The sequence below is a fragment of the Artemia franciscana genome, unplaced genomic scaffold (assembly GCF_032884065.1).
Source record: "Artemia franciscana unplaced genomic scaffold, ASM3288406v1 Scaffold_1196, whole genome shotgun sequence".
NCBI lineage: Eukaryota > Metazoa > Arthropoda > Branchiopoda > Anostraca > Artemiidae > Artemia > Artemia franciscana.
In genome coordinates, this window is record NW_027062759.1 from 1 (window position 1) to 72089 (window position 72089).

At 35.1% G+C, this 72089-nt stretch overlaps 1 protein-coding gene across 6 annotated transcripts; it reads right to left on the reverse strand.

The window, feature by feature from the left end:
• Positions 1–14956: 14956 nt before the first annotated feature.
• Positions 14957–56695, reverse strand: LOC136042375 (uncharacterized). 6 transcript variants are annotated; one of them, XM_065727349.1, is made up of 3 exons: positions 56644–56695; positions 38580–39692; positions 14957–16572 (listed from the first exon to the last, which is right to left on the reverse strand). In XM_065727349.1, the coding sequence occupies exon 3, from the start codon at positions 16081–16083 to the stop codon at positions 15343–15345; it is 741 nt and encodes a 246-aa protein (XP_065583421.1). In that variant the 5' UTR covers positions 16084–16572; positions 38580–39692; positions 56644–56695; the 3' UTR covers positions 14957–15342. The 6 variants fall into 6 exon arrangements, with proteins under 6 accessions (XP_065583421.1, XP_065583423.1, XP_065583424.1 ...); XM_065727351.1 differs by having other exon boundaries at positions 38580–39459; positions 56644–56684; XM_065727352.1 differs by lacking the exon at positions 56644–56695 and adding an exon at positions 45985–46099 and having other exon boundaries at positions 38580–39459.
• Between the last annotated feature and the right edge of the window lie 15394 nt (positions 56696–72089).

Sequence of the window (72089 nt, forward strand, 5' to 3'; positions counted from 1 at the left end):
ATAGGGGAGGCTTAAATTCATATAGATTCAAGATGGTGTTTGAAGAACTTCTTAAAAAATCAGCTTTTTCATGTTCTGGTGAGTGGGTCTCATAACCCTGAATATATTAACTTATAGATAAATTTTCCTTTAAAGTTTTACCTTTGCTACTAGCCCATTTTATCAGCTGACTCATTTCCAAGAATACCTACATGGGCTGGAACCGAGGTGTATTGCACTTCAAAGCCATGTTTTAGCAAATCATCCACTACTATTTGAATCTGTGTAGCCATTTCTTTGGCATAATTTTGTTTCACAGCTAAATAGTTTTTCACGGACAGAATTTAATCCTGTTAACTGATTCACCCCAACAAAATTAGATATCGTCCGTGAAACCCCTTATAATAGTTGAAAAACATTTAAGCATTGCAAATAATGGAAAATCTCTGAATTCTTCAAAAGAAATCTTATCGTACGTCTCTTGTTGTTTTTTAAAAACTCAGTGCTTATTCCGCTTTGATTAATTGTCAAAGGTTTTTGACCTAAAAGTTCTCTTTATTCAGTAACCTATTGAGAAAGACAATTTAAGAAGTCTCAGTCCAAGAAGATAAGGAGCTTTGCTTGAGAAAAAACACAGCTGTGTCAACCAAAGGCAACATTCAAAATAAGTGAGTTGGAAACTGACCAAACACATGCTGAAAAGGATCCAGAGTGAAAACCAAGTGCCAGCCATTTCAAGGAAGGAAAGGCTTACGAATTGTACATAAATCTGTGTGAGTCATTCCACCAAATTTTTTTTAAATTTTAGAGTTTGAAGTTTGCTTTTACCATTTACCATTGATTGATCATTTGATTCTTATTCCTTTGACTTGATTTGACTTGATTTTTATACCTTGACTTGATTTGAACCCAGACATGTAAAAAAACACAAGGAACTAGCAGCCACCAAACAACTACAGCCTTGGGGATATCAGAAAAACCACAAGAGCTACCACTTCCCTGCCCCCCATTGCTGGGCCAGCAAAAGCCTAATAGCAGTACAATAGACAAAAATGAAACAAATCTAGGTGTTATCCAAAGAAATGCTAGCAGTCTAAATGATGACAGAAGTCCCCCCATCTCAGCAGTAGTTCTTTCCCCTGAAATCCAAGCTGTGTGTGACCTAGTCAAAACAGTGGATGACAACGTACAAAAACTAACCCCGGACCTTGCCAACATAAGACGTGAACTGGACACCAAACCAAGTATGGATGACGTTCGAGGTTATATTGATAGAGCATACCTCGACCTTCACCAAAGACTTGAGGCACTTGAACATGCTTCATTCAACTCGGGTGCCACTTTTGAGCAAATGAAACAGTAGGTTCGAGATGAAATCCTTACAGCTGGCAAAAAACACAAGCAAAAGGACAACATAGTTGCAAGAAATTTGCCTGAACCGGCAGTAAGTGAGAAAAAGACAGCTGAACAGAGTGCAAAACTGGAAATACAAAATGTTGAAAAGTTGTCCAAGAACAGATGGGCCTAGACAAACCGAGACTTATCAGAGCAATCAGTCTTGGCCCAAGAAGCACAGCAAATGCCGCCAGAAGTAGCCGTGGCAGATACCCTCCACTCCTGACTCAGCTTGTACCTGGACAACAACAACTCAGAAACCAAATCGTAAGCAAATAATATGAGTTGAGGGAAAACCTAACCATATTCTTCAGAAATGATTTGCTCCGGACATTGCTGACCGAAGTTAAGCTTAAGTTTTCTCAATGTAAGCTAAAAGAGTAGGAAATATACATCGACGGCTATAACTTCTGTAGCTATCTAGAAGACAACGGGAGAGGGTGCCCCATCTACACTAAAAATGACCTATCTACGCAAAAACTGAATGCACCAAAGACGAATACCATTGAAGCCATCGGAGTCACAGCTCACACAAATGTAGACCCAATAAATCTGATATGTGCATACAAATTATTAAGCCAGCCCATATCAATAACAGACATAAATACCCTGCTCAGGGAAAATGCCAGCGCAAAGGGAGATCTGCTCTGTATGGGTGATTTCAACCTACCTAAACTGAAGTGGACCTCAACAGAAAGCTCAAACCACCCCTTTGTTGAACTGATACAAGATCCTTTCTTGAAACAGCACGTAGCCAAATCAACACGTTACAGAGAGGGTCAGACTGAAAACATGCTGGACTTGATGCTGCCAACAAATCCTGACAGCATATTAGACGTAAAGCACCTGCGTCCCTTCAAGAAAATTGACCACTGCTGTCTTATGACAACAATTAGTGTGCCAAGCTCAACCAAACGGTTCCAATGTAGCAAACGGGAATACGCCTGTGTTGACTCCCAGAAGTACAGAGAAGAAATACAGGCTGTTGACTGGGAATTGTCTAAGTCGCAGAAAGCGTCGATGAAGAAATGGCCATCTTGAAGGATGTCATTGGACGGTCTCTCGATTCTGCAACAAATTGGAAGGAAAGACTTGCTCCAAAAACCTTCCCCAGACTAGACTTCAAGATAAAACGGCTCATCAACAGGAAATCTAGAAAGTTCAAGAAATGGAGGAAGACGGGTTTAATCTCAGACAATGAAGAATACAGAGGTGAAAAATTCAGTTCGAAGTTCTTCAAGAAAGATAACAAGAGTAACTGAAAGGAAGATACCATCTGAAGCCAAAACAGCCCCCAAAAATTTTGAAAGCATGTAAACTCCAAAATCACTTTTCGCCATGGGGTGCCTGACCTGGTCAATAAGGATGGTGACACTGTATCAAAGGGCAAAGAAAAAACGCAACTCCTCAACGACTTCTTCAGTTCCGTCTATACCTCCCAGACAGTCACACAAACCGAGACAGCTGCCAGAAATAGCCCCAGTATTAATGAGATCCAAAGTACCCCAGCACATGTTCTGAACCAACTGAAAAAACTGAAGCCCGACAAGTCTCCTGGACCAGATTGCATTCATGCCAAATGGCTGACCGAAGGAAAACAAGAACTTAAAGAGCCCCTCTTGCACATATTTTAGCTCTCGGTAGAGCAGGGGAAACTACCCATTGATTGGAAGACAGCTACAGCAACCTCAATCTTCAAAAAAGGTTCAAAAACCAAACCTGAGAATTACAGACCTACCAGCTTGACAAGCCTGGTCTGTAAACTCATAGAGGGAATCCTTAGAAATGGCATCATTGAACATGTACTGGAAAATAAGCTGATCAACCCAAACCAATTAAGCTTTCTACCGATAAAGGGCACCACCACTGCACTTCTTGAGGGCTTGAATTATTTATTGATTTTCTTTATTTCCCTCAAAAAATGAGGAGTAGGCTACAATATAAATATAGAGAAAAGACAAATGATAACGCTTACAATCAAACAACATCAAATATTGATCAAACACTCAAAAAGAAAAAAAAGAAGCAAAAACACTGGACGGAAATCCAGACTGGACTGGACAGAGAATGACTGGACGGAAGCCATTGAGAGTGGAAAGTCTGTTCTTGCAGTATTCTTCGATGTGGAAAAGGCCTTTGATTCAGTCCCCCACTCTGAATTACTAAACCAGATCAAAATCTTCAACCTGACATCCTCCATTACCACCTGGATAGAGGATTTTCTCAAAAGTCGATCCCAGCAAACAAGAATAAATAGAATCTTCTCTGAGCGAAGTCACGTAGAGCGGTGTCATCCAGGGCAGCACCCTCGGGCCCACAATGCTCCTTCTCCATATAAACTGCCATCACAGGGCTAAGGAGCCCCCACCAAATCTATCTATCAAGCAGTTCGTGGTAACGAAATGATTTTGATGCTAAAAGATACATCAAAAGAACCGGATTTTTATACTGATTCTAAATATATAAGTTTCATCAAATTTAGTCTTGGTCATCAAAAGTTACGAGCCTGAGAAAATTTGCCTTATTTAGGAAAATAGGGAGAAACATCCCCTAAAAGTCATAGAATCTTAACGAAAATCACACCATCACATTCGGCGTATCAGAAAACCCTGTAGCAAAAATTTCATGCTCCTATCTACAAAAATGTGGAATTTCGTATTTTTTGCCAGAAGACAAATCACGGGTGCGTGTTTTTTTTTTTTTTTTTTTTTTTTTTTTTCCCAGGGGTCATCGTATCGACCAAGTGGTCCAAGAATGTCGCAAGAGGGCTCATTGTAGAAGAAATGAAAAGTTCAAGTGCTCTTTTTAAGTGACCAAAAAAATTGGAGGGCATCTAGGCCCCCTCCCACGATCTTTTTTCCCAGAGTCAACGGATCAAAATTTTGATATAGCCATTTTATTCCGCCTAGTCGAAAACCTTAATAACTATATCTTTGGGAATGACTTACTCCCCCACAATCTCTGGGGGAGGGGCTGTAAGTTACAAACTTTGACCAGTGTTTAAATACAGTAATGGTTATTGGGAAATTTGCAGACGTTTCCAGGGGGATTTTTTGGTTTGGGGGGGGGGGGGGGGTGGGGTTGAGGGAGGGGGCTATGTGGGAGGATCTTTCCTTGGAGGAATATGTCATGGAGGAAGAAAAATTCAATGAAAAGGGCGCAGGATTTTCTAGCATTACTATAAAAAAATACAATGAAAAAATAAACATGAAAACGTTATTTCAATTGAAAGTAAGGAGTAGCATTGAAACTTAAAACGAACAGAGATTATTACGCATATGAGGGGTTCTAAAACTACTTTAGCAAAAAGAGCGAGGTATTTAGGAGGAGATAAATACCTCGCTCTTTATGTTAAAGTATTTTTAGTTATTTCAACAATTTATTCTACGGCCTTTCTGATTCAGGGGTCATTCTTAAAGAATTGGGACAAAACTTACGATTTAGTGTAAAGAGCGAGGTACTAACGAGGGTACAAACCCCCTCGTATACATAATAAAAATACAAGAATATAAAAGTTTGTTACGTAAGTTAATTCTTAAGTTACGTATATTTTTTACTAATAAAAACGTTCGCTAAAAATTAAAAGTTCTAGTTGCCTTTTTAAATAACCGAAAAATCGGAGGGCAACAGGGCCTCCTTCCTCAACTCTTATTTCTCAAAATTGTCTGATCAGATCTAAGAGAAAGCTACTTTGCCAAAAAAAAGAATTAATACACAAACTTCATTTTAATAATTTATGTGCGGAGAGCCAAAATCAAACATGCATTAATTCAAAAACGTTCAGAAATTAAATGAAAAAAACTAGTTTTTTTTAACTGAAAGTACGGAGCGACATTAAAACTTAAAACGAACAGAAATTACTCCGTATATGAAATGGGTTGTCCCCTCTGCAATCCCTCGCTCTTTACGCTAAAGTTTTCAATTGTTTAAAAAAGTAGAATTGTGGCAAAGAGTCAAACTTTAACGTAAAGAGCGAGGGATTGTGGAGGAGACAACCCATTTCATATACGGAGTAATTTCTGTTCGTTTTAAGTTTTAATGTCGCTCCTTACTTTCAGTTAAAAAAATTAGTTTTATTTTTTTATTTTTATATTTAAAGTCCAGTATTTCAAAACACAAAATATAAGCAAGTCAGATCATTACACGGCATTGAACATCTCGAAATATATCTTAATTTAAGAATTTAAGCGTAATTATCCATAGTCTAGAGGTACGGATTAGTATTGTCTCTCTCCCACAGAGTGGAACTTCTAAAAATAGAGATTACAGTTGAAGTAGGATGCCCCCAAAAAGAAGACTCGATCCTCTTGAGTAATTAATAATAATGAAGACTAATAGAAACAAATTTATCGCTAGAACTACGAATAAATTAAAAGAGCATATTACTGCGCCAATAATAAAAATAGTTAAGAGGAATCACCTTGAAGAATAGGCTATATATATTAATTAATTCCTGCTTCTTGATATACCATAGCTTGCTAAACTAAAATTCCTAAATGCATTAATCATTCTTAACAAAGTTAAGCCTTATCAAGGTCTGATAAAGAATAAACAAAAAAACAAAAACAGTTTAATCTGTAGTAGAAAATAGAAATGACGTTATTAAGAGTGACTACAATTATCAATACTGTCACAACGCGTTTAATACTTTTTTAGATATTGCACTTAAATATACATACATATATATATATATATATATATATATATATATATATATATATATATATATATATATATATATATATATATATATATAAACAAGTTTTTTTAACTGAAAGTAAGGAGCGACATTAAAACTTAAAACGAACAGAAATTACTTCGTATATGAAAGGGGCAGCTCCCTTTTCTACGCCCCGCTCTAGACGCTAATTTGTTATTTTTTGATTTAAAGCAGAGCTGTGAGAAAGAGTCGAACTTTAGCGTAAAGAGCGAGGCGTTGAAGAGGGAGTAGCCCCTTTCATATACGAAGTAATTTCTGGTCGTTTTAAGTTTTAATGTCGCTCTTTACTTTCAGTTAAATAAAACTTGTTTTTTTATTTAATTTCTGAACGTTTTTTAGTTAATCCATGATTTGATTTCGGCTCTCCGCAGATGAATTATTAAAATCAAATTTGCATATTTATTTATTTGGCTAAATGGCTTTCCCATAGCTTTGATCGAACTATTTAGAGAAAAAAGGAGGGGGGAGAAGGCTCAGTTGCCCTCCAATGTTTTGAGTACTTAAAAAGGCAACTAGAACTTTTAGTTTTTTACGAACGTTTTCATTAGTAAAAGATATACTTGATTTACGAACTAGCTTACGTAATAAACTTCTATATTCGTATGTCTTATTACGTATATGAGAGGGTTCGCCCACTTGTCAGTACCTCGCACTTCACACTAAAGCTTAAATTTTGTCTTAATTCCTTAAGAGTGACCCCTGAATCACAAAGGTCGTAGAATAAATAGTTGAAATTACTAAAACTGATTAAGTGCAATTTCTCAGAGCCAACCTAGCTTTTTTAGAAGCCTGTCTCAAAGGTCTTTTCGTAGCTGGTTCAATACTGTTATAAATCGGTTTAGTAAAATATTTTGTTAGATCATTTTTAATTAAATTTGAGTATAAAGAATTTAGTGAGTATTCCCCTAAGTCCCTGTTCAAAGAAATATTATTATTTATTTTGAGATTAATTTTGATTGATTGTCGAACCACCTCTTTTATCCCCAAATCATTACTGATGAGTGAAGATTTTTCAAAAAGTATCTTGTGGGACGGATTATTAAATATATGCCAACCTAAAGCAGAATCAAACGAGTTGTTGGAACTATTTGAAATTAATGCCTTGTCTATGTCTTTTTTATGCTATTGTAACCGTTTTTCTAGATTCTGATGGGTCCTGCCGACATAGTTATTTCCATAATCACAGGGTATTTGATAGACCCCTCTTTGGCGAGTAACTGGGGTCTTATCTTTACCGGAATTTAAGAAATTAATGATTTTAAAATTATTAGTAAAAACTACGGACAGATTATTTTTTGTGCAAATATGTTTTAATTTTGTAGTGATTTTTGGGATATATGGAAGATAGACAATATTTGAGGGCTTATCAGTAGCCTCACATTGGGAAATATCTTCTTTGATTTTACAAGAATGTCTTTTTATTCTATGGTTAATTATTTTATTGACAAAAGGAATGGGGTATCCATTACCAAAAAGAATATCTCTGATAAAGTCTATTTCTGCATTTATATACGACTCGGAGCAAATATTCAGGGCACGATCAATGAGGGAAGTTACAACTGCTCTTTTTACTTGTGGGGGGTGATTTGAATTAAAGTGAAGATATCTATTGTTTTGTGTTGGCTTTCGATAGATAGTAAAATCCAGTTGATCAGCATTACGAATAATTAACACATCTAAAAACGGTAGTTTATTTTCAATTTCAACTTCTAGGGTGAACTGCAAATTTCGGTCATAAGTGTTAAGATGATCTAAGAAGCCCCGGAGTTCAGCTTCCCCATAATTCCAAAGTGAAATTACGTCATCCATATAACGACCCCGAAAGACATGTTTTAAAAAATAAGAATTTAATGCCCAATTTTCAAGGTTCTCGACATAAATATTTGCCAGTAGCCCGGATAAAGGTGCCCCCATGGGTATTACAAATTTTAACCAGAGTCATAAAAACTTCACAATCAATTCCCGTCGCTGAAGCTACGATTAAGTGGTAATTTTCTTCTATTTTGTTTTTTAATAATTCCTTAGAAATAAACACATCTATATTTGTATACATGGAAACAATGTCAAAACTACTAACTATTGTGTTTTCTGAAATACTTGTGTTACTAAGTTTTTCAACCAAATTTGCCGAATTACGAATATAGGAATTTTGAGAATACAATAAAAGTTTGAAAGCTGTGGAAAGCCATTTTCCAATATTGGCAGCGGGGGCTTTAGTACACGCTACGATAGGTCTTAAGGGAATACCCTGTTTATGTATTTTTGGTAAACCGTAGAGTTTAGGACAGAAACTACCACTCGGAAAAAATTTATTGTATAATTGCGGGGTATAAATATTCAAGGAATTGATTTCCACTGTCTTGAAAAGATTTTCCTATTGTTTCTACTTTGTATTTGTTTGTTATGGAAAGGCAGTGTGGTCTTCGTCGCTATTAACCATATTAGTTTATGTGCGTGTGGCAATCCTCGCTTTTGCCATTCCACTGAGTACAACCACCACTGAGTACAATCAATTTATCATTGATTTCAACTTTTGCCGGATGACACGGGCCGTAATGTCATGTCTATGAACCGGTGATTGTCCAGGAAGTAAAGTTGCTGTATCTCGTTCCAAGATGGATTAAATGTAAATATAATAAATAAATCTGGACGACCATAGAGACGAACATACGCAATGGCATCTTGAGCATACTCATGCATATGACGCGGACTGCCAGCATATGACGAAGGTAAAATTGTTACTCTTCCAATGTTAGTGGTATTACCGTCATTTACAACTGCATCTCGCAAATGAATGTATTGTTCAGAGTGGAGCTTGATCTGATTCAGACGGATGAATAGCAAACGTTCTGATTCAATCTTTGCATACATATCAACGATGTATTGATGAAACAATTGATGGCATTTTAAAACATAATTCTCTTCATCCTGACGAATCATTATTCTGTAGCCAAAACAGTTCATTGCGCTGCATTTCTTATCCATTTCTTTGTTAGTGGCTGGATTTATCAATTTAATATTAAAGGGATAGCTGTAGGCTCCATCCCAAAAAATGATAATTATCATTATTGTGGAAAAGACGTTGCAACTGGAAAACGATAGTCCTTTCAACGCCGGGAGAAATTCTGCAACATGCATTCAATTCAGCATTGCTATCACTGATGGAGTACAGTTGTAAAAATTTATGATTCTCACCTGAGAATGATAGAAGGGACACTGGAATATGATAAATTTGCCCTTTTACTTTGAAAGTAGGCATAAAATGACTTTGATCTTGAATTTGGGCTAATAAATGGTCCTTTACATATAATGTGTACAAACTTTTTCATTTTACTTTATATCTTTTCCAGTAGCTATACCCTCGTTTACCACATTCTCAACATTGTCTCCCCATCTCTGTTCAACTCTTTCCTTATCACTAATTGTGCCCTTCTTCATATCTTTGACTCAGATAGATCCAATTTGACCACTCCATCCCTATTTATTAGCATACCAGTACAAAATTTGACTATAATGCCGTCTATTTGCATCTTCAAATCCCTCATCAATGTTATCCATGGTCTCCATTTCACATCTCGTTTTTCTATTTTAATACTTTCTCCGCTATCTTTACATTCTTCTTATTTTCATATGATCTATCGCTCAGATAGTTCTTGTACAAGACCTTTTTTCTCTCTATTAAACATAAAGCGTTTCTACTGATATTTATAGCTGCGTTCCTGACTTTTTTCCCTGAGACACCGTCAGCAACTTCATAAATTATTTTCCTAGATTATTCAGTCCATCTCCTACATTTTTGATTTGTAACCTCTGCAGTTTATGATTCAACTCTTCCAGGAGATTTTTTTTTCATAGCCCGGCTCTGGAGTCCATCAACGCCATAGCTTCCTGGAAGGTAGTTGCTTTTTCAAAATTTCAGCTTTAAATTAGTCCTAGACGCTAGTAAATGGTGATCTCTACTTTTAACAGCAATAACAGCACTCCTATACTAGTATCTAATATTGATCCTGCCAGTCTTCAGTTTCCAGTACCATAATCAATTAGATTAGCTGCCTTACCATCATGTAAATACCACGTTAACTTAGAGGCAATTTTAAGACCCGATTCTGTGTTGGCCGATTCTGTATATAACTATATAGTTATATCGATAAAATTCCAACAGGCTAAATACATCTTTTGACTGATATCTATATAAATTTCAAATTTTTTTTATTAAAAGTTATAAGATAAAAAGAATAATGCATAAGAATACTATTCTATTTCCTTCTTTCGACTATCAATTGTTACCTCCGAAAATTGTCAGCAAATAATGTTTCATTTTCTTCGGGTTTAAATGGCATCTTTGTTCAAGAAAGCTCATACGTAATTATGACTCGATTCTATTTAAAATTAATTTTGCGACCACTTTGAACATTGAATAGATTTGTACAACAACCATGCCTCTCCTTTAAAAAAATAGGAGTTGGTTTTAGGTGCCTATTGGACACTTACTGCAATGGGAAGTCTTTGGATCTGGTTTCTAAGACGAAATCTCTACCAGGTTACTTTTAACATTTCTAATACTCTACAATTTCTAGAATAAGACAAAATGTGCTCTTCTTTTTTACGTAGTTCTTCTCGACGATTTATTTTACCAAAACGATCATCTACAGCAGCCCAGAGGTATGCTATATATCAATCAATTCTATTATGGAATTCCGTCCCTTCGGATGTCCCTTTATTTCTTTCCGCAAAGACAGTTTTTCGTCGGGTCTTTCTAGTTTAGTAATTCCTCTCTTTGTCTCCTCTGTTTTTTGTTTTCCCTGTTTTCTCTTTTCCTATTATTTCAACTTTTTGGAATTCTGTCCTGACTGATATTTCCCTCTCTTATTCTTTCTAAAATTGTTTTCAGGAATCTTCTTAATTTTTAATGTCCTTGTTTATTTGTCTTATTTTTTCTGATGTTCTAATGTCAACTTTGTCTTTCCTGTTTCTCTACTGTCTTGGTTTCTACTTGTTTCTATCTTTATAATTACTATCAGTTTTTTTTTTTTTACTGTATATTAGCGTTTATTTTTCCACATCTTCATTTAGGGTATAATTTATGGTTCTTTTAGTACTTTATTATTGTGTTGTATGGCTCATAACAAGCAAAGCTTCTTGGGCCGAATATTTTATTGATGTATCATAAGCCTCTTGAAATTCCCACCTCCAAAACCCATACAGGCACACTTGCTTCAGATACAGCAAACTGGCATATCTGACAAAATGCATTAGTTATCAGGAATAAGGAACCTTCAAACCACATTATACAATCATAGATATGATTACTGTCAATTCTAGCACTGTTCCTAGCATTAAAATACAGTAAAAAAAAAAAAACAGTGGAATTTCATATACGTTAAATCAGTAAAAAAAAAATTGATTGCATGGGTTTAAAAGACGAAATTTCTACAAACACGAAACTGACTTCAGAGGAGAAAAGTGGGAAAATGTCCTTCTTTTTAAAATTTTAAAAGCTCCAATTTACAATAAGTTCTATGACTGGGAAGAGAGGAAATAAAGAATTTTAGAAAATTGAAAAATTAAAATGTGTTAGGAGCCAAATAAGATAGTTTGAATGAGAATTGAACAAACTGACAGGAATGGTTATGCTTGAGGAAGTGAAATATAAATTGAAGTTTTCCAAATATTGTCAGATAGCACATTTTGATTAAGCCCTGCAAAAACAATGCACGAAAAACTATATACCCCAACCCCAAACATAGTACCTAAGGTTAAAGTTCAAACAGAATAGTGTACAACAATAAGTAAGATGATAAACAACATCACCATAGGAACTGAATTAGATAGCTAAGATTTGATGTAAACGATATCTGATTAAAAGTGATATTTACTCGTCTTTTGAGGATATCCGCCAAAAAACAAACCGTACCTATAAAAACAAGAGTTAAGAGCTCATGGCACTTGTGACGAGGTCGAAAGAGCCAAGAGCCAAGAGCTCATATGGTGTGAGCTCTAGCATATTCTAAGAATCAATAGATTGCTTTAAAAAGAAAATCAGAGACTTAATGCTGGTCGGGATTTAGAATAAGAGCTCTGAGTCACGATGTCCTCCTAAATATCAAAATTCATTAAGATCCGATAAACCACTCGTAAGTTAAAAATACATCATTTTTCTAATTTTTCCTCTCCCTTCAGCCCCCCAGATGGTCGAATCGGAGAAAACGACTTTATCAAGTCAATTTGTGCAGCTCCCTGACACGCCAACCAATTGTAATCTTCCTAGCACGTCCAGAAGCACCAAACTCGCCAAAGCACTGAACCCCAACCACCTAACTCCACCAAAGAGACCGGATACAGTCCGGTTACGTCAATCACATATCTACGACATTTATGAGCGTTTTCAAAGATTTCCAGTTGCCCCCTCTAACTCCCCCAATGTCAAAAGTTCTGGTCAGGATTTGAAATAAGAGCTCTGAGAGATGAGTTCCTTCTAAATATCAAATTTCATTAAGATCCGGTCACCCGTTCTTAAGATAAAAATACCTCAATTTTTCGGATTTTTCAAATTAACAACCCCCAGCTCCCTCAAAGAGAACGGATCCGTACCAATTATGTCACTCTCGTATCTATAACTTGTGCTTATTCTTCCCATCAAGTTTCAGGGTTTTCCAAGATTTCCGGTTTCCAAGATCTCTGTTTCCCCCTCCAACCCTCTTTGTCCCCGGATCCGATTCGAATTGAAAATAGAGCATTCGAGACATAAGATTCTTCTATATATCAAGTTTCATTAAGATCCAATCATTCATTCGTAAGATACCTCGATTTTCACGTTTTCCAAAAATTTTGGTTTCCCCCTCAATCTCCCTTCAATGTCAACGGATCTGGTCGAGATTTAAAAAGCCAATTTTAAAGCACAAAACCCTTCTAGATATAAAATTTCATTAAAATCTGATCACCCGTTCGTAAGCTACAAATACCTCATTTTTTTTAATTTTTCCGAATTACCCCCCACCCTCCCTAACTCCACCAAAGAGAGCGGATCTTGTCCGGTTATATTAGTCATCTATCTTGGACTTGTGCTTATTCTTTCCACCAAGTTCCATCCTAATCTCTAAGCTTTAAGCGTTTTCCAAGATTCCCCCCCCCCCCTAATGATACTGGATCCGGTAAGGATTTAAAAATAAGAGATCTGAGTTTCGAGGTCCTTCTAAATATGAAATTTCGTTTAAGATACGATCACTTTCGTAAGTCAAAAATACCTCATTTTTATATTTTTTTAGAATTACCCCCCCCCCCCCTCCAACTCCCCCAAAGAGAGCAGATCCGTTCCGGTTATATCAGTCCCGTGTCTAGGGACTTGTTCTTATTTTCCCCACCAAGTTTCATCCCGATCCCTCTATTCTAAGCGTTTTCCAAGATTTTAGGTTCCGCCCCCCCCTCTAACTTCCCCTTCACTGGATCCAGTCGGGATTGAAAATAAGATTTTTGAGACACGATACCCTTCTAAACATCAAATTTCATTCAGATCCGATCACTCTTTCGTAAGTTAAAAATACCTAATTTTTTTAATTTTTCAGGATTAACCCTCCTCCCCCTACTCTCCCAAAGATAGCAGATCTATTCCGGTTATTTCAATCACGTATCTAGGACGTATGATTATTCTTACCACCAAGTTTCATCCCGATCCCTCCACTCCAAGCGTTTTCCAAGATTTTAGGTCCCCCCCTACTCCCCGCGATGTCACCAAATCTGGTCGGAATGTGACAGAAGATCTCTGAGACAAGACATCCTTCCAAAAATCAAATTTCATTAAGATCCAATCACTCCTTCATAAGTTAAAAATACCTCATTTTTTCTAATTTTTTCCGAATTAACCCCCCCCCCCCAACTCCTTCAAAGAGAGCGAATCCGCTCCGGTTATGTCAATCATGTATCTAGGACTTGTGCTTATTTTTCCCACCAAAATTCATCCCGATCCCTCCACTCTAAGCGTTTTCCTAGATTTAAGGTCCCCCTCTCAACTCCCCCAAATGTCACCGGATCCAGTCAGCATTTAAAATAAGAGCTCTGAGACACGATATTCTTCCAAACTTCAAATTTCATTACAATCCAATCACTCCTTTGTAAGTTAAAAATACCTCATTTTTTCTAATTTTCAGAATTAACCCCTCCCCCAACTCCCCCAAACAGAGCAGATCCGTTCCGGTTATGTCAATCACGTATCAAGGACTTTTGCTTATTTTACCACCAAGTTTCATCCCGATCCCTCTATTCTAAGCGTTTTCCAAGATCTTAGGTCCCCCCCCCCAACTCCCCCAATTTCAGCGGATCTGATCGGTATTTAAAATAAGAGCTCTAAGACACGATATCCTTTCCAAACATCAAATTTTATTAAGATCCCATCACCCGTTCGTAAGTTAAAAATACTTCACTTTTTCTATTTTTTCCGAATTAATCGACCTCCTCCCCCCCAGATGGTCAAATCGCGAAAACGACTATTTCTAATTTAATTTGGTCCGGTCCCTGATATGCCTGCCAGATTTCATCGTCCTAGCATACCTGGAAGTGCCTAAAGTAGCAAAACCGGGACAGACAGACCGACAGACCGACAGAATTTGCGATTGCTATAGGTCTATGGCACTTGGTTAATACCAAGTGCCATAATACCATAATACCATAATACCATAATACCAAGTCAACCGTTTGTAAACCTTATGTATCCTCGAATGACAGGATTCTGGCTACCAAAGCAGAATAGGATTTGGATGAGAAACCAGCTTAAAATACATATAAACATAACTTGGTAAAGCTGAATTTTGACATGTAAGTTTAAAACATCCTTTTTAAAATAAAAAAAAGCAAAAGAAGAAAGCGGCGAAAATTTTATTATAAAATTTGGATATAAGTATTTCAGTCCTCTGATGATTTTACTGATTTTTACCTACAGCAATCGAGAGAAAAGCGTCTACGAGTTATTTTCATAAAATTTAAACTAAACAAGCATCGAAATAATAATTGTTTTAGTAATATTAATTGCGGACAGGACGAAGAAAGTAATATGACGGAACACAAAATAAGGGTATCATCCGAAATTAAAAAAATTGGCCCCGAAGATTTCCAATCCATCTAGTAAATTTGGACTAAAAAAACAGATATGCAACCTTCATTCAGAAAAGCATAAAAAAATACTCCTGGTCCTTTTTTGTAATGCTTGAATTATTTTTGTTCTCGCGTTTTTTCACAAGCTTTTCTTATCACAGCGTTTAATCTATGTGCACCACGTATTGAGGTAATATCTGTTTTTCGTTTACGATGATAATCATTTTCCCCCTTCCAAGAGCATCCTTCTCGACACGAAGTGAGTCGTATCCTCTCGCCAGCTTTGTGTATCCCATAGCATCCTGTGATCTTCCTACTAATATTTTACAAAGTATCAAAGCCTTCACACGTCCAGCATAGCCTAAAGCCGTTTTAGAGAACTCTGAAAAATAATGTCCATGGCCATAAGCTGTTCGCTTATTGTAACAGCGTTGAAAATTATTCTTGAGGATTGACTCAATATTTCTTTCAATTGGAGTACCATGAAATGCAAGTATTGGCTTGGATTCTTCTGCACGAGCTCCGTATTTTGCAGCAAATTTTTTTGAGGTTTCCAGGAACTGCGATTCTAATACTGGATTTATAACATAAGTTATTTTCACGACATCTCTATTTTTGCAAAAGCGTCTAAACTCTGCTTCGGCAAGGCGAAAGTGGTAGTCCAGTTCATTTGATGTATCAAAGGATCTACTGCGAAGAATTTCATGTTTATGAAATTTAGTTGATATCACACTTCCAGTGGGAACTCCGATTTCTGTAACTTTGTAGTTGATGACATATCTAGGATATGCTTGACGTGGGTCGTAGATGACAAATTCATCAAATAAAACTCCACCAGCACTTTTTGTATCAGCAGGAGCAAACAATGAGTCATAACCTAAGCTTCTAATAGTATAATAATTCATTGTATATTGAAGAGTGGAAACCCTTCATTTCTTTTCCAAGCAGAACGTCGCATAATATAAGTATATTCGATCTTTTTGTATAGATTTGTTGGGCACTCTTGCTAGAATCACTGGCAAAGTAAATACCACAGCCAAATCTTTGCTGTTGGCCATCATTGAAGTGTTGTCGGAAGCCATTCTCAATAATATTCCTACAAGCCTTGGCATTTGTACCGTGAAAATTTTTCTCGCGAATTTGAAGTTTCAAACAAACTGGCTTGACATAAGTGAAAAGCTTCAAGTAAATTCCCATTGAAGACCTCTTGAACTAATATAACCTCTGGGTGCCATGTGTTAGTAGGTAGGATGTACTTAATTACTTTATCTCTGACATCTAAGAAAGTGGAGTCTGAAATTTTAAAACTTCCCTTTTTCTTTCTGTACTCGAGCGCTTTCCGTTTGCCAATTCGCTGTACGTTTGCAACTGATTGATTTTCTGCAGTTGATTTTCTAAAAAGTAAGAGACTAAATAAAAAAAAACAATTAGGATCTATCTCATGTTACCGAACAATAAAATAATGTTTTTTGTATTATCCTTCTACGACACAAAAGAAATCAGTGACTACCTATTCAATCTCTGAAGTGTGTGTGTAATAAGAGGTTTTATTGGCCTGAAGAGTTTTCCGCTCGGCAAAGAATAATGAAAAAAAAAATATATTACTCTCAGAGATTTTTTCATTGTTTTTATAAAGTTTGTCTCTTATTTTAATTTTTGTTGGGTGGGGGGGGGGGTATTAAAACTTTTTATGTTTGGCTCTACAAAAATCATCCCCTCCCCCACGCAAAAAATCCTCCCCGGTAATTCCCTTCTTGAAAAGTTTACCCCACATGTAAAGTAAAGATCACATTTTAAATTTAAAAGTATTTAAGAAATTTCAGTCACTTCTAAAGTATTAAAAAGTAGAAAATAAAACGCAGAATAGAGACAAAACTATTTTTTTATATTCCCAGTGCCCATCTCTTTAAAAAAGAATTATAAAATTATCCGCTTTCTTCCTAAGAAATGGCTCTGTCCATAATCTTACTATAATAATAGTTAATGTTTGGCGCTTCATTCTGATATTTAATATTTACCCTATAAAATGGAAGCGAGAAAATGAAATAAGCATATAAGGATCATGACATCGGTCATTTCAAAACATTTTCCCGTCAATCGGCAGTTTGTTAATAATTAGTTATTTCCATTAGTCTCATTTTGTCTAAATATGTCAAAAATATTAATGCATATACCTCCAGGGATGGCATTGCCCCTACAGAACCTCGGAGAAGGGCCATAAAAAACAAAATTGGAAATTATTGAAAAACATATTTTACAACTAGAAAAGAACGTTTTTTTATGTAGGGTGTGTGATGGATTCTATTAGAAATTAAATTTTAAAAAAACAAGTTTTTTTAGCTGAAAGTAAGGAGCGATATTAAAACTTAAAACGAACAGAAATTACTCCGTGTATGAAAGGGGCTGTTCCTCCCTCAACGTCCCGCCCTTTACGCTAAAGTTTTACTCTTTCTTTCAATTCTACTTTATTAAACAGTAAATAACTTTATTAAACATCCTATAGAGAATATATGCACCTATATAAAGGAATAATAAACATTATTGATTATATTTATTGGTTCTAAGTATTCAAACGATTATTACACTTGACCCTTATTCCTTTATATAGGTGCTGCCCTTTATTCTTTTCAATAATCTTGGTTACGATTTCTTCTTCTTTTTTCAATATTATGAGAAATAAAAACTCATTGCTCAGAATAAAAACATTTTTCAATAAAGTGAAAATTACCCTCTGGTCCTTAGAAGACACAGCGACGTTAGCCCCCCTTGACTGTGAGGTTAATCATAAACTCGGGATCAGATTAACTGATATTAATCATCAGCTTATTGCTGAAAAGAATAAAGGAATCTGGTTTGATAGTTTAACATATACTGCAATTCACTGCTGAAATGTAAGTAATTTTGGATTTATTTAAGTTATAAAACAGAAATTGTTTAATATGCGTTCTGTTTTCAGTAAGGTACAAACTTTAGTCTGGTCTTTAGAAGGCAGAGCAGCGTTAGCTATACTCCTCGGTGTGGTAGTTTCTGATGGTTTTTAGTCTGATATTGTAATTTCTCATCCTTTTAGGTTTCATTTATCTATGATAGTTTTACGCTTGAAAAATTTTGACTTTGTTTCTGTTCATCTTTGATTTAATGAAGCTCTTTTTTTTTCTTATAAACTTAATTTGTCTAAAAAGCTTTTAAAAGTTAATTTCTGTTCATTTTTAAGTGATTTAGTCTTTGTCATTGCATAAAAAGATAAAAATTATAATTTTTCGGTTTTTCTATTTTAGAATACAGATTTTAGCTTAGGCAGCTATCTATATGCTGGACAAAGGTTTTCACCAATTTGTAATAATAGTTGTTCAATAACGATTAGAATTGATTTAAGAGGTGAAAACCAGTATAATGTATAATGTATGGGGTTCTATAGAGCCAATGGAATTTAACACAAATCATGTTACAACCATGCGTACAGTAAAACACTAAGCAACTACCCTCCTCCCCATACCCTGAAAGTTCCAACTTAATTCCTTTAACCTTTCCTAGATATTCTAGATACATACTTTTGACAACCTTTAATGCACCTAGTACATAGTAGTGGTTATAGTAGCAATAGCAGGACTAGGAGCACAATAATAATAGTAGCCATAATTGTAGCAGTAATAGTAGCAGTCACAGTCGTATGCAGCCGCAGGTGCAGTTCCAATTAGTTGCATTAGAAGTCACAGTAGCACAAAGTTAAAGACATTATGTCAAGTATTCGCAGTCACAATCGAAATCAATTCCAGTCACAGTCGTTTGTATCTACAGATGCAAGTAGTTAACGCAGTCAACGAAATATGCAGTAACAATCGTAGTTCCAAGTCACCAAAAATAGAGCCAAAGTGGTTGGAGTCAAAAGTGGTTGGAGTCATGATTAGTCACAGTCACAATTAGACATAAAGACAGGCAGTAACAGTTGTAAATAGTGTGGTAGCATAAGCAGTCTTGGTAGTAGCACAAATAGTAGCTATAGTAGTAGTAGTGGTAGAAGTAGCAGAAGAAATTTAGAAGCTCCAAAAGGTTCAATTTCATGCTTTCAGCCATTCCTGAGATACTACTAATACGCCCAAATTACAACCTGTATCCATATAGGGCGTTTTGTTTTATTCAACAAACCCCCAACATTCCTAGAAAGTTTTACCTTAGTTCCCTTAGCCATTCCAGATATATTTTTAGATTCGCCCTTATAACATCAATATTTAATTGCACCGCCCCCTTATAATGCTAAGAAAATTTCAAGTCCCGCTAATCCATTAGCAGAATATTCGCGTGTTTGTTCAGTTTACTTTCTCGTCCATCCCCTGTTACTTTGCTTTTCGTATATATATATATATATATATACTAGCTGTTGGGGTGGCGCTTCGCGCCACCCCAACACCTAGTTGGTGGGGGCGCTTCGCACCCCCCCCAAGCCCCCCCGCGCGCGTAAGTCGTTACGCGCCATAATAGTTACGTGCCATTGTAGTTGTGTCCCTATGTCCCACCTGTGAATATAGATAGATATATATATATATATATATATATATATATATATATATATATATATATATATATATATATATATATATATATATATATATATGGTTTTAACTACGTAAAACTTGCGAATATACAACATTCTTTGCTGTCCCATTGTCTTTGCATATAAATAGATTGTCAGGTTTACCGACTCTTGAACATGCAACATATAATGGTCCATGGGAAAACAATCTGTATTCAGATCTATACCTCATGATTCTAATGATTGCCCTTGAGCTTTGTTGATGGTGATTGCTAATCGACCATTCCCTGTCCCGGTGTCCCGGTCGTCATTTACATCCCCCTGTTTCCCCCGGTGTCCCCGTTGTAGTTGTGTCCCTGTGTCCCGGTCGTCATTTATATTCCCTGTGTCCCGGTCGTCATTTGTATCCCGGTGTCCCGGTCTGTATATACATTCGTTTTTTAGTTTTGTTTTTCTCCTTTATTTTTTTCCTTTTTTTTTCTTTTTTAGCTTATTTAGATTTTTAGATTTTTTAGTTTTTTTATTAGTTTTTAGTTTTTTTTTCTTTTTAGTTTTTTTGTCCCGGTCGTCATTTATATCCCCCTGTTTCCCCCGGTGTCCCCGTTGTAGTTGTGTCCCTGTGTCCCGGTCGTCATTTATATTCCCTGTGTCCCGGTCGTCATTTGTATCCCGGTGTACCGGTCTGTATATACATTCGTTTTTTAGTTTTGTTTTTCTCCTTTATTTTTTTCCTTTTTTTTCTTTTTTAGTTTATTTAGATTTTTAGATTTTTTAGTTTTTTTATTAGTTTTTAGTTTTTTTTTCTTTTTAGTTTTTTTGTAGTTTTTACCTTCTTTTTAGTTTTGTTAATTTTTTTTTTACTTATGTCCTGGTCGTCATTTATACTCCCTGTGTCCCGGTGCTTTGTTGATTGCTAATCGAACATTCCTTTTGTCCTGGTCGCTTTCTCTTTGAGTGTCGTCATTTATTTTTTTCTTTTTTAGTTCTTTTAGTTTTACCTTTTTTAGTTTTTTTTAGTTTTTTAGATGAAAATTTTTTTTAGTTTTTTCCTTTTTTTCTTTTTAGTTTTTTATTGGTTTTTACCTTTATGTTAGCTTATTTTTCAGTTTTTTCCTTTTTTTTAGTTTTTTTTTAATTTTTTATTTTTTTTTAGTTTTTTACCTTTTTTAGTTTTTTTAGTTTTTTTAGTTTTTTTAGTTTTTTAGCTTTTTTTTACTTTTTTTATTAGTTTTTAGTTTTTTTGTAGTTTTTTGCCTTTTTTTAGTTTTTTCAGTTTTTTTTTTAGTTTTTTATTGGTTTTTACCTTTATTTTAGCTTATTTTTCAGTTTTTTCCTTTTTTTTAGTTTTTTTTAGTTTTTAGTTTTTTTAGTTTTTTACCTTTTTTTAGTTTTTTTAGTTTTTTTAGTTTTTTAGCTTTTTTATTTTTTTTATTAGTTTTTAGTTTTTTTTGTAGTTTTTGCCTTTTTTTTAGTTTTTTTAGTTTTTAGCTTTTTTATTAGTTTTTAGTTTTTTTTGTAGTTTTTGCCTTTTTTTAGTTTTTTTAGTTTTTTAGCTTTTTTATTTTTTTTATTAGTTTTTAGTTTTTTTTGTAGTTTTTGTCTTTTTTTAGTTTTTTCAGTTTTGACGTCACCTGATCCAGTTTTTTCAGGTGACGTCACCTGATCCACGATCCACAGATCCACAGACAACTTATTTTTATATATATAGATAGTTTTTTTTTTTTTACTTATGTCCTGGTCGTCATTTATACTCCCTGTGTCCCGGTGCTTTGTTGATTGCTAATCGAACATTCCTTTTGTCCTGGTCGCTTTCTCTTTGAGTGTCGTCATTTATTTTTTTCTTTTTTAGTTCTTTTAGTTTTTACCTTTTTTAGTTTTTTTTAGTTTTTTAGATGAAATTTTTTTTTAGTTTTTTCCTTTTTTTCTTTTTAGTTTTTTATTGGTTTTTACCTTTATTTTAGCTTATTTTTCAGTTTTTTTCCTTTTTTTAGTTTTTTTTTATTTTTTATTTTTTTTAGTTTTTTACCTTTTTTTAGTTTTTTTAGTTTTTTTAGTTTTTTAGCTTTTTTACTTTTTTTTATTAGTTTTTAGTTTTTTTTGTAGTTTTTTGCCTTTTTTTAGTTTTTTCAGTTTTTTTTTTTGTTTTTTATTGGTTTTTACCTTTATTTTAGCTTATTTTTCAGTTTTTTTCCTTTTTTTTTAGTTTTTTTTAGTTTTCAGTTTTTTTAGTTTTTTACCTTTTTTTAGTTTTTTTAGTTTTTTTAGTTTTTTAGCTTTTTTATTTTTTTTATTAGTTTTTAGTTTTTTTTGTAGTTTTTGCCTTTTTTTAGTTTTTTTAGTTTTTTAGCTTTTTTATTAGTTTTTAGTTTTTTTTGTAGTTTTTGCCTTTTTTTAGTTTTTTTAGTTTTTTAGCTTTTTTATTTTTTTTATTAGTTTTTAGTTTTTTTTGTAGTTTTTGCCTTTTTTTAGTTTTTTCAGTTTTGACGTCACCTGATCCAGTTTTTTCAGGTGACGTCACCTGATCCATCCACAGACAGACAGACAACTTATTTTTATATATATAGATATATATATATATATATATATATATATATATATATATATATATATATATATATATATATTCCACTGGTCAAAGATTTGTTTGTAGCAAAATATACTGATATTCGCTAATTAATTTTAGTATACTGGTTATTTCATAGATAAAATTTAAGAGTGATAATGTTAATTAAGAAGAAAAAGTTCGATGTATGGATTGTAAGATACCGGTTTATTTATGGAGTAATAGTTTGGGCACAGGCCCTCGTTCCAAGATAATGATTAACGACGAATTTCTACATAGGATCGAGGCAAACTGTCAGAAAGATAGCGATAAAGAATTTTTTGGAAAATTAGCTAATCAATATAACTCGGCTATTGGTACAGAACACGCCGCTTTTAGAAATAAAAATGAGGACAATTGGAAAATTAAACAAACCTATGAGGGTGTCCTGGAAAGAGTTGAATAACACTGTAAGAAAATAATTATAAATTTGAGTCTGCTACGAAAGAATAAGTGGGTTAGAGCATCAAAGAGTAAGCCAGTAGAACCTATTCAACATCTAAAGAATGAATTAGATCTGAATTAAGAACACACTCAGGAGGAAGATATCGCTTCCGCAGCGCTTACGGGGGCGCTGATACCCTCAAATACGCTTGTCCTGTTTGACATCCTGGCATCTCAAATGAATTGTCGGTCAGAATAGAGTCAGTTCAAAAAAGGTGCCTAAGAATTACCTTCAATGAAGGTAAAGTGCCTTACATTTCTCTTCTTTGGAGAGCAAATCTAGTCACCCTTAAATAAAGGAGAGCACAAATTCCCTTGCATTTGCCCACAATGCCCTGCATAACCCTCGTACTACTTCTCTTTTCCCTAGTGATCATTAACCCCCCCCCCGTACTCGCCCCCAGGTTTTTTTTCAAGAATAATCCCCCTTCTTGTCCCAATAAGAGTTTCCACTGAAGGATATAGAGGAACGTTCATCCCTCACATAGTTGAAATTTTAAATCAATACCCCTCCCCCTTTATTTTTTTTACCAAGGCTTCGGCACAATCCTTTCATTAGTTGTAAATATTTTATTTTAACAACTAATTTGAGTTGATTTTAAGTGTTTGTTTTTGTCATTTTACAGTATTTGACTTAGAATGCAAATTCGGCAATGTTTTTCTTCTAGTCTGTGATTTTGTTTTATCCACCACACTTTCTGTTTTTGTTTCTGCCATTAATCGCATAAAGTTCATTTTGTTTCTTGTACTTGGACCTTTTTTCTTTTTCATTTGCATTAAAAAGTTTTGACCATTTTATGCTTGATTGGTGTTTCTTCTACTTTAATTCTGCTGTATTAGTTGTTCCTTTGTTTTGCTTATTCTTTTTAGACATATGAAGCGAATTCGGCTTTATTAGAGCTTGTGATAGCCTTTTGAAAATAAATATTATTATTGTCTTAAAAGAGAAATAAACCTACGAAGAGGTACATAGTTATATTAACATAGTGCAACTGGAAGTTGTTGGCAGGAATCATTTACTAAATAAATGAAACTCTAGAGCGGGAAATGTATACAATGCCTTACCTTGCATAAAAAAGTAGAAGAAAAAACTGAGGAGGAAAGACAAGAACAAAGGGAAGGCAATGGGAGACCACGGAATCAAACGGGGAGGAAAAATTCCCCTGGACTTGGATTACGATGATATACACATCCTAGATGAAAGTGTGAGCAAAATGAATGACTTTTTAGAGGTTTCGCGAGTTCAGGGTGCAAAAATAGGTTTGAAAACTAATGTTAAGAAGACTACGTCACTAAGGCTAGGAATAAGTCAAGATGAAAAGGTGACGCTGGGTAACGAAGAGATTGATCAAGTGGGCAGCTTCACTTAACTTGGCAGCATTATTAGTAAAGACAGAGGGAGCAGTGAAGATGTCAAAAGTAGACTAGCCAAGGCTCAGGGTGTTTTTTCATAGTTAAAAAAAAGTTTGGAATAATATGAAGATAAGTCTGCTAACCAGGATTATGCTATTGGAAGGTATAGTGATGACAGTGGTCAAATATGGCTCTGAAGCCTGGGTGATCCAAAAAGCGGATAAGGATTTACTAGATGTTTTCAAGAGAAATTGCCAACGGACTATTCTGGTTACCCGGCTGATAAACCGTCTTTCGAACATTAGATTGTACGAAAAAGGTTCATTCCCGCTTCCTAGGGCTATAATGAAAGAAAGGCTGAGATGGCTAGGGCACGTTCTGCGGATGAAGGATAACAGGTTGCCAAAGATTGTCCTTTTCGGACAACATTCTAGTACTAAATGGATAGCAAGTAGTCCTCGTCTGGAGTTGGAGGATGTCATAAAGAAAGATTTGAAGTAAATGGGAACTTCCGTAGAGAGTGTAAAGAGGGAGGCTTTGAATAGATTGGAATAGAGGAGGAGCGTGAGTAGCTGTTTAGGCCTCGTGCGGTTTGTACTGCAGTGAGTTGTTAGTCGTAGTAGTAGTAGCAATATTAAATAACCCGTTGCTTAATGAAAATTGAACCCCTTAAATTGTAAATTTACTTAGTATTTTTTTTTCTCTGTTTTAAGTCTCTTCATTTTTACTTTCATTTTTCCCATTGAACAAATAGGAATTGAATCCAAACATTCTATTTCTCATATTGCGCTTATATCTATCGGAATTTATGAAGAAAAGCGCGTACGATAAATTTGTTTTCAGTTTTCTCTGGACACTTAGTGCTTCATCTTGGTCCGTAATTGTCGGCGCTGCATATTGGTTGTATGTGTTGTGAAGTTTGTATTTTTTTTAAGGATCCGAAAAATCGATTTCACGCGTGTTATTTCAATATTAGGCGGTATGGCCATTTACGCATCACATTTTACCGGATTATGAACATTTCGAACTAGAATATCCTGTTTTTCGTTTTTTAGACAAGGTTGCTTAACTTCTTATTTTGTTTTATTGGGCGGTTCACCTACCTTCTTAATCACAGAGGTTGTATGTTTTTTCCGTTTAGGATTTAATGTTTGATCCTTCTCATTTTCTCGCAGTCGATCATTAGAAGAATTATTCTGATCAATTGATGGCCTAAAAATTACTTTTGATTAAATATCGCTCTCTGGAATTACCTAGTAAGGTTTTGTTGGATCTTTTATTGTTTTTCTACATTCTTGGCAATCTCCTTCTTGATCTGTTTCTACCATTAACTCCCAATTTCCAAACTTTCATCAAATATTCTCCAAACTTTCACTTGGTCGACACTTTCACTAAAGTGACGACAAAATTTTCACTTTTACGTCATTAATTGAGAAGTGCCTTAGTTGTCAAACGCCTCCCAATTGTTTTCCTTAAGAATAAGTCCATCAAAACGATCCATACAAAGGGGGATAGAACACAACCCTGCTTAACTACTGATTTAACACAAAACCAGCAGCTAACCTCATTTCCTACCTTAACCGCAGCAGCGTTTTTCTCGTACATAGCACTAATCACTTTAATGTATTTGTCTGGTATACCATACAAGGAAAAGACCTTTGATAAAGCTCTTCCATCAACAGAATCCAACACTTACTCATAATTTATAAAACTCCAGTTGCTCTCCACCACTTTAACTCTTAAAAGAAAACTAGAGCTTCCAATTTTCCGCCAAATTAGATTAATATCAAGAAAATATTACGTTTTCAGAGGGGGGGGGGGTAGCTGCCTTCCGATCACTTTGGCTCTCAAAAATGGCACTAGAACTTCTTATTTCCGATCCAATGAGCCCCTTTCGAAGTTTATACGACTACCCTTTCTATAAAACCTTAAATGCCCCCGGGCAAAATTTACAACCCTTGCCTCCAGGCTCTGGTGGTTTGTATCAACACCCAAGGCGCTGTTATATGATCGATGAGCTGTTTTGAATAAAAAGGTTATCTCAAAATTTGTATTGGATGCATTTTGGGAGAACACGACGTGTTGGCGGAGGGGGTATCTGATTACTGTTAACTTTGACTCTTAAAATAGGCACTAGAGCTTATAATTTCCGATCCACTGAGCTCCCTCCAAAGTATATACGATTAACTTTTCTATAAGAACCTTATACACCCTCAGGTAATATTTTACAACACTACCCTGGGGACTGTAGGGGGTTGTCATTCTCAAAGATATAATTTCACGACCCTTCAATTATACTGAACAAAATTACTTTCTCAAAATTTTAATTGGATGTATTTGGGGGAATGATGCACGTGGGGAGGGGTGTTATGGTTGCTCTGAAATTACTTTTGACTTTTAAAAGGGCAGTTCACAACTTCAAATCAAATAATCCCTATCTGAAGTTAGTACGACCAACCATTCCATAAAAGCCTTGTATCTAACCAGGGAATTACGTATAACCCCAGGGACGGATCTAGGGGGCATTAGGCCCCCCTGCCCCCCCCCCCCGATCTTTCTGGTGCCCTAATTCGCATTCCGTTCTTCTTCTTTTCTTTTTTACTCCTTATAAATGTATACTAGTCAATTTGATCAATTATTTATAGGTGGTTTACCCAATTAGGAACAAAAAGCAAAGCTTTCCTATGAATGTAAAGAGCAAAGTTGAAACTTAAACTGAACAAAAATTATTTTTCTTCAGCCAGTTCAGTATATATCTGCAAAATTGGCATAAAAATCTTTGATTGCTGCAGAAAATTTTCTACGATCATGGAACTTTCCCCGATTTCATGAAAATAGAAACGCCTGTTGAAGATAAAACTGGTATCTTCAACCAACACGTTTCATAATCATGGTAATACAGTTATAGCAATTTGTCTATTCACAATGACATATTGAAAATTACCCTTGTAGCTAAAAGTTCAAAATGGATAATAACAAAAATCTGGACACGAGCATAGAATGGATAAGAAACGAAAACTGATGGCCGAATGTGCAAGGGGGTCGAAGGATATTTCCTGATATATCGGTAAAATATCCGAAAATACCCGGAAATCGGAAGGTAGGTTTTGACTAATAATAAACCCCCCTCATCCCTCAAAAATCATTAATTTTAGTTTTGTGACAAATTAAATAGCAAATGGCCCAACAGGGCTTTTGTGTGAATACATCTATCTATCTATTTATTTTAACTATATAGATAATTTGGTTGAAATCAGAGGAATGAAAGAATTAAAAGCAATTTAGGCCTGGGACAGATACATGAGGTTTGGAGGGGGGCGACCCTCCTCCAAAGACACTTCTGGCACACTTATTCCTTTTTTTTCTTTTCTTTTTTTAGTCTTTTTTTAAAATAAACTTTTAAATTTGGTGCCCACCTCGAGTCAAATTGGCGCCCTTGGTTCAGCAGCTTCCTTACCCAAGATTTTGCTCTTGATCTGTTAGAGATTCAGACATGAAACTGCTCGCACCATCCGTTTACGAACCATTTCTCATAAAATTTTAAGATAAACCTCGTTTTCATGAAAAATTTATCATATTATTTAATTTTCTTGCTAGATCTTCATCTTCAGAATGTGTTTTCTTTTTTTCTTTTTATGGTAGATTTGTTTTATTCTGTTTCCTGTGACCCTGTCGATTTAGGGGATGGTGTCTGGGCTTCAATGATGGGGATATGACAAGGCGCCTTACAACATTAATTTATGTTAAGGAGTAATTTTTTTGAACTGTCCCTGTCTACTCCCCACTCAAAAAAATTCCTAATTTTAGTTTTGTGACTAATGAAAAAGCGAATGGCCCAATAGGGCTTTCATGTGATAAATCTGTCTATCTATTTACTTTAACTATATAGCTAATTTGGTTGAAATTAGACGAACAAAACAGTTAAAAGCAATTTGGGCCAGGAACAGATCCATGGGGTCGGGGGAGGGGGGGCTTGATCCTTACCCAAGATATTTTTGGCCCCCTTATTTTGTTCTTTTTTATTTTTTAATCTTTTTTTAAATAAAACTTTTAATTTGGTGCCCACCTCGAGTCACATTGGCGTCCTTGGTCCAGTCTTCCCCTTACTTAAGATTTTGCTCTTAATCTGCGAGAGATTCAGACAGACATGAAACTGCTTGCACGATCAATTTACGAATCATTTCGTCATAAAATTACAAGACAAATCTCGTTTTCAGGAAAAATTATTCATATAATTAAAATTACTTGCTAGATTTTCATCTTCAGATTGTGTTTTCTTTTTTTCTTTTTTTTGGTAGAATTTTTATTCTCTTTCTTAAGAGCCCATCGATTTAGGGTACGGTTTCTGGGAGTCATTGATAGGGGTATGATAAAGATGGGTCACGGGAGGGGAGACACATTATAAAAGGGGTTTTGGAAAATGATTTGGACATTTGATTTTGCCGAGTGGGATTTGGGAGAGCTAATTCACATGCACTATCTTATTCAGTTGCCTGTCATTAGTAAGATGCAGGGTAGAATACTATCTTGTTAGGACGAAGTCATAGTGGAATGTCGTCTATGTTATCCGAACATAATGTTGAAGTTAGAAACTGCCCAGATTGATAAGGTCATTGTAGGCTGGCTTATTCACAAGCATCAGTTTCCTCAAGCTCTATCGTCCCTGCAAGACAACTTGGAAGACTATTGAATTGTTTTTTTTTATTGCCCTTAGCTCCCTCCCTTTCGTCATTGACCACCCCGATATTAACCACATATTTTGTTTATTATTACCCGAAAATTATAGGGGGAAATAGATAATGACCATATCAGAAGGCACTGTAAGTATGAGTGCCAATAAGAACCTCAGCAATATATCGAGAACGGCAGGGAGATTTAATTTGAAACTTTCTCAGCTACTAGTACTCTTAGTAGAAGTCTACTTCTACTCTTACTATTTAGATAAATAAAAGAGTGTAAGTGTCTCCTGGTTGTCAAAAATTGTTTGGCAGTTATAATAAATTTTATTTTCCACAATAATTGATTTTTTGTTTCTTATCCAACTCTAAAGAAAAAAAAATAGTCTGGTCTACTCATTCAAAAAGTCTCACTGAAGCCATAGTAATTTATTCATCAAAAAATCTGCTCGCGTCTGTTGTTAATACGCATTTTACTGCTATAGGAAAATATTATTAGCTTTCAAAGAGGGTTCTAGGTCATTTTACATCAGTTCCAACCAGAATCACACAAACGAACTCGTCTGACGAAAGCATTATCTACACCTCTCCTATCATTATACTCGAATCATATTGGCACCCTTGGTCCAGTGCCCCCCCCCCTCAATATATTTCTCTAGATCCGCCCCTGTACAACCCTTGCTCCAGGACCCTGGGAAGGCATTGTTATATGTTTTTGGACTATTTTGAACACAAAAGGCTGTCTCATAATCTCAATCAGACACATTTAGTAAAAAGAGGGGTAGTCAGGGGGAGGCAAGGTAACCTGCATGACCTCTGACTCTGAAAAGGAAACTAGAGCTTCCAATACTCAACCAAATGGGCGACATTAAAGTCTATACAACCATCCCTTCCATATAAACTTTAAATGTTCCCGGGGCAAGCCTTACAGGCTTTACCCCCAGGCTCTGTTGGTTTGTATCAACCCCAAAAGCCTTGTTATATGATCTTTGGGATATTTTGAATAAAATAGCTATCTCGAAATTTCTATTGGATGCATTTTGGGAAAACACGACGTGTGGGGAGGGACAGGTAGCTGACCTCTGATCAAATGGCACTAGAACTTGTGATTACCAATCAAATTATTACCGCTACTACCACCCATTGTATAAAAACCTTATACGTCTCCAGGGCAACAAACCCTGTCCCTGAGGGCTCTAGGGTTGGAAACTGTGAAGACACAATTTCCGGACCCTTTAACAATGCTGAAAGGAATCAACAATGCTCAAAAATTGTTATTGGATGTGCTGGGGATATGATGGACGTGGGGAGGGGCGTTATGGTTACTCTCAAATCACTTTTGCCCCAAGACCATGAGAGTTTTGTGTAAACCCTGGAAACATTCTTATATGTTCTTTGGACTATTTTGAACAAAATGGTTATTTCAGAATTTCAATGAGAGACGTTTAGTGAAAAGAAAGTTAGTCGGGGGAGGAAAGAGAGTAGCTGCCCTCTATCACTTTTGACTCTCACGAGGGAAATAGAACTTCCAATGATTATTCAAATAAGCCTCCCCTAAAGTTTATACAACCACCCCTTGTATCTGAACTTTAAATACCCCCAGGGCATAACTTACAACCCATGCCCCCAGGCTCTTGGGGTTGGTTTCAACTCCAAAAGCCTTGTTATATAATCTTTGGACTATTTTTATTTAATGACTATCTAAAAATTTCTATAGGATTAATGTAATTGCCCTGAGGGCTATGGGGGGGGGAGTGTCATCCCCAAATACATAATATCTGGATCTTTCTATTACACAGAACAAAATAGCTATCTCAAAGTTTGATTGGACGTGTTTAGGGAAATGAGGGGTGTGGGGGTGGCTGGTTGCCCTCCAATCACTTTCGACTATTAAAAAGGCACTAGACCATTAAATTTTCAGTCAAATGAGCCCTTTTCGGAGTGCCTACAACAAATCCTTCCACGCGAAGTGCCCTGGTCAAAACAAACCAAAAAATAAATAAATAATAACACATTGTGCCAACATCCCCTTGTTTCTTGTAGACAGATAAATTAGTTAGACAATAGCTAAACAGTTAAATGATGACTCATCCTTGTTAAAAATGTATTTGTGCACACCAGTTTATCTGATATTCGATTAGGGGTAAAAGGGGTATTAGCTCAAACATTGGAGATTACGCTTGGGACCCTGTGAGCGTTTTGATTAGCTGGTTCTTGCAGGGGGTAAAAGGGGTATTAGCTCAAACATTGGAGGTTACGCTTTGCACCCTGTGAGCGTTTTGATTAGCTGGTTCTTACAGCTCAAACTCAATATGACTTTTATTTTGTCTTGTGACAAGAAGTTATTTTTCGGTACTTGTTATGAGTTTTATGTGAATATATAACGACGAAAACCACACTGCCTTTCCATCACAAACACCAAAAACAAGAAGAATGACAAGTTTTTCAAAACAGTCTCAGCATCCTTACCTCAGCGAAGTTCAACCAGGAATGATAAATAAATTATTATGAAACGAGGCAATTCATTGATGAACAGTTTTTCAAAACAGTCCCAGCATCCTTACCTCAGCGAAGTTCATTTTGAAAAACTGTTCATTTTAGTTTTATTGATTTTATCCTCTTATAAGTTGTTTTTTCTTATTTGTATTGCAGAGGACATCCCTTGGACATAGGGCCGAAATATTCATTCTAATTTGTTTCCCACTGTCTAAAAAAATCCCTATTGTTCTTCTTGCTTTTTGGTGTTTCCTGATGGGAAAGAAGAGTTTCCAGATTGTTGAGCTCAAAACCCATGGCACTTTGGGCAATTAACGTGGCACTTTCGTACTGAGGAAGAACTAGGCTTATCAGAACCCTACCAGTTGTTGGAAATCAGCAAGGGCAAGACACGTAGAAATCCGTAGCACGTTAGAGTTGATTATGACTGCTTGATCACATTGCTATATTCTATGGGCACTGACAGATTACTCTGGTTTCATTAGAGATCTCCAAATAGCGAATGTGGAGAAACAGACTTCCTCGCCAATACTGGTAGTAGGAAGAGGCTTTCCTTGCCAATCCAGGTGGCAAAGAGGCATCTGCCCCCCAATACTTAACTATTATCGTGTTTTAACACTGAGCGCTGTCTAAAGTTGATAGAAACAAATATACTACCTTATAAACTTAAATGCTTGCATAAGCTCATCACAGCGTTTTGGCAACTAATACGAACAAATTGGCCAACGATTCCTCAACCCCACATCCTGTTTAAACCTCCTGCTATGGCCACCTAGCAGAACTTCTAAAACAAGCATTTAACTACCCCATCCCGGCCAACTCTGATTACTTGATTCTTGAGAAGGTATGGGGGATGTCACCCATACTCATGTTAACCAGTTTTGGCTTTCGTTTCTTATTAATGGTGATTTGTGGTAGTTATAAGCTTTGAAGATAATCTTACTTTATTTCCGCTCATTTTTGGTTCTGTGGAGCTCTTTACTTTACTTTGAAAAACTTAATTTTAGGAAAAAGATGTTAAATTAATTCCAATAGAAGTTTATATATCAAGAATAGGCAATTGTCATAGCTTACAGACCTTGCCAGTATGGGGTTATTTTGACCCCAGAGTTATAGTTATTCCATCTTTGGACTACTGAGCAAAATTGGTTATATGAAAATTATTATCAGATGCATTTAGGCCAAAAAAGGCGATGGAAGGGGGTCACTTACCTTTTGGCCAATTTTGACTCTTGAAAAGCACACTAAAACTTTCAATTTCTAATTGAATGGCCCCCTTCCAAACTTTGCACAACCACTCCTTCCATATGAAATAATCTTGGGAAAAAGCAATAAACGAGAATACCTTAAAAACATTATGGCTCTTTACTATAGGCAACACCAGCAGAAAAATAAGAAATTTACAAAAAAACAGTTATTTTGTCATTGTATTCAATGACAATAATAACCATCAGCAGAACACAAAATAAATAACAGGGGTTTGAATCCCAAACAACAATCTTTTCTTGACCAGAGTAGGTGTAACGCCAAAGAACAAAAAGATAGTCTCATATTCAGAGCAACAAATAATTAATTCATGCTAAACTTTATAAACGTAATTGATTTTTTTAGTAATAAATAAAGAGCATAACTTTTGTACTTGTATTCTCGTATTGGATTTTCCTTTGCTTGCATCCTGATATCTATCATATCACAATCCAACTACAATAGACTTTGTTTTAACAAACACAACAAAATATGCCATGGAAACAAAAAGGTAAAACTAAAAGAACAGAAAAAAAACATTGACCATAAATTGGTTATTTTTTAGTTTTGTTTATGTGGCCTTGCTGTCACATACTGTTTCTCACAGAAACTTTTGCAGTGTTCTTTAAGGCTTGAAAAACTTGGTTTATACAATTATGGTTTGAGAAGCATAAAATTCAGCATCACAATGTTGTGCAGTGTTACACCACTATCCTGTTGTCAAGCAACCAAAAATTTGGTTACTATCTCCTATTGTAACATATAGGCCAGCACTCCCCCCCCCCTTTATAAAATTCATAACCCCTTGGAAATTCTTAAATTCAGGACTAAATTTCGCATTCATACCCCTTTAGTAAATTTCAAATTAGAAAAAGATTTAAAGTTAATTCTTATTGAATCTGGAATCTAGCAGTTATTCAATACTTTATTGGCTACGTGCCTTTAAACACAAGTCAAACAAACAGTAGAAATGTTTCTTTTTTCAACCAATCAAAATCAAGTCTATTAATGATTCATGTGAACCTTTGAACTCAAAGAGAAAATAATTCCTTTTTTGTCTCTTGGGAGTGGAAACTGGTTGTTTCAAGATTGGGAATACCAGTCGCATTGCGACATCTGCGGGAGAGGTCAACTGCACAGGTCGTCCCCCAAGTTCTTGTTTAGAAATCAAGTCTTGGACATATATTAGCTCGACACAGGCAGTTGGTAATTCAGTCTTATGATAGTCAAGTTCCAGAGTTCATGTGTACCCTTTCACGCTATAAATTATTGGAGTTGTTTTACTCAAAGTTGTATGCTGTAAGTAAATAAAATCTATTGTCTTTAATCATCTTTTGTCTATGTACTATTTGAATTGAATTCGCATTATTTGAATTAACAGGAGAATCCCTTTCTTACGACTTAGTAGATCCCTCGGACCTAAAGAACATTCTAAACAAGATAAAAACTCACTTAACATTTGGTCTCCACCTACCAGTAGAACCAGAAGTAGCTAACTTGTTCTTATATTATACCAAACTTAAGGTGCATATAACCGAAATTAATGAACAGCTCTTTGCAGTAGTCACAATTCCATTAATTAATCAACAATCTATATTTGACCTGTACAAAATATCTACTTTCCCCATTAACATAAAAGAGACAAACTCCTTCATGAGCATCATCCCGAAAGCGGAATATATGTTAATAGATCAAGACAGGAGAAAATACGCACTAGCAAATGCCCAAGAATTAAAGGAATGCGTGTCATTTAAAAATTTGCTCTGCCAACTAACATTACCTATATATAACGCGAAAATAGGATTATGCATGCTAGATTTGTTCCTAAGGGAATCACAGCAACAAAATATTCCCGACTCTTGTGAAGCCCTAATAGGAAGTATCAAAACAGAACCTTTCATTAATTTACGGAACGATTTATGGTTATTTACAGTACCTAAGAAAACGGTAGGAACCCTATCCTGCTACAGCAATACAGAAAAAATTGATCCCAGTTATCGAACCGAAATATTCACAACTATATCACGAACCGAAATATTCACCTCTAATCCCAACCAGCACTAACGTCATGAGCCCAAAAATAATAAACTTTCAAGGAATAAACTTGTCGTTCACAATTCCGAATATAAACAATAAGGAATCTAAGACATCCATATGGCCAAAAATAAAAAAGATTAAAGGTACAATGCAATTAACAAAAATAAAAGAAGCATTAGATTTGCAAATACCCTTAATCACTGACGAAGACCAAAGGTTGAAATACGTGGAGAGTCAATACGGATTATTCTCACCAAATTCATGGTATAATATTATAATCACTATATTCATGGTATTTCTTATTTCACTAACAATAAGAGCGCTACTAACAATTAACTATGGAAAACTCTTGAAGCGAAAAAAGATAAATAATGATATAATTGAGGCACAACAGATGCATCAATTAAACCCTACTGCTCCTGATGATATTTAAGCCATTTTACCAGGGAGGATGTGAGGATACAGGAAAGTTGAGAGGTCTTTTCCCGTACGTTAAGATCCTTTCCCTACTGTAGAGGATATTGTTGGTGTATAACAACTAAGAGGCTATGATGCAATATACTGTATTTTTTTTGGCATATACATCAAAAATACTCTTGGCGGAAAATCTTATGTAAATATAGACCTCCAACAAGCAGGAAAAATTCGTTCCTTTCTTTTCTTATGTGCAAGAGATTTAAGAGGTCGTCTCTTGTGATTTAACTACTCTATTTCCAAACTAAAAATATTCAAACTAATTTCCCTTTGAATTTTAAATAATATTACTGTTATGCAATTTTATGTTATTATTATGCAATTTTATGTTATAATAATGCTTCATAGTATCGTATCGTTAGTATCATTTTCTGTGTTGACAACATGATTCTGCTTGAAAATTTTTTATTACAGAATTTGGCATACTCTTGACATTGGCCGACGATACGTCATGGTCAAAAACTGGAAAACATCTATCATGATTTACCAACCGCCGAAGAATGCCCGAAAAACACGTCTGATTCAACCAGACAGCTATGACCCAAGTGACACCTCAAATAGCGCCATCTATCGTACTACAATCATTTTCATCTTTTTGACTGAACACCGTAGACTAGAGAAGACGTAACATCCAGCCAGCGGGTACAACCACAACATACCCACGAAGACACAATAGATGATGACCTAATTCAATATGGAAACCCAATATCAGCAACGTCACAGACCTAGATGAAGATTTAGAACAGAACATCCTAAATCCAAATTTTATACTTTTGTACTTAAACTGCTGGGGATAGGTGTTCCGGGTCCCACGCTTCCCATTTTTGTAAAAGCGTAAAAACAAGACAGACTTTACAATTGCTAAATTTTTAAGCAACAAAAACACTTAAAGGTGATAGATTAGAAAATGACATTATATTAGTTCAATCAGTAAATAGGGCAAGGACACGAAAATTGTGATTGGTGTGAAAATAATATACCAAAATAATAAGTGATGAACAACTTAAGTGCCAAATAGTGAATTAATAGTTTAAATTAAATAAAAGTACCAGTGATGGTTTTTTATATAAAGTTGTATATTCTTACACTTTATTGTTAGAATACCTGGGATCAATTGAAAATTAAATATAATAGATAAAATTGTTTATAATTCAAATTAAAACAAACAATTGGAACCAGGCATTCATGTGTAAACACAGTTAATGTCAAGTGCTGTCGTTATGTAATTTTTTTTTAAAGTGTTAGGTGCAGGATATATACAAGGTGTAGGAAAATATTTCTATAAATTTTAAACAATCATTATAAGGTTATGGAATTAGAATAAAATTTTTTAATAGACAATTCGAATTGAAAATGCAATGTTTAAAGATAGGGATTAATCTAATTGATGAGGGCATCAATTTACAACGGGAAAGGGGATATGTAACATATAGGCCAGCACCCCCTCCTTTTATAAAATTCATACCCCATTGGAAATTCTTAAATTCAGGACTAATTTCTCATTCATACCCCTTTAGTAAATTTCAAATTAGAAAAAAATTTCAAGTTAATTTTTATTGAATCTGGAATCTAGCAGTTATTCATTACTTTATGGGCTGCGTACCTTTAAAAACAAGTCAAACAAAAAGTAGAAATGTTTCTTTTTTCAACCAATCAAAATCAAGTCTATAAATGATTCATATGAACCTTTGAACTCAAAGAGAAAATACTTCCTTTTTTGTCTCTTGGGAGTGGAAACTGGTTGTTTCATGATTGGGAATACCAGTCGTATTGCAACATCTGCAGGAGAGGTCAACTGCACAGGTCGTCCCCCAAGTTCTTGTTTAGAAATCAAGTCTTGGACATAGATTAGCTTGACACAGGCAGTTGGTAATTCAGTCTTATGATAGTCAAGTTCCAGTGTTCATGTGTACCCTTTCATGCTATAAATTATTGGAGTTGTTTTACTCAAAGTTGTACGCTGTAAGTAAATAAAACCTATTGTCTTCAATCATCTTTTGTCTACGTACTACGGCATCAGGTACAGTTCCTCTAGTCTTCAGGTACGATCCCAAGGGAATCTATACTATTTAGGAGACCTCGAATATCACTGAGATGATTCTGTCTCCCAAGTTACTGGGGATTATCTACGGAGCCTTTTTATTCTGTTAACAATTTAGCTCCCATATCTCATATCAACATTAAACTACCAAGGCTTAGAAAAGTCCCAAGTACCTCATAGCACAACTCCCCTGTAAGAAAAACTCACAACAACTTCCCTCTTAAATTATATTTCACCAACCCCCCCCCGTAGCACTATAACTGACTATAAAATCCTTTAAAGCTCTTTTTTTAAGAAGAAATCATTCCCATTCAGACTTGTCAAATCCTAATGAAGTAAATATTTTCTTTTGCACCACTCTCAACATTTGACTTTTACCTAAAAACAAAAAGACTAACCTACACAAATAAGCCAACTTGATGCTTGCCAAGGTTCTATTCTGGCATTACATTAGAGAGGTTACAAAGTGATTAGATCAAAAGCAAATATAAAAATCAAAGAAATAAGGTGCATTTGATAATGGTGAAATGTGACTTTTGATTTTTATTGAAGTAGGTCCTATTCATCACTTTTCACAAATTAAACAGCTTTATGATTGAGCAATGATTGACTCTACTAGTAATTTGATGACAAGTTTTAAATCTAGAACTAAATTGAACACAGTGAAAATTCTACTGATACTTTGAGACATTATTTTGTCAATTGCTTATTAAAAAAAGCTGTTTAATTGTCTAAAGTGATGAAGCAAAGAAATGTCTGATTCTAGTCAATAAAAGAGACTATATTTGGCAGGAGTAGATCCAGGAGGCCTGGCACTTCCCCCTTAGATTTTTTGGTGCCCTCATCATATCTTCTTTTACTCTTTTTTTTTAACTAAACCTCTCATTTGGTCAATTATTGTTGTCCTTGTCATATTGCCCTCCTCCTTCTCTCAAAATTTTGGTCTAGATCTGGATTTGGTAGTAAGCATTTAATGGGTGTGTAAATCTGAGGTCATTTTGATGTAAGATATGCCTTTTAAATTAGCTAGGCCTACAATATCCATAAAAATTACATTTGAATATTATCAAAGAAACCGTTTTTCTTACATTATAAATTAGCTTTTGATCTAATAACAATGGAGACCATGTAACCTAATGCCTGAATATAGTCTTGGCATACTTAAAGTTTGCTTACTTATGTAGCTTGGCCTTTGTTTTTAAATAGCAGTCTTATGTCAGCATTGAGCAAAGATTAGCAAGAGCAAATGTTTGCTAGATCAGATTTAGGAAAATCCTCTTAATCATATTTACATATTTGCTTCAAGCAATGCTGTTTGAATGGGGAGTTGGGCACTATCAAAAAGTATTTCCCCTTTTCTTTTGTTTGGCATGTTATATCATTGGAAAATTCTTAAAGAACAAAACCATAACCCTCTGTTCAAATGGTAATGGTACATTCTACTAAGGGGTGGTATTTACCCTAAACTATACCACTAAGAAGAGACAACAAATAATCCTTACCAATGACAATCTGTGTCATAATTCAATCATTTCCTGGCGATTCTAGAAACACCTCTTTTTTGGGTTTTCTTGTATTCTTTTTTCTTGTGCAACAATAGTAAATTGAGCCAAGACAAGCCAAAGCAATTAGTAATTTTTATTTGTGATATTTGAAAGCAGAAGAAAGTTTTTCCACTAGAGTAGAACCTCTATTCATGTCTATAGGCTCTAGTCTTTGATGTTTAAACAGCAAATAGCTCTGTTTGATGGGTTCCAAAACAGAGAATAATTTCTGAATTATGGAAGAGCCACACTTCATGCACACATGTGTAACTGCTTCATATATGAACAATGCTTTCTGTTTGCATTGATCAAAAACAGAGAATCTCTTCTGCATTAAATAAGAGTCATCACTCATGTTCATGTGCGTATATGTTTGATATATGGGCACCAATTTCAGTTTGCATAGTTCAAAAATAGAAGAAAACCACTGTGAATTATGGCTTGAAGAGCCATAATTCAAGTCCACAACTGTCAATGTTTGATATATGAACATCAGTTTTTGCTTACATTGCTCAAAAACAAAAGAAAGCATCTGTATTAGAGAACAGCCATAATGTACACATGTTCCTTTCATTGGTTGATACATGTACAAGAATATATGTTTGGTGTCTTCAAAAACATACGATAATTTTTGCAATAGGTCGATTATCCATGTCTTTGCCAGTCATTTTTTTTTTGGTTTTGTTTTTAAATATTATACTTGGAACACACTTGAGCCACGTTTTATGTGAGAATAGTTTCAGTTCGGGCTACTGTTTCCAGTCTTGTTTCGCATAATTCCGTTTTATTTGAGCCTTCGTTTTATTTCGTTTCGGTGCTGCCTTTGACAAATAAAACGCTGGAAAAGAACTAGGCCAATTACTAGTAAAAGTTTAAAACGAACAACTTAAAACGAACAGAAATTACTCCGTGTATGACAGGAGCTGTTCCCTCCTCAACGTCCCGCTTCTTTCCATAAGCCATAGGTAGCATTAGGACCAGAAAATGACTTCAGAGAATGACATATTAACCTTGGTGGTTGAAAATTTACTCCACTAGTTTGGCCACTTACGTCAGTCCGCCACAATTATTCTAAAAACAATTATAGTCAAGAGATGAATGTATACATTCATCTTCTACATTATAAACATTTTAGCTATACAATATATTAGAAACACTAATAAATTATGTCAATTTTAACGACAAGTGTAACACTAATACAGTACATCATTTAAACTTATAATTCTAATAAACATCCCAGTACAGACATTTTACGAACACATGGTGAAACTAAGGATTGGCCATCTACTGTGTGAAAACTAAAGGTACCAAACAGTTTTACAACTTTTCTTTTTAATATTTCACATTGGGCATCGTATTTTACAGGATTTTATAACATGGTGGGCATCTTCATATACATTACAGGCACTACAGCTATGGAGATCAACCAAATTCTATGGTTGATGGTATTCAAAGGAATTGCATTAACTTTTATTTGGCCAGATATAATTCAAAATATAGTTGTTGCAATTTTTCTTTCACTGTGAATCAGGTTCAATGGGGGAGGCTTAAATTCATATAGATTCAAGATGGTGTTTGAAGAACTTCTTAGAAAATCAGCTTTTTCATCTTCTGGTGAGTGGGTCTCATAACCCTGAATATATTCACTTATAGATAAATTTTCCTTTAAAGTTTAACCATTGCTACTAGACCATTTTATAAGCTGACTCATATCCAAGAATAACTACATGGGCTGGAACCGAGGTGTATTGCACTTCAAAGCCATGTTTTGGCAAATCATCCACTACTATTTGAATCTATGTAGCCATTTCTTTGGCACAATTTTGTTTCACAGCTAAATAGTTTTTCACGGACAGAATTTAATCCTGTTAACTAATTCACCCCACCAGAATTAGATATCGTCCGTGAAACCCCTTATAATAGTTGAAAAACATTTAAGCATTGCAAATAATGGATAATTTCTAAATTCTTCTAAATAAATCTTATCGTACGTCTCTTGTTGTTTTTAAAAACTCAGTGCTTATTCCGCTTTGATTAATTGTCCAAGTTTTTTGATCTAAAAGTTCTCTGTATTCAGTAACCTATTGAGAACGACAATTTAAGAAGTATCAGTCCAAGAAGATAAGGAGCTTTGTTTGAGAAAAAACACAGCTGTGTCAACCAAATGCAACATTCAAAAATAAGTGAATTGGAAACTGACCAAACACATGCTGAAAAGGATCCAGAGTGAAAACCATGTGCCAGCCATTTCAAGGAAGGAAAGGTTTACGAATTGTACATAAATCTGTGTGTCATTCCACCAAATTTTATAAATTTTAGAGTTTGAAGTTTGCTTTTACCATTTACCATTGATTGATCATTTGATTCTTATACCTTGACTTGATTTGATTTTTATACTTTGACTTGATTTTTATACCTTGACTTGATTTGAACCCAGACATGTCAAAAAACACAAGGAACTAGCAGCCACCAAACAACTACAGCCTTGGGGATATCAGAAAAACCACAAGAGCTACCACTCCCCTGCCCCCATTGCTGGGCCAGCAAAAGCCTAATAGCAGTACAATACACAAAAATGCAACAAATCTAGGTGTTATCCAAAGAAATGTTAGCAGTCTAAATGACGACAGAAGTCCCCCCTTCTCAGCAGTAGTTCTTTCCCCTGAAACTCAAGCTGTGTGTGACCTAGTCAAAACAGTGGATGACAATGTGCAAAAACTAACCCTGGACCTTGCCAACATAAGACATGAACTGGACACCAAACCAAGTATGGATGACGTTCGAGGTTATATTGATAGAGCATATCTCCACCTTCACCAAAGACTTGAGGCACTTGACCATGCTTCATCCAACTCAGGTGCCACTTTTGAGCAAATGAAACAGTAGGTTCGAGATGAAATCCTTGCAGCTGGCAAAAAGCAAAAGGACAACATAGTTGTAAGAAATTTGCCTGAACCGGCAGTAAGTGAGAAAAAGACAGCTGAACAGAGTGCAAAACTGGAAATACAAACTGTTGGAAAAATTGGTCCAGGAACAGCTGGGTCGAGACAAACTGAGACTCATCAGAGCAATCAGGCTTGGCCCAAGAAGCACAGCAAATGAAGCCAGAAGTAGCCGTGGCAGGTACCCTCCAATCCTGACTCAGCTTGTACCTAGACAACAACAACTCAGAAACCAAATCTTAAGCAAATAATATGAGTTGAGGGAAAACCTAACCATATTCTTCAAAAATGATTTGCTCCGGACGTTGCTGACCTAAGTTAAGCTTAAGTTTTCTCAATGTAAGCTAAAAGAGCAGGAAATATACATCGACGGCTATAGCTTCTGTAGCTATCTAGAAGACAACAGGAGAGGGTGCCCCATCTACACTAAAAATGACCTATCTACGCAAAAACTGGATCCACCAAAGACGAATACCATTGAAGCCATCGGAGTCACAGCTCACACAAATGCAGACCCGATAAATCTGATATGTGCATACAAATTAAGCCAGCCTATATCAATAACAGACATAAATACCCCGCTCAGGGAAAATACCAGCGCAAAGGGAGATCTCTACTGTATGGGTGATTTCAACCTACCTAAACTGAAGTGGACCTCAACAGAAAGCTCAAACCACCCCTTTGTTGAATTGATACAAGATCCTTTCTTGAAACAGCACGTAGCCAAATCAACACGTTACAGAGAGGGTCAGACTGAAAACATACTGGACTAGATGCTGCTAACAAATCCTGACAGCATATTAGACGTAAAGCACCTGCGTCCCCTTGAGAAAAGTGACCACTGCTGTCTTATGACAACAATTAGTGTGCCAAGCTCAACCAAACGCTTCCAATGTAGCAAACGGGAATACGCCTGTGTTGACTCCCAGAAGTACAGAGAAGAAATACAGGCTGTTGACTGGGAATTGACTAAGTCGCAGAAAGCGTCGATGAAAAAATGGCCATCTTGAAGGATGTCATTGGACGGCCTCTCGATTCTGCAACAAATTGGAAGGAAAAACTTGCTCCAAAAACCTTTCCCAGACTAGACTCCAAGATAAAACGGCTCATCAACAGGAAATCTAGAAAGTTCAAGAAATGGAAGAAGACGGGTTTAATCTCAGACAATGAAGAATGCAGAGGTGAAAAATTCAGTTCGAAGTTCTTCAAGAAAGATAACAAGAGCAACTGAAAGGAAGATACCATCTGAAGCCAAAACAGCCCCCGAAAATTTTGAAAGCATGTAAACTCCAAAATCACTTTTCGCCATGGGGTGCCTGACCTGGTCAATAAGGATGGTGACACTGTATGAAAGGGCAAAGAAAAAACGTAACTCCTCAACGACTTCTTCAGCTCCGTCTATACATCCCAGACAGCCACACAAACCGAGACAGCTGCCAGAAATAGCCCCACAATAGCCCCAGTATTAATGAGATCCAAAGTACCCCAGCACATGTTCTGAACCAACTGAACAAACCGAAGCCTGACAAGTCTCCTGGACCAGATTGCATCCATGCCAAATGGCTGACTGAAGGAAAACAAGAACTTAAAGAGCCCATCTTGCATATATTTAAGCTCTCAGTATAGCAGGGGAAACTACCTATTGATTGGAAGACAGCTACAGCAACCTCAATCTTCAAAAAAAGGTTCAAAAACCAAACCTGAGAATTACAGACCTACCAGCTTGACAAGCCTGGTCTGTAAACTCATAGAGGGAATCCTTAGAAATGGCATCATTGAACATGTACTGGAAAATAAGCTGATCAACCCAAACCAATAAAGCTTTCTACCGAGAAAGGGCACCACCACTGCACTTCTTGAAGGCTTGAATTATTTATTGATTTTCTTTATTTCCCTCAAAAAATGAGGAGTAGGCTACAATATAAATATAAAGAAAAGACAAAGGATAACACTTACAATCAAACAACATCAAATATTGATCAAACACTCAAAAAGAAAAAAAAGAAGCAAAAACACTGGACGGAAATCCAGACTGGACTGGATAGAGAATGACTGGACGGAAGCCATTGAGAGTGGAAAGTCTGTTCTTGCAGTATTCTTTGATGTGGAAAAGGCCTTTTATTCAGTTCCCCACTCTGAATTACTAAACCAGATCAAAATCTTCAACCTGACATCCTCCATTACCACCTGGATAGAGGATTTTCTCAAAAGTCGATCCCAGCAAACAAGAATAAATGGAATCTTCTCTGAGCGAATTCACGTAGAGCGGTGTCATCCAGGGCAGCACCCTCGGGCTCACACTGTTCCTACTCCATATAAACTGCCATCACAGGGCTAAGGAGCCCCCACAAAATCTATCTATCAAACAGTTCGTGGTAACGAGCTGTACATAAGGAACGACCCGGCCCAATAGTAAACAAAACTCTAAAACACGGATTTTGATACTAAAAGATACATCAAAAGAACTGGATTTTCATGCTGATTCTGAATATAAAAGTTTCATCAAATTTAGTCTTGGTCATCAAAAGTTACGAGCCTGAGAAAATTTGCCTTATTTTGGAAAATAGGGGGAAGCATCCCCCAAAAAATCATAGAATCTTAACGAAAATCACACCATCGCATACGGCGTATTAGAAAACCCTGTGGCAAAAATGTAAAGCTCCTATCTACAAAAATGTGGAATTTCGTATTTTTTGCCAGAAGACAAATCACGGGTGCGTGTTTATTTGTTTGTTTGTTTTTTTTTTTTTTTTTTTTTTCCAGGGGTCATCGTATCGACTAAGTGGTCCTAGAATGTCGCAAAAGGGCTCATTGTATAAGAAATGAAAAGTTCTAGTGTCCCTTTTGAGTGACCAAAAAAATAGGAGGGCATCTAGGCCCCCTCCCACGCTCTTTTTTTCACAAAGTCAACGGATCAAAATTTTGAGATAGCCATTTTGTTCTGCATAGTCAAAAACCCTAATAACTATATCTTTGGGAATGACTTACTGCCCCACAATCCCTAGGGTAGGGGCTATAAGTTACAAACTTTAACCAGTGTTTAAATGCAGTAATGGTTATTGGGAAATTTTTAGACGTTTCCAGGGGGATTTTCTTGGTTTGGGGGTGGGGTTGAGGGAGGAGGCTATGTGGGAGGATCTTTCCTTGGAGGAATATGTCATGGAACAAGAAAAATTCAATGAAAAGGGCGCAAGATTTTCTAGCATTACTATAAAAAAATGGATAAATTAAATATGAAAACGTCTTTTCAATTGAAAGTAAGGAGTGTCATTGAAACTTAAAACTAACAGAGATTATTACGCATATGAGGGGTTCTAAAAATACTTTAGCATAAAGAGCGAGGTATTTAGGAGGAGATAAATACCTCGCTCTTTATGTTAAAGTATTTCTAGTAATTTCAACTATTTATTCTACGGCCTTTCTGATTCAGGGGTCATTCTTAAAGAATTGGGACAAAACTTAAGATTTAATGTAAAGAGCTAGGTATTAACGAGGGTACAAACCTCCTTGTATACATAATAAAAATATAAGAATATAAAAGTTTGTTACGTAAGTTAATTCTTAAGTTACGTAAATTTTTTAATAATAAAACGTTCGCTAAAAATTTAAAGTTCTAGTTGCCTTTTTAAGTAATGGAAAAATTGGAGGGCAACTAGGCCTCCTTCCCCACCTCTTATTTCTCAAAATTGTCTGATCAAAACTAAGAGAAAGCCACTTGGCCAAAAAAAAAAAATTAATATACTAACTTCATTTTAATAGTTTATATGCGGAGAGCCAAAATCAAACATGCATTAATTCAAAAACGTTCAGAAATTAAATAAAAAAAACTAGTTTTTTTAACTGTAAGTAAGGAGCGACATTAAAAAATAAAACGAACAGAAATTACTCCGTATGTGAAATGGGTTGTCCCCTCAGCAATCCCCTCAGTAATTGTTATAAAAAGTAGAATTGTGGCAAAGAGTCAAACTTTAGCGTAAAGAGCGAGGGATTGTGGAGGAGACAACCCATTTCATATACGGAGTAATTTCTGTTCGTTTTAAGTTTTAATGTCGCTCCTTACTTTCAGTTAAAAAAACTAGTTTTATTTTTTTATTTAAAGTTCAGTATCTCAAAACACAAAATATAAGCAAGTCAGATCATTACACGGCACTGAACATCCCGAAATATTTCTTAATTTAAGAAATTACGCGTAATTATCCATAGTCTAGAGGTACGGATTAGTATTGTCTCTCTCCCACAGAGTAGAACTTCTAAAAATAGAGATTATAGTTGAAGTAAGATGCCCCCAAAAAGAAGACTCGATCCTCTTGAGTAATTAATAATAATGAAGACTAATAGAAAAAAAATTTATCGCTAGAACTACGAATAAATTAAAAGAACATATAACTGCGCCAATAATAAAAATAGTTAAGAGGAATCACCTTGAAGAATAGGCTATATATATTAATTAATTCCTGCTTCCTGACATACCATAGCTCGCTAAACTAAAATTCCTAAATGCATTAATCATTCTTAACAAAGTCAAGCCTTATCAAGGTCTGACAAAGAATAAACAAAAAAGACAAAAACAGTTTTATCTGTAGTAGAAAATAGAAATGACGTTATTAAGAGTGACTACAATTATCAGTACTGTCACAACACGTTTAATACTTTTTTTTAGATATTGCACTTAAATATACACAAATATATATATATATATATATATTATATATATATATATATATATATATATATATATATATATATATATATATATATATATATATATATACATATATATATATATATATATATATATATATATATATATATATATATATATATATATATATATATATATATATATATATATATATATATATATATATATATATATATACATATATATATATATATATATATATATATATATATATATATATATATATATATATATATATATATATATATATATATATGTATATATATATATATATATACATATATATATATATATATATATATATATATATATATATATATATATATATATATATATATATACATATATATATATATATATATATATATATATATATTATATATATATATATATATATATATAGATATATATATATATATATATATATATATATATATATATATATATATATATATATATATATATATATATATATATATATATAAAAAAACAAGTTTTTCTAACTGAAAGTAAGGACCGACATTAAAATTTAAAACGAACAGATATTACTTCGTATATGAAAGGGGCAGCTCCCTCTTCAACGCCCCGCTCTATACAGCTAATTTTATATTTTTTTTAAAGCAAAGCTGTGAGAAAGAGTCGAACTTTAGCGTAAAGAGCGAGGTGTTGAAGAGGGAGTAGCCCCTTTCATATACGAAGTGTTTTCTGGTCGTTGTAAGTTTTAATGTCACTCTTTACTTTCAGTTAAATAAAACTTGTTTTTTTATTTAATTTCTGAACGTTTTTTAGTTAATCCATGATTTGATTTCGGCTCTACGCAGATGAATAATTAAAACGAAATTTGTATATTTATATATTTGGATAAATGGCTTTCCCATAGCTTTGATCGAACGACTTCGAGAAAAAAGGAGGGGGGAGGAGGCCCAGCTGCTCTCCAATTTTTTGGGTACTTAAAAAGGCAACTAGAAGTTTTAGTTTTTTACGAACGTTTTCATTAGTAAAAGATATACTTAATTTACGAACTAGCTTACGTAACAAACTTCTATATTCGTATGTTTTATTACGTATATGAGAGGGCTCGCCCACTTGTCAGTACCTCGCACTTTACACTAAAGCTTAAATTTTTTCTTAATTCCTTAAAAATGACCCCTGAATCACAAAGGCCGTAGAATAAATAGTTGAAATTACTAAAAATACTTTATCGTAAAGAGTGAGGTATTATGAGGAGGTGAACCCCTTATATGCGTAATATTTTCTGTTCGTTTAAGTTTTAATGCTGCGCCTTACTTTCAGCTGAAAAAACTTTTTCATAATTATTGTTTCATTGTTTTTTTTAAATAATGCTAGAAAATGCTGCGCCCACTTCATGGAAATCTTCTTCCCCCATGACAAATTCCTCCCATGGAAAGTTTCCCCAACATAACCCACTCCTCTCAACCGAAAAATCCCCCTGAAAACAAGTATACACTTCCCAATAACCATTACTATATGCTAATACTGGTCAAAGTTTGTAACTTGCAGCCACTCCCACGGGGACTGTGGGGGAGCAAGTCGTAGTAGATACGTAGTAGACGTAGTTATAAGGTTTTTCAAATATGCTGAATAAAATGGCTATCTCAAAATTTTGATCCGACGACTTTGGGAAAAAATGAGCGTGGGAGGGGGCCTAGGTGCCCTCCAATTCTTTGGTCACTTAAAAAGTGCACTAGAAGTTTTCGTTTCCATTTGAATGAGCCCTTCCCTAAAATTCTAGGACAACTGGGTCGATACGATCACCCCTGGGGTTCTTTGTCAGACCTTGATAAGGCGTGACTTTGTTAAGAATGATTCATGCATTTAGGAATTTAGCGAGCTATGATATATCAGGAAGCAGGAATTAATTAATATATACAGCCTATGCTTCAAGGCGATTCCTGTTTACAGTTCTCAAATGCTCAAAGCACGTCGGGCCGGGCGAATTAACCAAAAGCAGGCGGAGAAAGAAGCATTCATCTTTATTGGGGTGAATGGTGTAGATTCTTCCTATCGAGATTTTTTGAAGATGTTAGGTTGGCCGTCAACTAACTCACACCGTTTTCGACCTTCAAATGATTTCTTATTAGCATTCCACGTGTAATACGTAGGCACTTCACAATACAGCAGTTTTTTTGCAAAAGGATCATTTTGACATAACACGAAGAAAGCAGTTAACGTTTTATCCGGTGGATTCAGGGCTCTGTTGCACGTTGGATTCCAAAAAATAAACACGTTGACCATTCTGTAAATGCACCGCTAAGCGAACAACAGCTGGACTTTGTTCATGTATTGAAATGAAGGAATTCGCCGCACAGCTTCATTATTGCTTATGTATATCTCAGCCTGATATTGTATGATTTCATCGGTATCACTGATTTCAGAGCGCAAGCCAAAAAAATGCCATGTCGCTGCCTTTGTTGACGTATTTACATATGTATTTGATTGCCTTTACGGAATTACAATATTCCACGTTTATGTGCGGATTATATTTTTTCGATAATAAAGGTGAATATTGAACGACCCACTGGTTATCTACTTTGATGTAACGGTTACGTGACTTTATGATTACTGATTTTCCACCATCTTTGGTAGACCTTCTTCTATATAAAGGGAATCCATCTATATAAAGGGTATCATATTTTTTACCATAATGTCATATAAGCCCCTAGCGACATCTACATCAGGTATTTCAGCGTAAATGACATAGTCAATTTCATTAGAAAAAAATTTATTAAATAACCATATCAAATAATCAAATAACTTGCATCTCGCAAATGAATGTATTGTTTAGAGTGGAGCTTGGTCTGATTCAGACGGATGAATAGCAACCGTTCTTATTCAATCTTTGCATACATATCAACGATGTATTATTTTGTCTAGGATAAGACAAAATGTGCTCTTCTTTTTTATGTAGTTCTTCTCGACGATTTATTTTACCAAAACGATCATCTACAGCAGCCCAGAGGTATCCTATATATCAATCAATTCTATTATGGTCCCCCACTCTTTCGGATGTCCCTTTATTTCTTTCCGCAAAGACAGTTTTTCGTCGGGTCTTTCCAGTTTAGTAATTTCTCTCTCTGTCTCTTCTGTTTTTTGTTTTTCCTGTTATTTCTCCTTTTTGGAATTAGTTCCTAACTGATATTTCACTCTCTTATTCTTTCTAAAACTGTTTTCAGGAATCTTCTTAATTTTTAATGTCCTTGTTTATTTGTCTTATTTTTCTGATGTTCTAATGTCAACTTTGTCTTTCCTGTTTCTCTACTGTCTTGGTTTCTACTTATTTTTATCTTTATAATTACTATCAGTTTTTTTTACCGTATATTAGCGTTTATTTTGCCACATCTTCATTTAGGGTATAATTTATGGTTCTTTTAGTACTTTATCATTATGTTGTATGGCCCATAACAAGCAAAGCTTCTTGGGCCGAATATATTTTTTTTTTTTTACATTTGTAATAGTGTTATAGTATTAAAAAAATGATTGATTGATGTATCATAAACCTGTTGAAAACTCCCACCTCCATAACCTTTACAGGAACACTTGCTTAAGATACAGCAAACTGGCATATCTGACAAAATGCATTAATTATCAGGAATAAGGAATATTCAAACCATATTATACAATCATATATATGATTACTGTCAATTCTAGCACTGTTTCTAGCATTAAAATACAGTAAAAAAAAGAAACATTGGAATTTCATATATATTAAATCAGTATCAGTAAAAAATAAATTGGTTGCATGGGTTTAAAAGACAAAATTTCTACAAACAGGAAACTGACTTCAACTTTGTCTTTCCTGTTTCTCTACTGTCTTGGTTTCTACTTGTTTCTATCTTTATAATTACTATCAGTTTTTTTACTGTATATTAGCGTTTCTTCTTCCACGTCTTCATTTAGGGTATAATTTGTGGTTCTTTTAGTACTTTATTATTGTGTTGTATGGCCCATAACAAGCAAAGCTTCTTAGGCCGAATGTTTTTTTTTTTACATTTGTAATAGTGTTATAGTATTAATAAAATGATTGATTGATGATTGATGTATCATAAACCTGTTGCAATTCCCACCCCCAAAACCTATACAGGCACATGCTTAAGATACAGCAAACTGGCATATCTGACAAAAATGCATTAGTTATCAGGAATAAGGAATCTTCAAACCATATTATACAATCATATATATGATTACTGTCAATTCTAGCACTGTTCCTATCATTAAAATACAGTAAAAAAAAGAAACAGTGGAATTTCATATAAATTAAATCAGTAAAAAAAAATTGGTTGCATGGGTTTAAAAGACAAAATTTCTACAAACACGAAACTGACTTCAGAGGAGAAAAGTGGAAAAATGTGCTTCTTTTTGAAATTTTAAAAGCTCCAATTTACAATAAGTTCTATGACTGGGAAGAGAGGAAATAAAGAATTTTAGAAAATTGAAAAATTAAAATCTGTTAGGAGCCAAATAAGGTAGTTTGAATGAGAATTGAACAAACTGATAGGAATGGTTATGCTTGAGGAAGTGAAATATAAATTAAAGTTTTCCAAATATTGTCAGATAGCACATTTTGATTAAGCCCTGCAAAAACAATGCACGTAAAAACTATATGCCCCAACCCCAGCACATAGTACCTAAGGTTTGAAGTTCAAAAAAATTCTGTACAACAATAAATAAGATGATAAACAACATCACCCAAGGAACTGAATTAGATAGCTAACATTTGATGTAAACAACATCTAATTAAAAGTGATATTTACTGGTCTTTTGAGGATATCCGTCAAAAAACAAACCGTACCTATCAAAACAAGAGCTAAGAGCTCATATGGCACTTGTGATGAGGTTGAAAGAGCCAAGAGCTCATATGGTGTGAGCTCTAGCAAAATTCTAAGAATCAATAGATTGCTTTAAAAGGAAAATCAGAGGCTTAATGCCGGTCGGGATTTAGAGGAAGAGCTCTGAGTCACGAAGTCCTTCTAAATATCAATATTAATTAAGATTCGATCAACCACTCGTAAGTAAGAAACACATCTATTTTCCTACTTTTTCCTCTTCCTTCAGCCCCCCAGATGGTCGAATTGGGGAAAACAACTTTATCAAGTCAATTTGTGCAGCTCCCTGACACACCTACCAATTTTTATCTTCCTAGCACGTCCAGAAGCACAAAACTCACCAAAGCACTGAACCTCACCACCTAACTCCACCAAAGAGAGCAGATACAGTCCGGTTACGTCAATCACATATCTACAACATTTATAAGCGTTTTCCAAGATTTCCAGTTTCTCCCTTCAACTCCCCCAATGTCAAAAGATCCGGTCGGGATTTGAAATGAGAGCTCTGAGACATGAGTTCCTTCTAAATATCAAATTTCATTAAGATCCAGTCACCTGTTCTTAAGTTAAAAATACCTCAATTTTTCTGATTTTTCCAAATTAGCAACCCCCACCTCCCTCAAAGAGAACGGATCCGTACCAATTATGTCAATCTCGTATCTATAACTTGTGCTTATACTTCCCATCAAGTTTAATGGTTTTCCAGGATTTCTGTTTCCCCCCTCTAACCCTCTTAGTCCCCGGATCCGATTCGAATTGAAAATAGAGCATCCGTGACATAAGATTCTACTATATATCAAGTTTCATTCATTGTATCATTCATTTTCAAGTATCATTCATTTGTGAGATACCTCGATTTTCACATTTCCCAAAAATATTGGTTTCCCCCTCAATCTCCCTTCAATGTCACCGGATCTGGTCGAGATTTAAAAAAACAATTTTAAAGCACAAGATCCTTCTAGATATCAAATTTCATCAAAATCTGATCACCCATTCGTAAGCTAAAAATGCCTCATTTTTTCTATTTTTCCGAATTACCCCCCCCCCCCCCCAAACTCCACCAAAGAGAGCGGATCCGGTCCAGTTATATTAGTCACCTATCTTGGACTTGTGCTTATTCTTTCCACCAAGTTCCATCCTGATCTCTCCGCTTTAAACGTTTTCCAAGATCTCCCCCCCCACTTAATGACACTGGATCCAGTCGGGATTTAAAAATAAGAGATCTGAGTTTCGAGGTCCTTCTAAATATGAAATTTCATTTAAGATACGATCACTCTTTTGTAAGTCAAAAATACCTCATTTGTTCTATTTTTTTAGAATTAGCTCCCCCCCAACTCCCCCAAAGAGAGCAGATCCGTTCTGGTTATGTCAATCATGTATCTAGGACTTGTGATTATTGGTCCCACCAAGTTTCATCCCAATCCCTCCACTCTAAGTATTTTCCAAGATTTTAGGTTTCCCCCTCCCTCCCCCAATGTCACCAGATCCGGTCGGGATTTAAAATAAGAGCTCTGAGAGACGATATCCTTCTAAATATCTAATTTCATTGAGATTTGATCACCCGTTCGTGAGTTAAAAATACCTAATTTTTTCTAATTTTTCAGAATTAAGTTTTGGTGACAAGGAAGAAGAAAATACCATAACATTGGAAAAATTTATGTATCCAATTTAATCGTGGAAATTCAGTGCTTGTGGATAAAATAACATTAAAAAAAATGGATTTATAATGAAACAGTAAGTTTGAGTCCAATTAAATGAAAAAAAGTTTTTTTCACTAAAAGTGAGGAGCAATATAAAAACTTTAAACGAACAGAAATTATTACGGAGACAAAAAAGGCTGCCCGTCCTCAACACCACACTATTTACGCCAGTTTTTATAGAATTTTTAAAAAAGCTGTATTTTTCCAACTAAAGGGCCTTTGTGTTACAGGAGCCATTCTCAAAGAATTCAGACACAAAGTCAAATTTTAGCGTAAAGAGCGATGTCTTGAGGTGGGACAATCTTTTTTATATACGTAATAATATCTGTTCGTTTTAAATTTTGACAATGCTCCTTACTTTCAGTTCAAAAATTTTTTTTTTATTAAATTTTGGATCGTTTTTAAATAAGTCCAGAAAATCTGGGCTCCCATTCATGGAGAATTCCTCCTCCCCCACGGAAAATTAATCCAGGGAAAGTTCTCTCCACATAAAATATCCCCTCCCTATCGCCAGGGAAATTTCCCTCAGATGATTCAATTCTAGAAGAAAATTCCACCCGGAAAATTTCACGCGGACAGTTCCAGGTGAAAAATGTTTCTTTGCTTGCTTTCATTAGAAAAATATATTAATTTTTAATTGTTTTTAAGATCAAGTCGGAAATCTTCTTTTCTGTTGAAACGTTTTCCCCCGCAAATAGCCCCTCCCTGGCCCCAAGTAGAAAATTGCTCCCGCAAAAAGTTCCCTCCGAAAAATTTATCCCGTCGGAAACTCCCCTATGGAGAATATCTCTCGTGGAGAATCACCCTCTAAAGAAAGATGCTCTAGACAATTACGACCCAGTAAATATTTCCCAGGGACGATTTCCCTTAAATTCTCCCCATAAAAAACTGAGTCAGCAACGAGAAAGTACTACAAACAAAAATAATTTCTTCTGGCAAATTCCCAAAGTATAAATTCCCCCTGGAGAGTTCAACTCCCGGAAGATTTCTTCCCCACGGAAAATTCTCCCCATGAAAAACTCCCAAGGCGAAATCTACCCTCCCCACCAAAAAAAGTATCATTATATTTCCAAGTAACAAACACACATCGTTAACAGGGGGCAAACTTCAAGACTTACAGACCTTTCCCCATGGGCTGTTGGGGGGGGCATTTTATCCCCAAAGGTATAGTTACTGAGATTTTGAACTATACTGAACAAAAGGATTATTTCAAAATTTTAAAAATCTTAATCGGTCGATATGAAGAAATAAAGGGGATGGGAGGGGGGCTAAATCTCTTCCAATCTTTTGGTCACTTAAAACTTAATCTTTTTGGTACTAGAACTTTAGTTTCCGTTAGAGTGAGTCCCTTACCAACATTCTAAGACTATTGTTTCGATGCGATCACCCCTGGGGAAAGCAAACAAACAATAAAAAAAATAAAAATAAGCACGCATCTTTCAGTGATATTTCTTCTGGCAAAAAATACAAAATACCACGTTTTTGCAGATAAGAATTTGGAATTTTTACAGTAGAGTTCTCGGATACGTTGAATTTTGTAGTATGATTTTCATTAAAATTCCTTGACTTTTAAGGGGTGTGTCCCCCCCCTTTCGAAAATCAAGCAAATTTTCTCAGGCTCGTAGCTTTTGATGGGTAATGAAAACTTAATGAATCTTATATATTCGAATCAGCATACTAAGCCAAATGTGTTATTATATCTTTTAATATCAAAAAAAAAATTCTACAGTTTCGGTTACTATAGAGTCGTGCCGCTCCTTACATACAATTCGGTACCACGAACTGTTTGAAAGTTAAATCTGCTACTGTGTCTGAGCCGAAGTGAGCTGCCCGTGTTTTATTTTAGTCTTATTCAAGTAGAAGCATATTTAACTTAGTTTCACTTTAGCTTTCAGGATTAAATAATTCAATTGGTTTTGGCATAGTAAACTTGTCTAATGCTAAATGTTATACAAGGGAAATAACATGTCAAATTGAAATGATGGATACAAATTGAAAGCATAAAAAAAGATGAACGGAAACTCATATTCACATACAAGATATCTGTAGTATGAAATTAATTGTTGCTTCGTCTAAACACAATCAATCAAATATTCTGTGGTAATGAAACTATAAGCAAAGAGCGACTTGGCTTAATAGTAACCTAAACTCTTAAAACTGAATTTTGACAACATTAGAAGAATTGGCTCTTTACGCTGATTCCAAATATAGAGAGTTCATTAAGTTTAACCTTACCCATTAAAAGCTACACATAATTACCATATTTTCAAAAAAGGGGAAAACACCCGCCCCAAAATTCAAGCCATCTCAATAAAAACAAAGCTTCATCAGGTTAATTATATCATAGAGGCCAATCGTAGAAGTTTCAACCTCCTGTATATATTAAAAAACAAAAACAAAAAAAAAACCAAGTTTTTTTAACTGCAAGTATGGAGCGACATTAAAACTTAAAACGAACAGAAATTACTCCGTATATGAAAGGGTTTGTCCCCTCCTCAATGTCCTGCTCTTTACGCTAAAGTTTGACTCTTTCTCTCAACTCTATTTTTTAAAATAGTAAAAGTTTTTGAAAAATATGAAAAAGTATATTAAAAAGTTTTCGTCAATGTTCCTATTACCTGAACAATTGTTTAGGGTCATGAAACTATTGTCAATAGAAGCATTTTGACTTTTTGAAGATCTTTTTTTCAACTGAAAGTAAGGAGCAGAATTAAGACTTAAAACGAACAAAAACTATAATGCATATGAGGGGTTAACCTCCTCCTAATACCTCGTTCTTAACGCTAAAGTATTTTTAGTAATTTCAACTATTTATTGTACGGCCTTTGTGATTCAGAGGTCATTCTTAAGGAATGAGGATACAATTTAAGATATAGTGTAAAGAGCGAGGTATTAACGAGAGGGCGAACCCTCTCATATATGTAATAAAAACATTCGAATATAGAAGTTCGTTACGTAAGTTAATTCGTAAGTTACGTATATTTTTACTAATAAAAACATTAGTAAAGAATTAAAAGTTCTATTATAAATCCATTTTGCTGAAGTTGTATAATCCGCAATCATTGATTTGTCACAATTAAATTGGATAAAAAATTCAAAAAAATTTCTTTATTTTTCCATTCGCCATGTTTCCTCTGTCGGCTATGATATTTTTCGACATATAGGTGAAACGGCAATTTTTAAGCGGCCTAAGAGAATAAGAAGAAAACATGGTGGATTTGTTATGATTTTTTTTTTTTTTTTTATGTAACTTAACCTTGACAAATCCATGTTTGTGAATTATGCAACTTTTACAAAATGAATTTATAATGAAATAGTAAGTTCGAAACAACAGTAAGTTCTTTTATCCAAAAAATGTAAACGAAATTATTATTTTCAAGGGTCCTAAAAGGTCTTAAAATTGAAATTACGAGAAAAGTGTTTATTGTATTCAGAAATAGCATAAAACATGACATCTAGTGGTATGTTCACTGTATTTGAAGGTCCTTGTAATATAAACTGCTCAATATTTACCCGTGACTCTTTTCCAAATGACCCCTTCTTCACTTTACACCCCCCCCCCCCTTAATGGACAAATATAATGTCAATCACATATATTCTCACTGTGTATTACAATACCGAACGGTTAAAATGTCCGAATAATGTGCGTTTCATCCTCGGGCGCTGCAACCGTACGATATTGTGAAAGGGAGCAGGGTGTATGTATATCCATTAAAGGGGGGCCATAGTTGACCTTACCGACCTTTTTTATTAGGGACGTTGTTTGCATCACCCCTCTTGCTAACGTCTATTGTTAACGTTAATTGTATACTTTAACGTCTATCAAAAACACACCTTCATACATGCGCAAATGGACTCTTTCCAGTCACATTGCCAAAAATCAACTAACTTCTTTATGACGCAGTTTGAAATATTAGCAAAAAGACAGACACAGCAATATTGCAGTGCATTCTTTAACTAAGGGAAAAAACCCTTGGCAAACAGTGTCTAAGCCGAGATATTACATAAACTTCGAGAATAGCACAAATTTAGAAGAATTGGAAATGGGAGGAGAAAGACGAGGGAAAGTCAAGGGGTCCAAAGCTATTTTGAAGCTTCTTAATAACAAATTCTCATTATTTGGTCAAGTTAAAAGCTATATTCATTGAGGATATTACAATGGGGGATATAGTGAAGATATACAAGTAGGATAACCTAAACTTTGCAGGATGTTTTTAGCAGTCATATTTTTTTTTTGGAATGATAGAAAGATAAGTATGCGAACTATGAGGAACCTTTGTTAAATGTTGTGCTAGAGAAACTATTTAAGGATAATCTGCTACTTATTTGACTGACCGTATATCGAACAGCAAACTGTACTAAAAACTTGGCTCGATTCAGATCTCTAATAAACTAAAGGAAAGGTTAAAATGGCTAAACTACATTTTACGAATGAGGCAGGGATGCCCGCATGGGGGCGGGGTGGGTTTTGGCCCCTGGAAATTGGGGATTGTACTTACCTGTTATAGTGAGCACACCAAAGAAGTGAAGTTAGGTCAATCCTAATACCAAACTATGATGAAAATATACTACTTCAGTTACACAATTATGGAAACTACAGCAGGGAATTATGGAGCAGGTCGCACATAACGCTTTATATTAAATACCTAACCAACTCTATATATTAAATATTTAATTAAAATATTACTGTATAGTAGTTTCTCTCGCTGAGACTAAGCTAATTACCTCCAAATACAGACAGAGAAGCCAGTGTTAGTCAGATCAAGAACAGTGTGGTCGCTGTAACACAAAAGTATCTTGGGGACTATAAAGTCATTTTTAGGAAGCCAAAGGAAAGACAGGAGAGTAGGAAAAACCATGGAAAACTTGTTTGTCGGCCAACGGTTGGCTGCCTGTCAATAGGTTATTGGCCCTTTTTAGGAGCAATATGGGTCCTAATTTGTGATGGAATGACCCCTTTCCAGTTCTCCAAAATCATTTCTGATATATTACTTGAGTGAAGTAAAAAATAAGGTGATTTCTCCGTAGTAATGAATGGTAGGTAAATAGCAATTATAGGCAGCGCAATGGTGCTGCCTAAGTATAAAGCGGCGTGAGCAAAATATATTATTATTATTTTTTTTAGACCAGGGCACTTCGCATAGTAGTTGTCGTAAGAACATCACAAGGGACTCACCCCATTGGAAATTGAGAGGACTAGTGCCGTTTTTCATGGTCGAAAGGGATTGGAGGCCAAAAAGCCTCCCCACACCAACGATTTCCCAAAACAACCATTTTTGAAAACCAAGTTCAAAAGTCCGGAAATTATGTTTTTGAGAATGACACTTCCCTCACCCCACAGTCATCATGGCAAGGGTTTTAAGTTATGTTCTTTGGGCTTATAAGAATTTTACAGAAAGAATGATCATATAAACTTCAAAGGGGGCCCATTGGACTAATCAAATGTTCAGGTGCCCCTTTGAATAGTTGAAAGTGATTGAGGGGGCCCCAGCCTCCCACCTGCCCATCATCCCCAGCACAGATGTCTTTGAGGATATCAGCCTCCCTCACAGCCCCCAGGGTGAGGGATGTCAATTATGCCCTGGGCATTAAAAGGTTTTCTCATGGAAAGGGTAGTCGTACAGACTTCATAGGGAGATCGTTGGTTCGGTAATAGGAAGTTCCAGTTCCATTTTTAAGAGTTGAAGTGATGGGGGGGGGGGCAAATATCACCACCACCCCCTGACGTCATATTTCACAAAATAATCTGATAGAAATTTTGAACTAGCCACATTGTTCAGCGTAGTTGAAAGTTTCAGAAATTATATCTTTTAAGGTTACAACACTCCTCCTCCCCAAAGCCCTCAGGGCAATGGTTGTAAGTTATGCCCCAGAGGGAAAAGAAGTTTTTGTTTTCTTGTAGAGGGTAGGGTATACAGAAAGGGCTTGTTGGATTGGAAATTAGTAGTTCTACTGCCCTTTTTCAATAATCGATTAATTAGCATAGTAACCGGAAATTCAACTTCCATTTTTAAGAGCAATCGCCCTCCTAATGTCATATTTTCCCGAAATGCATCAGACAGAAATTTTGAGATATACAATTTGTTCAGCATTGTTGAAAGGTCCAGCAATTATGTCATTGAACATTACAACCCACTCGCCAGAACCCTCAGGGCAAAGGTTGTAAGTTGTGCCCCAAGGGGGATATAAGTTTTTTTATGGAGAGGTTGGTCGTATAATTTCAGAGAGGTCTCTTTATAATATTTTTATCTCTTTATAATAGCCAAAAGTGTTTGGAGGGCAACTAGCTCCCCCTCCCCCCCCAATGCCTCTCATTTTCCCAAATACATCCAATCAAAATTCGGAGCTAACAGCTTTGTTCAGCGTAATTGAAACGTCCAGGAATTATGTCTTAGACAATTACAACCCCTCCCCATACACAGCTCTAAGGCCAAGGGTTGTAAATTACGTCCCCGGGGCATAGAATTTTTGTATGGAAAGGGTGGTAGTATAAACTTCGGAAATGGCTCATGAATTAGAAATCAGAACTTATGGTGCCCTTTTTAATAGTTGAAAGAGATTGGAGGGCGAACAGCTAACCCTCCCACCACTCCTATCATTACCTTAAGCATACCCAATCAAAATTCTGGGACAGCCATTTTGTTTAGCATATTTGAATGGTCCAGTATTATGTTTTTGGGGATGATCCCCCCCCCCATCCTCCATAACCCACAAGGCATGGACAAGGTTGTCCTGGAAGAGGGGGCTATACAGACTTTGGACAAGGATCATTGAATATAAAATCGAAAGTTCTAGATTCATTTTTAAAATTTAAGAGTCATCAGTTGGCAACCAGCTCCCCATCCCCACACCATTTTTTTCCAAAAGATTCTGACCACAATTTATGGATAGCTATATATGAGTGTAAAAATCGGATGTGGCTCATTCAATTGGAAATAAGTAGCTCTAGTGGCCTTTTTAAATTTCAAAAGTGATAAGAGACCTACTGCCCCCCCCCCACTCCCCCTAAGTCTTCTTTTCTCCAAGTGCATCCCATAGAAATTTTCAAATAGTCATTTTGTTCGGAATAGTCTAAACATCATATAACATGGCCTATGGAGTTAAATCGATCCCCCAGAAAATGTGGGAAGAACAAGAAGAACAAGTTTATTATTATTCAATACAATACAATACAAAATACAATTCAAAATGGAATTACAATACACTTAGTCCCCCTCGAAAGGCTCCATGGCCAGGAATACAAGGGAGGTACAAAAAATACAAATAACAACTACAATAAAAGCAATATGTATAAGTGGTATACAATATAAGCAACAACTACAAAAAAAACAAACAAAAAAAACACAATAGAACATACCTGAACATAAAAATCTGATCATTAACATAAATCAGAAATAAAATGGGACCAAGAATAGATCCCTGAGGGACGCCATAATATACTTCAGAAGGGCTCCGGAAAAGCGGATCAATTGAAATAAGCCTACCATAAAGATATGAATCAAACCAAGAAAAGCGTTAAATCTTATACCAATACGCGATAGTTTCCAAAGAAGAATTCGATGAGTCGAGGAATCTAAAGCTTTACGAATATCAAAAAATAAAGCTGCCGGGATATGACCAGAATCTATTGCCGAATGAATGAAATTCGAGAAAGCTGCGCAAGCATGCTCCTAAGAATCCAAACTGGAAATCATACGAAAATTCTTTTGCATCCAGAAAACTAAGAAGCCTGGATAGCCTAGCCTTCTCAAAAATTTTGTTGAAAACAGATAAGAGAGAAATTGGCCTATAATTAACAGGATTACTCCGAAAACCACCTTTATTCAGCGCTATACCCTTAGCTCGCTTGAGAGATTCAGGGAAAATTCCTTTTTCGAAACACAGATTGACTAGCTTAGTCAATGGTCACAGAATAGCAGGCAGAATGACACGGATAACCCTTGTGCGAATTTTGTCTAGTCCTGAAGAGGATGATCCTTTAAGAGCATTCACGATACGAGCTACCTCAAATTTAGTAACAGAATTCAAGACCATCGACTTTAAACATGAGGGTCCAAGAAAGGCTCTGAAATTGCAGCGAGAAGTTGCAGAGCTTGCAGAGGAAGCGGTTGCCTTCCCTATATTAGCAAAATAAGAGGTAAGTTCTAGCTGAGCATCTGCATCTCCTTGAACAGTTTTATCATCGAGCATTGATGGAACTGAAGGCAGAGGAGGAGTAGGTCTAAGAACTGAATTAATTAAATACCATATCTTCTTAACATCCTTCCTACATTCAGAAAATTTCCTATGATAATACTGAGACTTTGTTTTCCGACAGAGAGAATTGAATATACTCTTATAGGTCTTAAAACGTTCGTAATGAGCTACAGATGATGAAGCTTTGTTACGATTCCAAAAATAATTTTTCCTTTTACAGCTTTTATGGAGACCTGAACTCATCCATGGATTGAGTGGTGCTATCCTTTTTGAAGTATGGGGCGCTGGACCCTGATTGCAAATTTCCAGGATTCTTTCTTTCACTAAATCATAAAAGGAATCAAAAGAGGGGTTAAAATCTGAATCAGAAACCAAACTGTCCCATGGTAGATCAGTCAGACGAGAATCATGTAGACTTAGCTCAGTATCACCATAATGGAAAAATGGGAGAGCAGATGGTGATGCTTTACGCTGCGCCTGATCATCTCTCTTATATGGGAAATAGCGGGGAAATGATCAGAAATATCACTAACCAGCACCAAATTATCTAAGACATCTAGTGACGAAAAAAATATTACCAATAAGAGACGCATGCGTGTCAGTAACTCGGGTTGGTATACAAACTGAAGGTAGAGTTCGGAAAGAGAGCATCATCGACAAAAAATCAATAACTGAAGCAGAATTTTGATCCAGCAGGTTAAGGTTAAAATCACCCATAAGGATTAGTTCATAGGGATGTTTTTGGACTGAGTCCAAAACTTCTTCCAGAATTTTCAAAAACGAAGGAATAGATCCACTGGGGGACCTATAAACCAAACCCACAGCTAAATACTTAAGCATTGAGATTTACCTCAATAAAAAGGGATTCTAAGATTCCTTCCTCATTTCTGCTCAATTCACTTCAGACATTGTATGTAAGACGATCAGCAATATAAAGGATAAGGCCACCTTTCGCCATCTGTTTCCTATTCAGCCTCTTCATCCTATATCCCGGAATATCTAAAAGGATATCCTTTTTTGAATCTAGAAAAGTTTCACATAATCCTATAACATCTGGAACTCCACCACTGACGATTAATTTCAGCTCATCAAAAGACGAGCAAAGTCTCTGAATGTTAAGATGAAGCACAGAGAAAATACCATGACGTTTAGAGGAGGCAGAACCATTTAAATGCGAAACATACTTACTTTTATTAGCCGAATTAGAATCAATATTCTTCAGATTTCTACTTTCAAATGAATTATTAATTATATTTTCAATATCTAAAGGATTGTTTTGAAATTCAATTAAACGTTCCCCCAAAGAGTTGATACCAGCCTGGTCACCAATAGAAATGGTTGATTTACTCATGGTGGATGGCAATTACGCTCCATGACCAAACCCACCAGACCAAAGGTATAAGGAAAAAATATAAGAAAAAAAAGTAAAAAATAGTATAATCGAGGTAAGGATAAATAAGAAAAAGCAGGGAAAGAGAAGGAAAAGGAAACAAGGAAAAACCAAGAAATAATCAAATAATCAGCACTGGTAATTTAATCGTGAAAGAACCATGTATATGCCAAGATATGAAATTTATCACAGGAGTCATTGGCTCACGATTTTACGGTTTTTAGGGCAGTTAATGCTGTAGCATGAATGGCCTCGAGCTTTAAACTAAAAAAAGGACTGTTCTTACACGGGGATTCATATTTAGACTTATGGTCACTAGCTCCACATTTTGAACATAGGGTAGTATTTGTGCAGTTTGCTGCAAGGTGGCCAGTCATATGGCAGTTAAAGCATCGACGAGGCAAAAACACAAACTCCTGGGTGGCAAGTCGCTCATAGCCGATTTTTACTGATTCTTGAAGGAACTGATCTAAGTCTTTTCTTGATTTGAAATACACTTTGAATGTGCGTGACGCACCACACTTAGCTTTTTGATACATTTTGGGATTAATTCCTTCCGTGACGAGTGGACTAGTTCGTCCGGTACTTGTTTAATAACAGCACCAAAAGCAGGCTTCTTAAGTGTAGCATTTAGAGTAGGGTCAGAACGCTTTGCCTTTTCAACAAATAGACTAGCGGTTTCTTTAGACGAGACGACAAGTTTCCATTCATTTTTGCCACGGCGTAGCTCAGATACATCGCTGCCAGGGCTAGGGCAAAGACTGTCTATAAATGCTTGGCACTCAGTTGGGCCTTTTAGCTCTTTTGGAGTTTTTTTTAGTGCTACAGCATACGAGGGTTTAAGCATTGAGTCAAGAATCTGGGGCAAGACCAGTGACTGGTTAGAGAGGCTCCTTGAAGGGTCAGATATATTTGCCAGAACGCTGTCCAATTTACGCGATATCTCATTGATCTTGGATACAACTGTGGCATTTATGGCCTCTCCCATAGTTGGGACTTCACATGGACTAAGAATAACAAATTTTGGGATTTTTAGATTTTGCTTGGCAGCAGCAACTAAAGTTTTACACATGCTGTGAATATTATCTTCATCTTTAAAGTGAGTCACCATTCGGGTTGTAACACTTAGTTCGGCATAAAGAACTTTCTTAGCTTGGATGATGGTATTGCGATCAAAATAAGCGACAGGTGCCTTTCGGATTAACTCTTGCCTAACTCCATCAATTAGAGATCGGCTTAAAAAGTTCAAAATAGGATTCAAAATTAATTTGTCTTCCATTTTACACTGACCAAATGCTGTCTAAGATTAACCTGCATCACTCCTTTACTCCACCTTCCCTCTCTCCTTCCTCGTTCCCTCTATTTTCCTTTTCTTTCCTCTCCCTCTATTCCCTCTCTCCTTACATTCAATTTAAGTCCACAGAATATCAAATATGTGAAATCAATAGATGTTGACACCTTGATAAACCGTCACACAAGTCTTAATTAAAACTGGTATTTTGCCGAATACTGCGAGATCTAGCAAGTGGGATTAAAATTCATACCTCAGACTATCAGCTATGTGAAAATGAAAAAAAATCCGAATAGGTTGTTTGTTTGGTTTGTAAGGGTTGTATGTTTCGCACCGAAGGCATATAAGATTCTTATGGAAGGTGTGGTCGTATAAACCTTAGAGGTGACTCATTTAACTGGAAATGGAAAGTTTTGATTCTTTTTAAAGAGTCAAAAATAATGGAGGAACAATAGTTCCATCCTGAAACCTTCTTTTTGTCAAACGAATCGGAACGATTCGGATATGTTCATGGATCATTCTGAACCAAATTAATATGTCATAGTTTCAATCAGATGTGTTTGGTACAAACAGGAGTTGTCGGTGGGAGGTATATTTTATCTCCGTCACTTTTGACTATTAAAAGGGAACTAGAACTTCCAAATTTCAATCAAATGAGCCTCCTCTAAACTTAAATGTGCCTGGGGCATAACTTATAACCCTCGCCCCCTGGCCCTGATCGGTTGTATGAACCCCAAAAGCTTTGTTACATAATCTTTGGATGATTTTGATTAAGATGACTGTCTCAAAATTTCTACTGAATGCTTTTGGGAAAGCACAACGTTTGTGAGGGGGGAGTAGCTCCTCTCTGACCATTTTTACTATTAAAAAGGGCAGTAGAAAATTTTATATTCGCCCAGGGTATAACTTATAATTCTATCCATGAGAACTGTGGAGGCGGGATTGTCATCCTTACAGACAAAATTTCCGAACCTTTCAACTCTGTTGAACAAAATGGCTATCTCAAAATTTTGATCAGAAGTGGTTGAGGAAATGATGGACGTGGGGGACCTTCCGCGCTCCAATCATTTTGACTATTAAAAGGACACTCAGTCCACTCAATTTCCAATCGGAAAAGCCCTGTTTGAAATTTTTATGACAACTTCTTCTATATGAAGCACCCAGATCTAAAAAAAAATTAAATACATTGGGCCAACATCATTCTTTACTTAGGCAGCGCTATTGCGCCGTCTGTGATTTAAATTGTAAGAACAGATATAGTAACAGCACTAGTGCCAAAAGTTTCAACTTAATACCCCTAGTCTTTCTTGATATATTCATAAAGTGTCTTATTGGCAAGTATAAACACGATACCTTGCGATTATGCAATGTAAAATACCTCTTGACAACCTGTATGGGTATAGTGTGTTTCAGTTTAATATTGTGTCAATATTATCCGAAATTTTCATCTTAACACTCTTAGTTTTAGCAGCAGTAGTAGTACTAGTAGTAGCGGTAGAATTACGAGTTGTAGTAGTATTAGTAGTAGCAGTAGAATTAATAGTAATAGTAATAGAATTAATAAGTAGTAGTAATAGTAATAGTAATAGTGAAAATAAGAAAGGTGAAACAATTTCAAACGTATTTTTTTTTTCACTAAAGCACAAATTGTGTTCTGGTCATGAGAGGGCACAGAGGTTATTAGCCCTACTCATGTTAATTTTGCTCGCTTTGAGTTTGACTTGGCTACTTATTGTAATTTCTGTTTGTTTTGCATTTTGTTTATTTACTGATAGTGATTTGTGCTAGTTTTACGCTTAGTAGGTTATTTGACTTTATTTTTGCTCATTCTTGGCTTAATAGAGCTCTTTACTTTTCTTTGAAAAACTTGTTTTGTAGAAAAAGTTTTTTAATTTCATTGCTGATCGTTTTTTATTGACGTATTATTTTTCATGGGAAAAATAATATTGTATGTCTTTTCAGTTTTCTTCTATAAAAATCCATAGTAGAGGTTGGTGTTTGGATGGAGAAACTTTTTCTGCAATTTTTCACCCTGACACAAACAGTATTTTCTAATTTAATTTTATTGCTCCTAAAGTTAACCTGAAAAATAAAAATTATATCATTCCCAAAAGATTCTATACGTAAAATCCAAAAGGGATTTTTCTTCCAATTTAGCATATAGTATTTAATATATTATGTATTTAATATATTAGCATATATTAAATACAGCAATGGTTATAGGCTATGCCTTACCCCCCCCCCCTTTATGTGCAAATATATAGCCCAAATTTGTTTCTAAACTATTATATATTCATCATATTTCGTTTTATTTCGTTAGCTTTATCAAAAGTTCAGGCCATACATTTGCACATTAGGGGCGTGGGGGCAAAGCATAGCATATATTAATACAGCAATGATTATATGCTATGCCTTAGTCCCCCCCCCCCCCTTATGTGCAAATATTTAGCCCAAATTTGTTTCTAAACTATTATATATTCATCATATTTTGTTTCATTTTATTAGCATTAATCGAACTTTGCTTCTCGAGTGTCTATTATATAACCGATAAGTATATTTTTTCATATTTTTTTTTTTCATTCCTTTTTCTTTTCGCAAGAATTATAGTTGAACCTTCTAAAGAAGAATTTGGCAGATCTTTTCATCCCATAGCTCTATAAATATGAAAGAAATTTGTTTGCCTCCTAAAATTTATTGAAGTAGTGAATTTGGTTAAAGTGTATTTATAATTACCCTATTGTTGCAAGTAATTATAAAATAATTCATGGTAATGCATCCAATTACTAAAATTTTATAGTTGGATCAGAAAACTAAGTAAAATCCAAAAGGGATTTTTCTTCCAATTTCTGCAACACTGTTAAAAATATCGGAACAAACAACTGTCTCTCCCCTAATTACGAATGATGTGTTTATTTCATATGTTATTACCATACCTAATTGCGAAAATTTCACCTGGGTTTGTATGACTATGATTAAATATTGCCTTGTTCATAATTCTGTTCGATTTCAGTGCCATTTCCCTCTGTGCATCCGAGTTTCAGAATATAAGAAGCTCTCGTCGAAAAATGTGTCTAATTATAATAACATTTGTTCATTCTCTCTTTGTCTGTGATTATTCTTTGTTCTTTGAAAATGGATACCATTTGTCCCAAATCTTTTGAAAGTATTTCTCTCGAATTCATCCCCTAATGTCTTGGTTCTTGGAGCTGGGACCAGTTTATCAAGTTGTTTTACTTTTGGTACTTTTTATTGGTACTTTTACCAATAATTTTTTTTCCCTCCTCAAAACCCGCTCTTTATGCTAAAGTTATTTACTGTTTTATAAAGTAGAATTGAGAGAAAGAGTCAAACTTTAGCGTAAAGAGCGGGGCATTGAAGAGGGAACAGCCCCTTTCATATACGGAGTAATTTCTGTTCGTTTTAAGTTTTAATGCCGCCCCTTACTTTCAGTTAAATAAACTGCTATTTTTATTTAATTATAAGCAAAGCTAAAAACGAACAGAAATATTCTGTTGGTGAATAAAAGAAATTTAAAACGAATAGAAATCGACATGAACAATGACATCAAACTCAAAAATAACAGATACTATTAAAAATAACGGGTGCAGTTTTACGTGAATAGATGAAATCTAAAACGAAAAGACCTTAAATGTAAGAGTCAACTCGGACTTGAAATTAACAAAGCTTAGAACAAATAATTGTAGGGCTACCACCCATTTAAACACTCTAAAGGCCAAGGTGTCATTTACGCTTTACTGAAAATGTTTCCTTTGTCGAGGAGTGTTTTTTGTCATTACATCAACAACATCGTATCTAATTTTAAACAAAATTAGATCATTAGCCTATTTAAGGTTTTGGTGCTACCCTCCCTCCTTTCAAATCCTCTAAAATACTTGGGTATTATTTTAGATTTACTGAAAGTGTTTTTGTTAATAAAAGGATGAAAATCGTGGCATTAATCAAAATTACTCGGGAAAAATGGTTTTATCAAAGAAAAGAAAGAAAGGGGAATATAAAAAAGAATGAAAAAAAAATTACATATACGACTTTCAGTTTCGTTTCACTATTTAAAAGGAAGCTTTGGTTTTAAAAACTTTTCCTTTTGATGCTATTTCACTTGAAATAGAGAAAATATATGCCTAAATGAAGATTTTAAAGCAAACATTGGTAATTTCTGAAGAAATCTGTGTAGTTTATTGAAGGAACAATTTGAATGACAAATTAGCACATAATATAATAATCGACATTCGATATATTTGAAAAGGATGTGTTTAAAAGTAACTGAGTAAGGTTACAAACCTATTGCAAATCAAACTGGTGATACTAGATTGATTCTTAAAAGTATAATGATGTTGATTTACTGAACTATTGGCTTTTTTTGATGCTATGGTTATAAAAGAGAAACAGTGATGACTACTCCCAACCCTTTCAAGAGTTTATGAGGGTTGTTACCCCATTCCTAGGTGTTTTAATTTTTGTTCGTTTTAAGTTGAGTTGACTACTAAATTGATTTCTGTTTGTTTTTGGTTTCACCTATTTATTCATAGAAGCATAAGTTATACTTAAGTTTAATGAGATTATTATGCAGTTTCGTTTAGTTTCTGTTTGTTTTAAGCTTGACTTGCTACATGACATTTTCTACCTGTTTCAAGCAGAAAATGGCTCTTTATAGTTCTTTAATTTTCTTTCTGAAATTCTTACTTTTTAGGGAAATTTCTTAAATTGATCTCTGTTTATTTTTCAGTTGACATAGTTCTGTTATGGATAAATTGTAGGAATATGTGTGAAGTTTTATCAGCTTTTCTGCGGAAGAATTAAAACGTTATATTGTTTCAAATAGTTGTTTCTCAATTTGATAAAGTTACGATCCATAATCGTAAGAAAAATAGACCTCTTTCCACTAGTTAGGATAAAAATTAAGTAAACTTTGATAAGAGAAAGGATAATCAGTAAGTTTCCGGTCATCACCAGAAAACTTGACTAAAGTAAAATTAGACTCAACTTAAGTTATTTAATGTTTTTCTTGTGCTGCTGGGTATCATAATGGGACAAGTGATTTCTTATTCTTATCAAGCTGATACTTATCAGGCTCAGTTCCCCCAAAGCAGACAAGTGAATTGGGAGGGGGTAGGTGGAGGTATTTTTCTAATATTATTGTTGAGAAATACCTTAGTTTGATATTTTCATTAAAAAATGCCTTTTTTTATTAACATTGAAAAAATCGATAATGCAACACCGTTGTTCCTCTTGATTGAAAAGTACATTTTGACCCCACCTCCCACAACCTTTTCATGAATAGATGTCCTTGTAACCAATATTAAGTTGTTATCAATTTCTTTTTTTTTCTTTTTTCCAGTGGTAAAAACTAAATAATTCCTTATCTTTCAAGGCTGAATTTTTATTTGGATGTCTCCTTTTTATTAGAACAAAATGAACTGCCAACTCTGGTTTTCCTTTAGGGTAGGAAGTACTGGAAGGAATGAAGACTTCGTAAATTGTTCAAATGTTTGAAAACAGAGAAATTGAGAGATATAGTTTGGGGAAATAATTTCAGAAAATTAGGAACAAATATTGTCCTTTGTATGAGAACAAGGAGGAATTGGTGACAAACAGAGAGGGAATTAATCTTATCAATTTCTTAACAGTCATTTCCCAAGCATTGTTTAATAAATCCACTGAGATTTTTGGTTGCAGAATATAAAGAAACCTGGAATGATTTATTAAATAATTTGTTCTACCTCTTCTCCTGTTTGATTATAAAGTGAACCTCAGTAAATAAAACAAAACAAAAGCAACAGAAAAAAATCAACTTCATATACACTTTGTTCTAACCCTTCAGGGTCGAAGAGGGTATATATGATTTTTTCAATTACTCAACACAAAAAGAAACTTAAATTATAAGTCACGACTTTCAAATCCAGGGAGTCAACTAATCCTTGGGCAGAATATTTCCCCCTCAATTCTTTCTTTGTGGAGGCATGGTGAAAAAAACTTTACTACCCACGCCAAGGTTTTTATGGGGCAGTCACTTTTTTTATTTGAGGGACCTAATTCTGTAATTTTTCTCAATCGTATTATTCTTTGTTTCAAAATTGCCTATTTAGATGCTACAGACACAAGATAAAAACTTCTTGAATCTACCAATCTGTAATAGCTACTAATACAAGATAAAAAAAAACGCTTGCTAAAATATGTTAAGAGAGACTTCACTAAATTGTAAAAAAGAAGTTTTCCTGTAAATTTCATCAAAATGTCTAAAGGGGCTAAAGCTGTTTAAGATGCTTGGCTCTCTCTCTTCAATGTTGAGGAAATTTAGTTTTTTAAGAGCAACTGGCTCAATTAAGAATATGTGGCTGATTTTGGAATGTGGCTGGTTTTATACTTGCTGGTTTGTACGCCAAAACGGTGCAAGGTATAGGAATTTCGGGAGTGCAGAAGCATTGTAAAGTTTAGTTAGCAGTTTGCGGTTGAGTTGAAGTTTGTTTGCTACCAAACCTCCGTATGCCGTTGCTGTTCGACGTTGGAAATGTAACAACAAGAGCCTTCTAGTTACTTTAAGAGTATCATCGATAGGAAGCCCTAAATATTTCATTTGTGATTTTGGGTAAACTGACACGCCGTCGAAATTAATAGATAATCCTACTTGAGTTTCACGCCAGTTGAACAGAACTACGTCCGATTTTTTTCTATTGAATGTAAGGTTAATCTTAGCATATTCTTTACTTAAAATAGCCAAAAAAATTTCGAACGTTTGTAGTGTTTCTTCTTCACAAAATTCTACTTCACGAAGTAAGTTTTCTTCCGAAACAAATCTTCTTTTACATCAAAGGTACTAAAATTTTTTAATTTACTCTATATCATTTCCTGCAACTCTATCTCGGTTTAGCACATTCTCAAAATGTTCTGCCCATCATTCTTTAACTCTTTCCTTATTACTAACTGTGGCCCCGTTCCTATTTTAAACTGGGACAAGTCCAGATTTACTATTCCCTCTCAATTTATCAACATGCCAGTACAATATTTAACTATTTTGGCATCTAGCTGTATCTCCCAGATCCTCGGCAGTTTTATCCGTGGCCTCCACTTCATGCCTCCTTAGTTCATATTTTAATGCTTTTTCCACTTTTTTTTCTTAACATTCGTTTCGTTTTCACATGATTTGCCACACAGATAATTCTTATACAAGCCCCTTCTCCTCTCTATTAAACATAAAGCTTTTTTACTAATATTCCTTGTCGCAGTCCTAACTTTCTTCCCTAAGACTTCACAAGGAACTTCACAAATTAATTTTCTAAAATCATTACAAGTATCTTCCAAATTGTCAAATTTTAAACTTTCAAGTTTAGTATTCAACTGTTCTTGGAATGTTTTTCTCAAATTCTCATCGTGGAGTCTACCAATATGATAACTTCCCGGGAGGTGGTTACCCTTCCAAAATTTCAGCTTTAAATTAACTCTAGACACTACTAAATAGTGTTCTTTACTTTCAACATCAATAACAGCACTCCTATATACCTTAGTAACAAGCATTGATCCTGTCAGTCTTAAGTATCCTAAAGCATAATCAATAATTTTTGCTGTCTTACCATCACGTGAATCCTTTTATAACTTATGGGCAAAAATATAAAACTGCAAAAGTCTGTAGCCATTACTATTTTCTTTTCCTACATCAACTTTACCTATATAGGATACCATCTACTCCTAGTTTTACCAACCTGGGCGTTCAAATATCTAAAACTTATGGGCCATTTTATGACCAAACACCGTATCCGTTATAATTAGATTGTTATACCCACAAAACTGAAAAAGTCTGTAGCCATTACTATTTTCTTTTCCTACATCAACTTTACCTATATATACCTATGTACCATCTACTCCTAGTTTTACTAGCCTGGGCGTTCAAATATCCTATTAAAACATCACATTTATACCTAGAACCCTGTCTATTTGCTCCTGTAACTGTAAGTAAAATTCATCCTAGTCACTTATGTCTCCGTCAGTCAGTTCTACAGGGACATATACTACTAAACTGATACTCTGAACTTTTTAGTTTAATAATAATCAATTAGTATTCTATCATTAATACCTTCCTAGCCTTAACAAGACTTAGCAGCTTCCTTATTCATCATGAGCCCTACTTCCTATCTATATATCCCATCCTTCCTTCCTGAGTAATCAAATTCCATATCACCAAATTTTATGATTCCTACTCTTAAGATATAAGCTTCTGCAGCTCTTAATAAGTCCAGTTCAAATCTTCTGAATTTTGTATTCAAAATGTCAATACGTCAGTCATTTTTTATGTTTTGGTATTCCAAGTTCCAATTTAAATGTTCTTTAAATCATTGATTTTGGCCTCAGGAAAAGTAATGATACCGGATACAAGTGAAAGACCGGGATCAA

What these genes read in the sequence shown, in the direction of transcription:
- LOC136042375 (XM_065727349.1), bottom strand. Translation starts at nt 16,083, where the DNA reads ATGAATTATTATACTATTAGAAGCTTAGGTTATGACTCATTGTTTGCT.